Below are 65,686 nucleotides of genomic sequence, written 5' to 3'. Positions count from 1 at the left end.
TAGTCTGCGCCCAACGTGGTCATTTCAAGATTGCTTTCTTTCTTTAGTCCCCGACCGATCTTCCTTTCCGTTCACGATCCCAAGTGAACAATGCCAATCGAACGAGCAGTGGGGCTTGCGAGAGGAACCATCCCCAATCCTCCTCTCGAGAGGAAAAGGCGTGGTGACGGAATCTACTCTAGAAAGATTTAAGTGTTGAACCCTTGAATCGACGCATTGGCTCGATGCATACGCCGTGGCATTGAACTTGTGCCAAGCAGGGATCTGAAGCACGGACTGGGTGTACTTGAGCAAGGCGATGGATGATTGAGATAGATCGACGTCATTGCTGAAGGATTGGTTGATGCAACGAGAATCCCACGGCTCAGGCAAAGCACAAATTGTTGCTGATCGGAATGCCAAAGGGCTGCTGGTTCATGATCGTGGTGCACGAGCACGGTGCGCGAGCATGGCTTGCATGGACAGTGAACAAGCATGGTTCAAGCTTTGGGAATGGGCATTGGTCGTTGGCTCAAGGCTCCTGATTGGCCACATGCACTACTAGTACTTGTGCCAGCGACCAAGTTCGGCACGTGAACTGTGTAGTACCCTAGCCATGACCTAAGGCCATGTCTCGGTGAGTAAGCTTGTGACTCATCACGGGTTCCGAAAATAAGGGTGGCTTTGAACGGATAGTAGTTGGCTGATGATAAGGCCGAGATGTCTCTGGAGGATGTTTAGGAATTGCTTGTAACCATCAGAACACTTGTAAAAGCTTGGGTGGCTCAATCCAAGCAATGTCCCTTTCTTTTATCTTTCATTGTGGCTGCATCCATATATAAGTTTGCGTGTATCGTGTCTTATAATAAGCCTCATTGATCTCAGACGATGCCGCTTGTTCAATTAATAAAAATTGCCTGAAGATTCCCCATATACGCGGTGAATTTCACCCGACACTTGATGTGCAGGACCGCCTAGGCAACTCTTAGCCTTATGCTCAATAGCAATCGAGCTTCAGCTGACGATGATCGAGAAGGTGTCCGCGACTCCAGTGGGTATGCAGCCGGGGGGGCATCACGGCCCTGGTTCGTGGGCAACGGGGCCAAGTGGGGATCGTGATGCGCAGAAGCTTGACTCGCGAAAATGCGTCCGCGGTCCCGTGCAAGAATCGGGTGTGGCGTGATCCCGGGCGTGCTGCCCTGCGCTTGATGACAGCATTGGAGAGCCAAGAATTTGATGTCGGAAATCGACCCCGGACATTAAGGTAGCGCATGATAACCATTCTGCGTTCTGTCCGAACCGATTTTCTTCCCGAAAATAGCTTTGAACCGAAACCCGTTTGGTAATGCAATTCCATTTTTCTATTTCTGGAACAACTTTTTGTTCCAGAACCAATTCTGAACCAGAAATCAGAACAAAAAAAAAGTAGGTTTTCTATTTCTAGACAAAAAATGAGAATCATTTCTGAGAGAACTCTTTCTTCAAAACACATGTTCATATGGAAGTCACGATCTTTGAGGTGGGAAAAAAAAGCAAAAAATCAAAAATTTCAAAACTTTACAGAATGGTTTAGAATCTGTGGCTACCCACTTTGAGCGAATTTAAATTTTTTTAGGTGCCGAAAAAAATAAAAAAAATAAAAATTTCAAAATTTCACAAAATGGCTTAAAATACCTATGGCCACCTACTTTGAGCGAAATTTAATTTTTTTTAGATGCAAAAAAAAATAAAAAATAATCAAAAAATCTAAAATTTAAAAACTTCACAGAATGTCTTAGAATACCTGTGGCTACCCAATTTGAGCGAAATTTAATTTTTTTTAGGTGCCGAAAAAAATTAAAAAAAGCAAAAAATAAAAAATTTCAAAACTTCACAAAATGGCTTAGAATACCTGTGGCCATCCACTTTGAGCGAAATTTAAATTTTTTTATGTGCGAAAAAAAAAAAAAAATAAAAAATTTCAAAATTTCACAGAATGGCTTAGAATACCTGTTACGCACTTTGAAATAAATTTAATTTTTTTAGATGCCAAAAAAATAAAATTAAGCAAAAAAGCAAAAATTTCAAAACTTCACAGAATGGCTTAAAATACCATGTGCCACCCACTTTGAGCGAAATTTTATTTTTTTTAGGTGCCTAAAAAAATAAAAAAAGCAAAAAATCAAAAATTTTAAAACTTTACAGAATGGCTTAGAATACCTATGGCCATCCACTTTAAGCGAAATTTAAATTTTTTTAGGTGCCGAAAAAAATAAAAAAATAAAAAATTTCAAAACTTCACAGAATTGCTTAGAATACCTGTGGCCACCCACTTTAAGCGAAATTTAATTTTTTTTAGGTGCCGGAAAAAAATAAAAATAAGCAAAAAAGCAAAAATTTCAAAACTTCACAGAATGGCTTAGAATACCTGTGGCCACCAACTTTGAATGAAATTTTATTTTTTTTAGGTGCCGAAAAAAAGAAAAAAAAGAAAAAAATCAAAAATTTCAAAACTTCACAGAATGGCTTAGAATACATGTGGCCATCCACTTTGAGTCAAATTTAATTTTCTTTAGGTGCCGAAAAAAAATTAAAAAATCAAAAAAAATCAAAAATACCATTTGGGCACCTAAAAAAATTAAATTTCACTCAAAGTGGGTGGCTAGAGGCATTCTAAGTCATTCTGTGAAGTTTTAAAATTTTAAATTTTTTTATATTTTTATTTTTTTTTCGGCACCTTAAAATATTTAAATTTCACTCAAAGTGCGTGGCCACAGATATTCTAAGTCATTCTGTGAAGTTTTGAAATTTTTGATTTTTTACTTTTTTTTCACCTCAAAAAATTAAAATTTCACTCAAAGTGGGTGGCTACAGGTATTTTAAGCTATTCTGTGAAGTTTTGAAATTTTTGAGTTTTTGAATTTTTTTGGGTACCTTAAAAAAGTTAAATTTCACTCAAAGTGGGTGGCCACATGTATTCTAAACTATTCTGTGAAGTTTTGAAATTTTTGATTTTTTGATTTTTTTTTTGGCACCTAAAAAATTTTAAATTTCACTAAAAGTGGGTGGCTACAGGTATTTTAAGCCATTCTATGAAGTTTTGAAATTTTTGATTTTTTGATTTTTTTTGAAAAAATTCAACAAATTTCCTATTTTTCCGAAATCTGAATTTTTTTTTATTTTTTGGAAATTGTGATGAATTTTTCTAGAATTTTTCAATTTTTTTTGGATTTTTTGAATTTTTTAAAGATTTTTAGGAATTTTTTGGATTTTCTAATTATTTTTATTCCATTTCTAAAAAATGGATTTTTGTTCCTGGAAATAGAATTTTGTGTTGTTTATCAAACGGGTTTTGTTTCGGAAATAGAAATTTTGTCTTTGTTATCAAACGGGTTTTATTCGAAATAGAAATTTTTGTCGTTATCAAACGGGTTTAACTTTTCGAAGCTTATCTTGGAACAGAAATAGAAAAATCTATTTACATGTTTCGGAACTCGTTCTCAGAACAGAATGGTTATCGTATTCGCTACCAAGAGATGTGTAGCAGGGGCTTGACAACTCCCATGTGGTAGGGCTATAATGGCCAAATCATTTTTTGTCTCTTATTTTGCGTGTCCAATCTAGTGATCCTAAAGATGTTGCCGGTACCTCGGAGCGTTCTCGCAAGGACTTTTCCTTTTATTATTATCATTATTCTTTTATCGACCAAAAAAAAATATTATTATTTTTTAACGTTTTTTTGTTCTTTTCGAATATCTTCTTTTCTCTTTCGGCCGCAAGTATTATTACACGGGCTCCAATATTCAATCGGATTCTCCACTCCCGCCACGTGCTCATTTATTGGGGGGGTCGCGAGTGGGGCCCACTTCGAAGGATTTTGTCCCGACACGATTGCTTAGAAAACGTGACCCCCAATCCCGCCACGCCCTTGGGATTTGTAAGAGATTCGTGCGAAAAATTTTAACGGTCAGCTCCGCAAAGCACAAGCGTGGAGCATTTTTGTCCGAAAATTAATTCACGAGAGATAACGAGTGTATTAAAAATTCTAAAATTTAAGATGAGAGTGAAATCGAGTCTTAAGATTTTGAAAAAGTATAATTAATTCTTAAAATTTATAAAATTGGGGAAATCAAATTTCTCATTTATTCTGTTTAATTAGGTTAACGAAAAATGTTGACGTGATTTTTTTTATAACTTTTTGAAACTCATGGGCGCCCACTAATGTCATATTAAAAGAATACTTAAAAATAAAGAAATAACAGAAAAATAACTAGCTCATCCAAACTGAAAGTAGTTTTTACTGTTCATCTTCTTAGTTGGTTAACTAAACAAAGATAATGCAAACGATTATTCGGCAGTTAAATTAGAACATATAAGAAGATCCCTCAACAATTTCATGATTATTGTCCTCTAGATGAATATACAGTTCATGCAAGCATTTCCAAAAGATCCGAAGCATAACATGCGACCTCTAAAAAGCACCATGCATCTAGTTCATCCATCCCGATTTAATGATTTCGAAAGTTCCGTCACACGAGCTTAATTGCTACTAATAAAAGACGATCGTGGGTGTGGTGGCTTGCTGGGTTCCTCTAGGGCCAGGTGGCCCAATGGTCAAAATCGATGGACTTTAGTAAGCAGTTACCTTCTTGAACTCGATCTGCTCACCTAGGCATGTTCAAATCAGACTGCTTGCGTGTGGAGAATTTAATAATCTTTTCATGTTGGGTGGTCTTGGGCATGGATCTTTAGATCCAATGCATTAAGCTCAAATCGCCTGGGTTTGTGTTGGGAGCGCGTAGCAGAAATCCGATACATTCAACCGAAAATATCACTAAGAGGGAGCTCAAGTCTAAACTTATTAACGTATCTAGTTTAAGCTAATGAGTTATGGGTTAATTAGAAATCATGATATATTTTTCTTGAGGTATTCACCAAACATCGAAACAAATTGGGGTTGGTTTCAACCATCGGTCTCACAATAAATTGGGATTGGAGCAACAATCAACCATCGGCTCTTATACCATATGTTGGGAGCGTGGCAAGAGGGAGTCCAGGTTCGAATTCATCAATATATTCAATTGGACTACTTTTACTTAAAAACTTAAACCAATGAATTCTTGGCCAATTAAGATATATCAATTGCTTTACACCATACCAATTCTCTTATGCGAGACTTCCTTAGTATCTCAACAGCCTGCTCATTAATTGAGCATGCCCACTGCCCCCAACTTCTCCCTTTGCTTTGATCTCTTGCAATCGTGGAGTGAGCAATGCTCTCACCTCGTCTATAAGAATCTACTTCATTTATTAAGTACCTAGCGGAGTGAATACGACAGAAGTGATCACTAGACAAGCTTGGATACACTAACTCCAGCCGACGATGAAAACGGCATGCACGAATGATCCAGCTAGGGCTTGCCGAGGTTGGGGCTGAAGTCGTTATTCCTAAGTAGGGGTGTCAGAACCGAACCGAACCGAAAAACCGAACCGAGATACGAACCGAACCGAACCGAACCGAAAATTTCGTGCATTTTGGTTCGGGTTCGGTTTCGGTTTGGGTAATGATAAATAACCATCTTTTTTTTATCGGTTCGGATTATTTCAGTTCGGTTCAGTTTATTAACCGAACCGAACCAGAAAAAAGTTAAAAACCCATGCTCGACGCTCTCACCACTCCCAAAACCCAAAACTCTAGAAATTTCCTCCTCCACACATCCAGGCACACCACCGCCAGCGACGGTTCAGGGCCCCCGTCACCACGTCCCCCACCCGGAACAGCAATTGCACGTCGTCGCGAACACCGACGGCGGCGGCGGCGGCGCCGCATGCCGGACGAAACTCCTTCACCCTCACCCCGAAGAGACCCCCTACCCCGCCGATGGACGAGGAGGGCAAGGTAAGGAAGTCCAAGAGGTTGGCCGTGACTCGCCTCTTCATGCGCTTCATCGGCCTCCCAGAGACGACCATGGTCCCGACAGCTGCTATGGTGGCGCGTGGGGTCGGATCTCGTTGGGAAAGAGCGGCGAGGGCGAGGGGTGGCAAATGCTGGAGGGAGAGCGGAAGGTGCAAGGCGGGAAGAGGGGAGGTTGGAGGATGGAGATGGGGACGGAGAGGAAAGGGGTGTTGAGGTTTGTGAGATTGGATTGTGGTCTGAGTGAGTGATGACGACAGATTATGCTTCTTCTTCGTTGCTGATTCATCGATTTCCTACTGGAGCTCCAGAGAGTCCATCTTCCTCAGGTCCAGACCTCCTCCGCCACCACTGCGGCAAGCCGTTCCGCCTCCTCCATTGCCGAATGGCTCCTCGATCCCACGAGAGTTCACCATGGTCCCCAAGTAGAGGAACTCGGAGCTGGTTCCAGAGGTCCTCCTCTGCTTGCGAGTGCGAGCGTTCGCCTCGGCATTGCCCGGAAAATCACCATTCGTGGCGTCGAATCTCTGGGTCTTGGCATTGTCGGTGAAGTCCCTACTCCGGCGACGGCGGCGAAGGACGAGGAGGGCGGCCACCAAGAGGACGAGGGCAGAGAGAGTGATGGCAATGGCGACGGAGGAACAGATGGGTTCGGTTTGTGGGGACTGTAGAGAGAGAGAGAGTGGGTGAGGTCAGATCAGAGAGAGTGGATTCAGCTAAGATTCTGCCGAACCAAATAAAAAAGCAAAAAAAAATAAAGAGGAAGAAACCGAAAATCGAGCTGAACCAAACCGAACCGAAATCGATTTTTCGGTTCGGTTCGAGCAAGATTTGGTTTGGTTCAAGGGTGCACTCCTGTTGGTTCGGTTCGGTTCGGTTTTTCAGTAAAACCGAACCAAACCGAACTGAACCGTCGACACCCCTATTCCTAAGCTCATTCGCCATTATCTACAAAATTACTTCAATTGTTATGTATAATCATATCAGCTTGGTTAGGAGCGGAGTCTACTGAGCAAAGTCATTTCTCAAACTCCCCAACTTTAGCCCTTTTCACTTTCGAGATCGGCCCCATTAAGGAATAACTTTGCCAAAGCTTGCTTCAAGTGCTGGACGGGCAGATTGCTCCACATCCGTGGGATGGTATCGTGGGGGAGAAGTTGATTCATCGCAAAGGTCATAAGAATTGACTCTTCACAACCGCTTTCTCCCCCTAATTTGAACGAAATAAAGAAAGAGATGAAGATATTTGAAAAACGGAGATGAGCGGTAAATTTCTAGTACTGAAAATGTTATCTGAGCGCATTTGTGGCTACAAATTCACGAGATCGCGAAATAATCAATGATCGATCCATGACTACCAGCGATAAGAGAGTTGCAATCGACGAGAAACATTTGTCGTTATGAACATTATGTGAAGTTAGCTATTTTGTTAGAGTGCGTGATTTAATTGGAAGGCCCCTAATCTCGAACTGTTTGAATCCGTCTCGAGGACGGTTTGACCCAACGGTAATCGGTAAACCTCTCTACATATCCAAAAAGTTAAAGAATAATCAGAGAAGAGCTCATGAAATTATTTTAGACTCGATGTCCATAATAATTCGGATTTTGGAAGGTCTCGATAGAAATATCGGGATTTTGGTTTTTGAAATAAATCGTGTTACCAAGATAACGAGGTCGAAATCATTTAAAAATAATAAAGTGAAAATAACAATTCTGAAAACATCTAATAGCGATTATATTAAAAAAAAATTCATAATGGCTCTAACACGGGCAACGATAATGCGTCCATAATGAGATCTCCCCTTTATGATATGTATACACTAGCCGATATTGGATAAATGAAATCAATCTAATGTATATATATTTTTTGGTCAAATAATATAATATATTTAAAAATTATACATTTATCATGAAACGAGATCGCTTGTAAAAGCAAATTCTCTGCATTATTATTATTGTTGTTTGCGTTTCTACTGGAGGAATTTTAGAATAAATAGCACGGTCTATGCTTTCCACTTACCTTTATTTTCTTATAATTTAAAAGTGAGGTGGGTCATAATTTTGCCTTTGAATGCACCTTTTTACCAAAAAGTGGCTTTTTTTTTTTCTATTGAAAAGCGAGATGGACAAATGCAGAAGTTAAGCGATCATTAATCAAAAGAGCCTATTACAGAGTAACAAGGAACTTGAAGCTGGCTTCATTGGACACGACCAACGCGTACTGCTAGTTTGCTATGATTGGGCACATCGCATTAAATTGCGTGCGTCGAATGGAACCTATTTTCTACTTGATGGCTGACGATTGATGTTAGACACATCATCCTTAAAGAATTCTCTTATTGAATATATTCACTTAAAAGCACAGAAACTTTGATTTGTCGGATTTTTGGCTCGACTGATTGCATAAATGTACGAGAAGCTTTTCATTCATGAAATGTAGAATAAGATTATCCCGTAACCGATACGGCTTTAGCTTTGCTTGCAGTATTCGATCGGCATCGAGCTAACTATGATGCGTACGAAGTGGAAATTTGAGAACGACGTAGACATATAATCCTATCGAAGTGAGATATGCGCCCACTCGAAAAGGCAAGTCTCTGCACACACGTAATCTCCATGTGGTGCATTAAATTGTCGCTGATAAAGAAAGAAACTAGAGAGAGAGATACATAACTCTCACATCCAGATGGGGAACAAGCAGTTGTTGACGAATCCGACACATCGAGATCATCGTGCATGATCGGTAGAACAGTCGAAAGATGCAAAAATGGAAAGAAAGAAGAAAAAGCAAGACGAGAGCGTTCAAGGTTTGGCCAGAGCAGAAGAGAGCCAATCGCGGGCATCGATGAAGTCGAGGGAAACGAAGGGCTTGGCCTCTTCAGGAGTGAGCTCCCTTGACCACGGCACTCGCCCGCCGAACGAAGCCCCCGGTCCCATGCACTTGTATTGCCCGTAAAACACCGTCCTGCATCGCACAGATCCACACCACAATGGAATTATCTTTGATCCGTGCGAGCATTCTTGATGGATAAGATGAGAAAATTGCTTACATGTCTCTGTTCTTGTCGCCCCAATCGTACCATCCTTTCGGGGTGATGGTCCGATCCATGTAGGTGTGCGCGAAGACCACCCGGGAGAAAGTGCCTCACGCCCGGCCGAGGAACAGCGCGCCCGACCCCGTCACCTTGCACCCCATGAACGAGAACCCCGTCTCGTCCAGCAGGCTCTCCCTCTTCTGCACCGTCACGGCTCCGTAGCTGTTGCTCACGGCGTGCAGATGGCAGCCCTAGTAGAACGACAAGCCGTTCCCGAACACGAAGTCCACGGACCCCTCGATGTAGCAGTCCCTGAAGTAATGCCTTCCCACGTGGTCGTAGAGCGTGTCCTGTGACCAGACGAAATGGCATCCCATGATGGCCGCCGCGTCCGCGGAGATGTGGAGCGCCACCACCTGCTTTCCTAGCGCTCCCGACGCGGGCAATGGGGCTTTGTTCTATCACAAAACGATTCGGATCAATGCCAAAAGAAGACGTACCTATATCAATAATAAAAACTGGGATCTGCATCCAGACCCCACAGTGAAAGCACCTTGAAGGTGATGTTCTTGGCAATGAAGAAGGGAGAGTTGACAGCGAATGTGGCCGAAGCGAACGTGCCCAGTGGGCGACCACTGGGTCCGATTCTGTCTGCTGTGTCGTCCCACTCTACGACCGTCTTGTCCGCGCCTGCTCCTTTCACGGTCACGTAAGCCATGGTTGCAGGGATCTCAACTTTCTCTCTATGCTCAATAAAAGAAAATGGAATTAGAGAGGACCAGAAAATTGAAGGTATGTATTCAATTTATAAAGCCAATTCAATTATCAACATTTAAGCGCTATAGATACACTTAAATATATGTGTATGTGCGCGCGCGCATAATTACAAATATTGGGTGATAGTTACATTGGGCTAAGGAATTTTGGAAATGCTAAATTGTAACTCAAAAGCCTTTAGAATTGCGCTATTAAACACCTTAACTTGGGCACAACGGTTTTTTTCTTTTTAGGGGTCACAACAGTATGCTTCCCTTTCATTAAGATCGGGCCCAATTACAAGACCAAAGGGGCTTCAAAACATAGTGGCTTCGTAGGGGGGGGAGGGGGTTAGAAACCTAGGCCTTTATAACTTAGTCTGCTAACTTACTCGTTTCTTTAGGACATCGGGTTAGACTAAGGTTTGGAGGCCCAAAATCCTTTAGAAAAGCTGCACCGAACGCACCTGTGATAATCTTTAAGACATTAAAAAGAGAGTTAAGGAATTGAATTTCAAATGTTTGACCTTGGCAAAGTACAGTGCGCAACTGGTTGTTATAAAACAAAGCAACTGGAGAATGTAAGACGCGCATATATTTTGTATTTTAACGAATCACTTATGCACATGTAATCGGTGCTGCTAGATGGGCAGACTTTATCATTCTAACGAACCTAGGGACTGGATCGCTCCTCCCAGTTCGGCTCAAAGGGCAAAATGGATTGACTTAGGAAACAATTCCATTCTTGAGACCGGCATGCCTAGGTCTGATAATTTTGTATAAAAGAATTTAACAAGTTTTCAATCTTCTGTTGGCCTTCGTAAGGAGTTTCACGTTCGGCGCGAGGTCCTGCTCATCCACGCCTTTGCATGTATAGTTAACACTTACCTGTAAGTTCCTGCACTAATGGAGATCACCACCCGGCAAGTATTGACTATCGGCACTGAACGTAGAGCCGCTCCCACAGAAGCAAATCCTCCTGACCTCGGTTTCTTGCTCACTCTCAGCCTCAAGCACGGCTTGAGCCTGGTCTTGGCCTTCTTGAACAGAGAACCATAGAAACACGAGCCTGAGCCCGAGCCCAAACCCGAACCCGAACCCATCTGTCTCACCCAATTCCGATACCCTTCATCGATCGAGTCGAATGAGGAAGGAGTAGTGCCGATGGTGCTTCCAAACAGTAAAAGCAATAAGCAAAGCTTGAACATTGCTTGCATGTTCGTTGTTGCACTCCGAGAGACCTGAAAGATAAGAGGTAAGCTTTTTAGACAACGTTATCGGAATGACAGGTTTGAAAAGAAGAGAGGTGAGCTTTTGGACAACGTCTGAGTGTGTCTTTTTGTTTAGCTACTGCTGGTGCAACCCCATCACTTGTTTGACCTTAGCAGCTGACTTTCAGACGACCCTCTTCACTTCTTTTTGTCTACTTTTGGTCTGTTTCACGGTCGATATTCATGGCCCCCAAATTTGCCATTATTTTTTTTAACAACCAAATTTTCCATTATAACGACGATATCCGAACACAATAACGCAACGACACGATTATCTTGTACATTGGCAAGAATTACTATGTATTTGTGTCGTAATTCATTTTCTTTTGGACTTGTTCAATAAAAGTCATATACGATATTTTATATATTGACATGAATTAACATGAAAATGTATAAGAGGCAAACCTAATACTAACATGAGTTTACTCCAAATTAACAAAAAGAAAAAAGAAAAAAATATATTTGGACTCTCCTCGAAACAACAAATATTCTTTTTTGGCTACCTAAATTCCCATTGTCAATCGATGTTCGAATGACGATACGAAGTTCGGATGATGCTTATGATATGTGCGGATTTTTTATTTCGCGACACAATCACAGAACTTACGTGGAATTTAGGTTGTGCTTATCAAAGTTCCAAAAAGAGGGTTAGAGAAAAAATTGCTCCAATCATCCTTTCGATTGATGGATTATAAGTTGCAGGCATCAATCATATGTAAAATAAACCAAATTATATTAATATGGGAAATGTCTATGGTTGTAAAAACTAATAAGAAGTGTGGTTGAATGAAGTTTCCTTTCCTCCAAACAGGAGGGGAAAGAAAACATGGCCATTATATTGAGTCTTATCGTTCTCATTTTTCTGTCCATACATCAATTTACATCCGCACTTTGAAAACCTACATTTTGCATCTTATATTTTGTTGCTAGATTTGAACTTCCTTGGTCTACCAAATGATCCTTGTATATTTATCTATCAAAGAATCTCATTCCCGATGACTTGGCTACTGTACCAAGGACTACATGCAAGGAAACATGTTCAAGCTCCACGCCGTCATTCTAGACCGGCACTGTTTCATCATCGAGGAGAGAGCACAGCAAGTTTGCGACCCAATTCTCAACTTCTCCCATAAACTTTATGTTGAATAGCAACTTTTTATGGCCTTGATCATACTGCAGAAAGTTTCTCAGTGTGCCACTACCTCCCCCACTTTCTCTTTCCACTGTGCAGCGTACGTGCCAATGTCAGTCAACGAAAGAACGAGATCATTTGCATAGTGATGTGATTCATGGAACGAATCGTGCGTTTTCTTCCTAATGTCTTCCCTCGCTCCGCTAAACTTTACTATCGAGCTTTCGGTCCATAAAACTCGTAGCTCGTTTCATGTCGAGCAACGTATATTCACAGGCTGACTGAACAAAGCATGCCCAGTTCTCTTGCGAACCTGAGTAATCATGTTTTCAAATGCATATGATTTGAGGTTGGAACACATGCTTTACTAGTCGCATGCGAACGTGAAAGCACGCCGCAGACAATTCAGCGGCAGCGATGGAGACAAATTACACATAAACATACAGTTTGTGGGGAAAAGCAATCTAATTTCCTTAGAAAATAATAGAAGAAAATGATTTTCCTTTAGATCCTGTCCTACCTCTTCATCCCTTCGAAATTTTGAACTAATCTTTTGTTACCTTTTACTTTTCGCCAAATCTGTATGAACATACACAAAATTACCGAACCTCAAAGGCATTTTCTGCTTCCCTTTCGGTTTTTCTAACTATTTAGAGTGATCATAAATTAATTAATTACGTAAAATTAGGAAATTTCGTATGCAATAAAATATTTTGTGATAACCGTTAGAAAAAAGTGATTTTTGATTTGCTAAACTTTTGTTGTTGCTAAGCCGAGCGTTGACGTCTAAGTAATTTGCAAGTGAAGTTCATTTCCATAATATTTCTTTTTTATTTAGGTGTCAAACCAGAAAAATAATGTCTAATCAAAGGATTAAAGACTAACGCAGTGAATTAGTTGTATTATTGCATTACTTGTGAATCTCTGTAATTCCGGTATGAAAAAAAAAATGGTAGGAATGAATAATCTCAGAGAATTAAAGAAATGAAATTTTTATTTTGAGAACAATCTTATAAATCACCAAAGGGTACGGTTGTGATTTCACGTTAATATTCGTATTATCATTCCTCTTCATAAACATGATGTAAAAGAAATATGACATTGCTAACAAATTGAAACTCAAGTAGATTTGGCCAAAATCAGATAACAATACCGTTTTAAAAATAATTTTGCGCTTGGTGAATTCAATTTTGTGGCTAACTTTCAAGATATGGAGAAGTTGCTGGATGATATTGTGGAGATAAAAAGACAAAGCAAAACCAACCACTTAGATTGAATATCCAGTTTCCTACTTTTATGAACCATATGGGGATAGAGATCAGTTTTTTTTACTTCTCCTACGACTACCAAGCCGATGGCAACTTTTATTTAAAAGTAATTATAGAATATTTAATTATACATTAGTTCGGTCATACCACGATGGATATTATTACTAGGGAAAATTGTCCAAAAAGTTCTATACCTATTGCATTTTTGCCAATTCAGTTATAAATATTTTAATTTTGTCAATTGAGTCATAACCATTTCTCCTTTTGCCAATTGGGTTCATTCGGTCAATTTTGACTGAAATTTGCTTACATGGACACAGGCCTTCCTACGGGACATGGCCGGCGTTAATGTGGACAATTTTTAATAATATTTTGATATTTTTTCAAAATTTTTTGTTAATTATTTTCATTTTTTTTCCTATTATTCTTTTTTTTTCAATAGTAGCCGGCGAGGCTGCCTCGCCCGCTGCCGCGGTTGCGATGGCCTTGACCAGATCTGGGGAAGGGTCGACCTTCGCTCACCTTCGCTTAGGAAAATAGAGAAAAAAAGAAAAAAAGGAAAAAATTCAAAAATCGAAAAAAATACTAAAATGTTATTAAAAATTGTCTGATGTAGTAGAACGTTGCACTCTATGCGTGTGAATGGTTTAGCACTTTATTAAGAAAATTGAGCAAGAGTTATATTAAAAAAAAACGATCAACTATCAAATAAGTTTCCTTAGTACAAAAGGCAAAGCCTTGACTTGGCGGAGTACGACGACGAATTGGATGGCTAAAGGTAGCATATATGTACCTTTTCAAATTGGATTATTTTAAAAAAAAGTACAAATTTTAGGTCGAGTGACAATTCTGGCCTCAACTATTTTTTATCTCATAAAAAAGTACAAACTTTAGGTCAAGTGACAATTCTGACCCCAACTTTTTTTTGTTTCATAAAAAATCATCAACTTTCATCTTTATCCCAAATATGGCCCCCCGTTGACTCTCTCTCTCTCTCTCTGAAGTCACCCTTGTTTGAGAAAAAAGGTTATGGTCGTGAGCTTGGCGAATCTCGTCCACAGCGTATGTTGACGTGCGGTGGTCTACAACTTCAAATTACGATAAAACAATGAAGTTTGACCTAAGAGATTCAATTTAGAGATCTTTTTGACTTGCCAGTGAAGTGACGGAGACGAATAGTTTCGCCGTTATTCTTCAAGCCTTGTCTCAGAGAAGAAGATAATGAATAGTTCTTTAAATCAACTCAGCAAGCCATGTGAATTTATTGCGGAAATGGAATAGTCAAGTTGGAAAATCAATAATGTTAAGTTAAGGGGGGCCAGATTTAGGATTTAAATGAAAGTTGGTGATTTTTTATGAGACAAAAAAATGTTGGGGCTAGAATTATCATTCGACCTAAAGTTGGTGCTTTTGTACAAGATAAAAAAAAGTTGGGGCCATAATTGTCACTCAACCTAAAATTGGTGCTTTCTTTTGGAATTAGGCCTTTTCAAATTATACGTATCTGAATTGCTACATCCCAAAAATGCTTGACATAATTGAAAAGTAAGTGGTGATATTTTGAAACTAATTGAAAGTTAAACAGTTATACCATTCTTTTTCGTTAGTTGATGTAAAGAAAAATAAAAAATAAAACAACAATTTCTTTCTGACGCTTACTTATTCAACTTGAGTGAAAATACTATCGATCTTATTGTGTATAGCCTAATGAAATTTATTTTGTATATATTAGGAATCATGACGAGTTTATATACATTTTGAAATATTTTTTTTATTACATAATTGTTGATCCTAGTTCATTTTACAATATAAAAGTCTATAATACTATAAGATGTTTGTAATTAGATCGAGACTTTAAAAATATATCTCAAATATCTATACTTTGATTTACCAAAATTTTACACTTGTTTTTGTGAAAGAAAGGCTCCTCTCATTAAAGCGTATTGAATGTGCTAAAGTTTTCTTTTGCTACTTACAAAACCTTTAAAACTTTTATGTAGAGGAAAGGCTTCTCTCTTAGATGGGCATAATTAATGGAGATGAGTCGAATTTATATTAATAGGCATAATTAACTATTTTAATTTTCTATAAATTTTGCGGTGCTCATCTCTGACTTTTGTTTTTAACGAAGCACTAGAAACTTTTAAAAGTATTCAAATATTGTCACGTAAAATCTTATGCAATGAGGTTTTCATTCTTTTTCGAAACTTAAAATATTGTTTTGTATGTTCAAATTTATGAGGAAAAAATATAACTAAAAGTTATAAACAGACAAAATCAGCTTGAAATTAGATTTTTCTAAGTAAAAAATTATTAACCGCGTGAACAAGCTGGCTACTAATTTTTGATAGGTTGAAAGTTACTTTTTCTAATTGAAACTTAGGAATCGCTCTAATAATATTTCCGGTCTTAGTCTCGCGGATGAATACATAATTGCTTTCTCAAAACTAAAGATTTACAAACCAGAGTGAAAATTAATTACGTTAAAGAGTTGCTAACCAAATCACCATTTGAAAAGTTACTAACCACTTTGAGCGGAGAAGGGACCCAAATTCTCCGTGCCAATTTGGCTGGCTTCAGTTGAGGGTAATAATGCCTTTGGTGATTAACAACAGACACACAGTTTCATTATTTCCTGACAGACTCCAAGAACAACAAATATTGAAACAACTCCCTCACCATCTCATCAAGATGATGACGAGCTTCACTTATTTATCTTCTTTACTCAAATAACATTAGGGTTAAACCAAAAGACTCCTTCCACCCGAAACATCTAGTATTTGATCAGTTTGGCAGGGCCTTGGGGTTCGGAAGTATCTACTGCCTCCGCAATGCCGAGATGCGCCATGCGAAGCCAAATATGACTGAGAAGCTCTCCTCCTCCGCTCAGGCTCTCGCAGTGTTCGTGGCCTTTGCATTGGCAAGCCGCGTATATCAGCAACTTCGCCCAGACCTTGCCGATCAAGTCCCATTTCCTGTCCACGCCAATCAACTGGGATGCAAGATGGCATGCGTCAAACAACACCGACCTGTTTTCGCCTCTGCGCATCTTCGTCCTGGGGAGGTCAGTTCTCATTTGGAGCAGAAGACAGCAGAATTTGCACAGATTGCGCGACTCTCCTGACTTGTGGCTCTTATTGCAGCTTTTAACACCAGTGCAGAAATGATCAATAGCGTGGAAATGTTTCTCTTTCTTGAATATTATCTTTGCCCACTTAATGACGACCGATGAGACGCTGCCTTCGTTCTTTGACGTCTCCCTTACCTTCTCCTCGAAGAACTTCTGAATCTCGACCGAAGTATCTGTTAGTGGTTTGCCCTAAGAATCAATCAAGGTTGATACTCTAATATTAGTTGTGGATTAGGTTGTGTCGGAAATCGACCTTCACTATACTTAGGTAGTCATAATGTCTTGCTAGAGACCGCTTATGACTTGTGGGCCAAAAGAGTTTTGGGCACACTGCTAATGTTTAGTGAACCTACAGGGTCGCACACAATAGCGAACGGACTTAATATTGTCTATGCGCCTTGATCTACTTAAGAAGTAGATTTTAATTTATTCTCCTATTTAAATTATCTATGCGGCCGTACGCGTTATGAGATAACGATTAAACGTACGATTGAAGGTGGACAGTTTGGCGGGCCCAAATAGCCCGGCCCACTTTTTTTAATTCCGCTAGATAATGAGGCTGTATAAATAGATAGAGAATCGTTCTCTGTCTAGGATTTTTCGATAGAGTATCGAAAATCAAAAGGCGTTCAAGAAAAGGAACTTCAAGATCTTTCGCTAGCACGTGGATCGTTGGAGAATTCCGTTCGTGTGTGTGGATACCGGTAGAGGCGCAACACTTGGGGCGCTCATCCAGACACAATCAGTTGCTGATTTATCTTCGATCTGCAAAAGGTACGTATCGAAATTCCTTTTCGATTTCAATATACACATGGATCCTGTCTAGGGTTCTATATTCCGCTGCGTTATTTTTCGTTGATGAACCCTTCAGTATCTTTGTATCAGAGCACCCCTATCCCTGTTGGCAACACGGAGGGATGGAATAGTATAAGATAGAGCATGTACCTAGAGACCAACTTACTCATCTTGAATGGTCAGAGGTTCTCACTGATTGCGCCATGCATCCCGCCTCGGTCCCCGTATAGCGAGCTCGGTGGCGATGTGCCGATGATGACGCTCTTGTCGAACTCCATCGGTTCCACACTTCGAGATCGAGATCATCACAGTTTGACCTCATCAAGTTTTCGCTTACCTCCAGCTCGAGACTCGCCGACCCATTCTTCAATCTGCCAGTTTGTTGATGCCTGACCGTTTCCTTCATGTGACCGATGATCCATTCTTTAATCTTTTTCTTGAACTCTTCGTAACCAATGTAAAAGATCACCAACTTCTCGTCCAACTTGGTGAGACGCGGATACTTGAGGATGGTCTTATTTATTTTCTGGATAGATAATCCCAGCAGGCTGAACTGGGCCACGGAATTCGACCATCTTTGGTTCGGGCAGAACTGGCGAAAAGCCACGACGGACGAAATTGCGGATTCCCCTTAAGAGAAAATGCCTTAGCTCCTGGAAAAAACTTAAAAGCCACATCGAAAGAAATTGTGGATAATTCAACTTAAGAGAACTTCAAAATTTAGAATGTGGAGTCTGGTAGAAAGAAAATTCAAAAAACGAAGTTCTTCGGTGAGTCAAATAACTCCTCATTTGTTTAAATTCGAAAAAAATTAAACTTTTACATGAAAAGCCACAAGAACCCATTTGAGCTACAAAATTGTGCCCAAGTGAAACTAGAGCAAAATCAACGGTTATAGTAAAAGATTGACTGGTTAGCAAATGATGCGGAATTTATTAGTGGAGCATTTCTGGACCGATTGGACAAGCAGAAGTCCAAACGGAAGGCTAAACAGTGATGCGACTAGTACCGGCGGACCCGATCGACCACATCAGATCGAGCTCAAATTCGGTTGTCTAAAGTGAAACGGCCTTCTGAACAAAACTCACCGCCTATGGCCGTGACCTACGATGGATTTTAGCGATTCGAGATCGTTTAGATGGGTTTTTCTATTTTTTAATATTTTTTATGAGTTAATTTCGTAATGGCAGTTTTGTAATTTTTGCTATTTGATGCTTATTAACTTTCCTATTATGATTAGGTTTTCTATTATAATTAGGTTTAACCCTATAAAAGGGTGTTTAGGATTTCGTTTTGAAGACAAAACATTGTTATTGTCAATATTGAATTTCAAGATTTTTCTCTCTAAGCAAGGTTTTGCTTGAATTATTCGTTCAACGCTGCGTCAGGTGGTATCAAAGCCTATGGCGTCTGGCGGTGGTCTTCGTCACAATGATCAGGAGACTGTACCCCCAAATCCTGGGGACGACGCGCTGCAACGTTTGGAGCAGCGGTTAATGGAACGCTTGGATCAACGATTCGATCAAAGTCTTCATCGTTTCGAAGAACGATTTAACGAATTAGCAGATCGGTTTGAAGGTCTCAGCGTTGATGTGAACCGGAATCGGCAGAACGACAGAAGGCTGGGTGTAGATCTTGCTCGCGGTAATCCTGTTGATAGGCCTGTTCCTGTCTGCAGGCAGGATAACCCTCTGTTTTTAGAGAGTTCGGAAGAAGAAGAAAACGAATTTTCTGATGAGGAACGTGCTGATTATGGTGGTAGAAATCGTCATGGAGATAGGAGAGATGGAAGACGGCGTTACAACGATCGTGAAGGTAACAACTTTAAATTAAAAGTCGATATCCCTTATTTTAATGTAAGTCTGGGCATAGAAGAATTTCTGGATTTGATTGCTGATATAGACAAATTTTTCGATTATATGGAAACTCCTGGTGAGAAAAGGGCGCGATTAGTGGCCTGTAGATTAAAGGGGGTGCGTCTGCATGGTGGGAGAGATTGCAGAATAGGAGGGTGCCAGAAGGAAAAGAGAGAGTTCGAACTTGGACTAGAATGAGGAGGCTGCTGAAACAGGAGTTCCTTCCATCCGACTATGAGCAGATTATGTTCCAGCAGTACCAACGTTGCCATCAGGGCAATCGGACTGTACATGAGTATATGGCCGAATTTATGAGATTGGCGGAGCGGAAAATTTTATCGGAGATGGAGGGACAACAGGTGACTAGATATCTCGATGGTTTGAAACCCTTCATTCGAGATAAAATTGGAGTGCAGTTTCTGCGAAATTTAACTGAAGCCAAGAATATGGCGATGAAGGCAGAATTGATGCAACAAGAGAGGGGAAAAAGAGGCTACGAAAATCCTCGCGAAAATTATCGCGGTAGCAGTTCGAACAGTTCGATAGAGAAAAGCGGCTTCAACAACCGCTACAACTCAGGGCGAAGTCAAGAGGATAAGGCGGTCGAAAAGCGACCTATGAACGAGCCGAAGGATAAGGGAACGCAAGCACAGAAAACTGCGAACCCGAATCCTTATGCTAAACCAGCCGCGATAAAATGTTACCGGTGTAATCAACCTGGGCATCGATCTAATGAATGTCCTCAGAAAAAGACCGTAAACGTGATAGCAAGAGAAGATGAGGAAGATGGATTTTACTGTGATCCAGATGGTAAGGAAGATGATTTTGAAGATGAAGAAGATACGAAAGTAAATTGTGTGGTGCGCAGAATGATGTTAGCCCCAAAACAGGAAGATGATTCGCAGCGCCATCAATTATTCCGAACGAGGTGCACCATTCTGGGTAAAATTTTTGCTGTGGTTATTGATAGTGGAAGCATGAAGAATATCTTTGGGAAGGAGGCAGTAAGGAAGCTGGGAATACCTGTGGAGAAGCATCATAATCCCTATACGTTATGATGGATTAAATCTGGAGCGGAAAACATTCAGGTGACTGAGCGATGTAAAATTCCATTCTCCATTAGTAAGTATCATGATGAGCTGTATTGTGATGTGGTAGACATGGACGTATGTCACGTGTTGTTTGGGAGGCCGTGGCAATTTGATGTAGATGCTCAGCATTCAGGACAAAGCAATCAGTATAATCTCGTGAAGGATAGAGTGAAGTATACGTTGCTGCCACTGAAGAATAAAGGGAAACGAGTTGCTGAAAATAATTTCCTTACCCTTACAAAGAAATTTGAAGCTGAGATTAAGGAGACCCGACAGATTCACGTGCTGGTCGTGAAACAAGCAGTGGAGACTGAAGCTGAATTACAAGTGGAGGAGCAACTCGAATCAGTTAAGCCTTTATTGAAGGAGTTTTGTGAGCTGATGCCTAAGGAGATTCCCGATGGGTTGCTGCCTATGCGCGATATTCAGCACCATATCGACTTAATTCCTAGTGCTAGTCTGCCTAATTTACTGTACTACAGGATGAGTCCTAAGGAAAGTAAGATTATGAAAGAGAAGGTGGAGGAGTTGTTGCGAAAGGGGCATATTCAGAATAGCATGAGCCTGTGTGCTGTTCCGGCTTTGTTAACTCATAAGAAAGATGGGAGTTGGAAAATGTGTGTAGACAGCAAAGCCATCAACAAAATAACCGTGGGTTACAAGTTTCCAATTCCGAGATTGGATGACATGCTGGATAGATTGCACGGTGCTAAGTGATTCTCGAAGCTGGATTTGAAGAATGGGTACCATCAGATTCGAATTCGACCCGGAGATGAGTGGAAAACAGCTTTCAAGACAAAAGAGGGGTTGTACGAATGGTTGGTGATGCCGTTCGGGCTTTATAATGCTCCGAGCACTTTCATGAGGCTTATGAATCAGGTTTTGAAATCTTTTATTGGCAAATTTGTTGTAGTTTATTTTGATGATATCCTGATTTATAGTAAGACTGAGGAAGATCATCTGATGCACTTAAGGGAGGTGTTGACAGCATTGCAAATTAATAAGCTGTATGTTAATCTTAAGAAGTGCAGTTTTCTAACTAATAAGCTGTTATTCTTGGAGTTTATTATTTATGCTGAAGGAATAGAGGTAGATGAAGCGAAGCAGTTAGAGAATGGTCGACTCCTAAAACAGTTTCTGAAGTTAGGAGTTTTCATGGGTTAGCTACTTTTTATCGGCGATTTATTAAGAATTTTAGTACTATCGCAGCCCCAATTACTGAATGTATGAAGAAGGGTAAATTTCTATGGGGAGAGGAAGCCGAGAATAGTTTTACTATTTTAAAGGAAAAATTATGTACTACACCTGTTCTTGCTTTACCTGATTTTGATAAACTGTTTGAAGTGGACTGTGATGCTGGTGAAGTGGGTATAGGAGCTATTTTTTCTCAAGAGTGCAGACCAGTTTGTTATTTTAGTGAGAAGCTCAGTGACGCAAGGCAGAAGTGGAGCACTTATGATAAAGAATTCTATTCTGTCGTAAGGGCTTTGAAAACATGGGAGCATTATCTGATTGGGAAAGAATTTATCCTTTATTCTGATCATGAAGCTTTGAAATATCTGAATAGTCAGAAGAGGATTAGCAAGGATATGGATGCTCGATGGTGTCAATTTTTACAAAAATTTCCTTTCAGATTACAGCACAAGTCAGGTGTGCATAATATCGTAGCAGATGCATTGAGTAGAAGAGCTGGTTTGTTGATTACATTAAGCCAAAATATTCTGGGGTTCGAGAAGTTGAAAGACTGTTATGCAGATGATGATGACTTTGGGCAAATTTGGGAGTCATGTGCTGCTGGTCAACCTGTGCAAGAATTTTATATGCATGATGGTTATCTGATGCGTGGCAATCAGGTTTGCCTTCCTCGGACATCATTACGTGACAAGGTAATTCGTGATTTACATGATGGAGGATTAGCTGCATATTTAGGTCGTGATAAAACTATTGCTGCAGTCCGGGAGCGATTTTATTGGCCCTAATTATGTCGAGATGTTAGCAGGTACGTACAAAAATGTTATGTTTGCCAAACTGCTAAGGGGCAATCTAAGAATACATGTTTGTATATGCCTTTACCTTTTCCTGATAATATATGGGAAGATCTGTCCATGGATTTTGTGCTTGATTTACCACGGACACAAAGAGGCGTGGATTCTGTATTTGTTGTGGTTGGCAGATTTTCCAAGATGGCGCACTTCATTCCTTGTAGGAAGACTTCTGATGCAGTAAGTGTGGCCAAGTTATTCTTTAAGGAAGTGGTTCGTTTGCATGGCGTCCCTAAGTCTATTACCTCGGATAGGGATAGCAAATTTCTAGGGCATTTTTGGCGGACTTTATGGAAACTGTTTAATTCATCTTTAAATTTCAGTAGTATTGCTCATCCGCAGACTGATGGATAAATAGAGGTGGTTAATAGAACTCTGGAAAATTTGATTCGAATCATTTGTGGAGATAAGCCAAAGCAGTGGGATGTTGCTTTATCACAGGCAGAGTTTGCTTATAATAATGCAGTTCATAGTTCTATTGGCAGGTCGCCTTTTTATGTTGTTTATACAAAGGCGCCTCAGCATACTCTGAATTTGGTATAGTTACCTAAGCAAGCGGATAAGAATGTAGCAGCAGATCATATGGCTAAACAGATTGTGGAAGTACATCATGAAGTTAAACAGAAGCTGAAGGAAGCTAATCTGAAGTATAAAGCTGCAGCAGATAAACACAGGCGGAAGCAGGTGTTTGAGGTAGGTGATCAAGTCATGGTTTTTCTTCGTAAAGGGCGATTACCAGTTGGATCTTACAGCAAATTGCAGCAAAAAAAGTATGGGCCTTACACTGTCAGCAAGAAGATCAACGATAATGCCTATGTTATAGACCTTCCACATAGTATGGGCATATCCAACACTTTCAATGTTGCTAATTTGTCACCGTTTCATGAGTCCACAGAGCCGTTATATCCAGATTCTGATTTTAACTGGAGGACGAGTTCTTCTCAAATGGAGGAGAATGATGCGGAATTTATTAGTGGAGCGTTTTTGGACCGATTGGACAGGCAGAAGTCCAAACGGAAGGCTAAACGATGATGCGATTAGTACCGGCGGACCCGATCGACGACATCGGACCGGGCTCAAATTCGGTCATCTAAAGCGAAACGGCATTCTGAACAAAACTCACCGCCTATGGCTGTGACCTACGATGGATTTTAGCGATTCGATTTCGTTTAGATGGGTTTTTCTATTATTTTAATATTTTTTATGAGTTAATTTCGTAATGACAGTTTTGTAATTTTTGCTATTTGATGCTTATTAACTTTCTTATTATGATTATGTTTCCTATTATGATTAGGTTTCCAATTCTGATTAGGTTTCCTATTGTAATTATGTTTAACCCTATAAAATGGTGTTTAGGATTTCGTTTTGAAGACAGAACATTGTTATCGTCAATATTGAATTTCAAGATTTTTCTCTCTGAGCAAGGTTTTGCTTGAATTATTCACTCAACGTTGCGTCAGCAAACTGGAAAATTTCTGGAGCTTTCACCTCGTAGAGCAAAAAGGGGACGAAGAACAAAAGCAAAATATGCATTACCTGTTAGGATGCACGTGTGAATTGTACTAGAGAAATCCCATATCGAAGAATTGATGCAATGTGGTGTAGAGCGTTACCCCATAATTTAGTAGCTTAAGCTTTTGAGTAAAAGTGGGTCAAATTGGATATATGAATAGGCTCAGATTCAGGCTCTCTCTTGGTGATCTCCTCGAGCAAAAGGTATTCGGCTTCTGTTATGTTTTCCTAACATTACCTAAGACTGAATTTTCAAGAGAACAGGTGACAAAACCCATACAAAAGAAGTCTATAGTCAGGCAGATGAACGAGTATCGAGAATGAGGTGAAAGAGTCACCAAAATGAAACGACAAGAAGGGAGATTGAATAGTTGACCGGAGAAATCATAGTGATGATGTGTTGATCATTGCATCCATTGGTGGCATCCATGTCTACCGTGAGCCTCTTGACAAGATTTGCATCTTTTGAGTACCTTCTCTACCGATGGCTAAGTTCAATAATATTATTTTGCAAAGTGATTTACCAAGCATTGAATATTTGAATAGGCCGGTCTTGCATAAAGTTACAATGGAAGATATATATATATATATATATATATATATATATATATATATAAATGTATGTATATATCCTTCGAATGAACATATATACTCCACAAAATCACCTTTTGTATCCTAATAATTTGAAATAATATCTTTTGTGCTTTTACTAAAACACGAAATTTATGTGAATCGCCCGCACTTAGCGCAGGCTGAAAAGCTAGTCATGTTTATTGAGAAAAAAACAGCCTTGCTTTGCTTGTGGGTAGACCTGTCAAACGGGTGGGTCGGGTCAAGTTTAGATCGGATCGAAAATGGTCCGACCCAAATAGACCTATTTAAACCGTTTTGATCCAATTTTATGTAATGCAAATTTTATGACACATACTCGACCCAACCTATACCCAACTCATATTCGACCCAACCCATATTTCTAAAACACTTCCATATTTAACTCAACATAAAAAATTCATACCCAAAGTGAGATGCGAGTGCGAAGTGAGTGAGCGGGAGATTGAGTGAGGGAGAGAGAGATGAGTTGGGTTTTAAATAAGTTGTAAACCCATTTACGATCCATTTAACACTCATACTATGTTAATACCCATTTATGACCTATGTACTAAATATAACTAACTCATTTATGACACATTTACCGATATCTAGGTTAAGAAATTGATTTATGATCCATTTTGACAGGTCTACTTATGGGGTTAGCTTGTCCATTGAGAAATCTAACTCATTTTTCTCGAAATAGCTGAATGGAGCAACATAGAAACCGATATGTTACTGAAAATATCATCTCTTTTCATGGAGCCAACTATATATGTTTTTCAGGTAACTTTTCTTTCCTTTCCTTTCTTTTCTTTTTCTTGCATTCGAGACTTGGACTCAGAAAATATAAATCAACTGTTCAAGTGACAATTAAATCGCTATGAAACTTTTAAATGCGATATCTAAGCAAATCACACGCAAATTGTCTGACCATTGAGTATAGAGAAACTAGCCATATAAATGGGAGGTTAATAAGGTAAGGCGTGATAGATATCTAGTTGATTTCGGACAATCTATTATATATAATTAAAGTCAGAGTTGAGAGAGTGTTTGGCTCTTATGTGCGCCGTTTGGCACTTCATTTTGAGTCTATGATTGTCATGTGGCTCACATCAACCAATAGATTTTTAGCTTAACAATTCGTCATTTATTAGATTGTATCTCTTATTGGATTTAAATTTCTAGAAATTAGATAAAAATAAATTGTATAAAGATTTTAGACCAAATGAGCGGTATGCCTCTCTTTTTCCTGAAGATGTCAGCGCCACCATCTCTTCGCCAGAATTTCAACGTACTGAGGTCATTAGAGTGCTCAAAGGCCTGAACGATTTTAAAGCTCCGGGTCCAGATGGATACAACAGTCTATTCTACAAGAAAGCTTGGCCCATCATAGGGCGTGATATAAAGGATGCTATTATGGAATTCTTCTCCTAAAAAAGAATGTTGAAAGCAATCAATTCAACCCTGATATCACTAGTGCCAAAAGCACGGAATCCATCCCGTCTCACGGATTTAGACCCATCTCTTGCTACAATGTTCTATATAAGATCATTTCCAAACTAGTGGCAGAAAGAATCAATTGTTTCCTGCCTTCGATTGTTGGCCTCAACCAAACTGCTTTCATCTCGGGTTGACAGATATCGGAAAATATTCTGCTTTGTCAGGAACTCCTTCATAATTACCATAAGGGCAATAAAGGTAAACGTGTGGCAATAAAAATTGACCTCATGAAAGCTTTTGATATGGTAAAATGGGAAGCAGTTCTTGGTGTTCTATAGGCTATGAACACATCGCAACATTTGCTTGACCTGATAGCCCAATGCATAACTACACCAAGGTTTTCGATAAACCACAACGGCGAATAGATTGGATACTTTGCTGGCTCAAATGGACTAAGACAAGGCGACTCACTCTCTCCTTACCTGTTTGTCTTAGTTATGGAAATTCTTAACAGGATCATTATTGAGAAAGTTGCAGCATCTTCCTTCAAGTATCATTGGCACTGCAAAAAGGAAAAAATTACTCACTTATGCTTTGTTGATGACCTGTTTCTTTTTGCTCACGGAGATCCCGATTCAGTCATTTGCCTTATAGATGCACTTGGTGATTTTGCAAATCTCACAGGACTATAGTTCAATCCAGATAAATGCAAAATCTTTTTCTCTGGGCTAATCGAGATAGAAAAGGACATTATATTGGATCACACGCCTTTCCCCATTGGCACCCTTCCTATTAGATACCTTGGAGTCCCGCTTGTCACAAGATGACTCACGCACGCAGATTGTAAGAGTCTAACGGATAAAATTTTCAAAAAAATAGAAGGCTGGGGCATGCAACATATTAGCTATGCCGGTCGTCTCCAGTTGGCCAAATCGGTACTTATTTCCATCTGTACTTTTTGGATGCAAATGTTTTTACTGCCAAAGCAAACTATATATGAAGTTGAAAAGAAGATTAGAAAATTCTTATGGGTTGGAAATATAGAAGGCCATGGATCTCATAAAGTTGCTTGGGATGTTGTTTGCCTGCCAAAAAAGGCAATTTTTTGGTACACTAATGGAATCAGTTCCTCAGGTTTGTTTGGATGTCTGGTAAAGAAGACCAATTCAATTATTGAATAAAAAGAGGGCATTGAAAACATGTTTTTCATATATTAAAAGTTGCTTCTAAAATGAACATTTTCATAATATTTTCTCATTTATCGAGACAGTTATTTCTACGAATCATACATGACATTTTCAAGAAAAAAAAATCTAAAAGCTTAAGATTTTTTTTGTTTATCATATTTTCAGTGAAAATAAAAACTAAAAACATTTTCACAAATTGAACTGGCCTTGATTGCTATATCCACACCATTTGCATAGTCGAATGGCATCAAATCGGAGCGCTTCGTTCGTGCTTTCTTTTCTAAAAGAAATGGAATCTCTCTTTTTCCTCAAGTTGTAATTTGGATAGCGAAGCATAATGTTTTGCACCATACATTGACTGTGGAAAATCTCATTTTCATTTTCTCCGTGCATACGTCATATCGCATGATTGAGTATTCTACTAAACAGTTCAAGTTACATTTAACAACATTTCATAAGCTACACCAGTCTTAGCAAAAGTAACTCTTTCAAATACAGTGTGAATTTGCTGATAGCACAAATGATTGATTAAATATGTAATTTCAATGAGTCTTGTGTACATGTTTTTCTTCTCCATATGTGGCAATTTCAGCTTTTGCATCGAATATCCCTTCGCTTGTGTTCTGAGCCTCAAGCCATTTTCTCTTTACTCCAATTATCAATCAATCATCCCATATGTGGACCTCGTTGATTTATCACGCACATTGTCTCGTTTTCACCTTCTAACTATGGAGTTTGGATTCTTCTTTGTAGATTTATTCTTCTTATAAGGAATCGATGATCACGACAGATTTAGAATAACTTGCAGTGAATGGCCCCAATAGAGAATTTAGTACTTATCTCATCTGACCCTCTTCTTCCACCTTTAGCTTTGGAATCTGAAACTTTATTCTTTTACTTTTCAAATGAGACACACTTTGAATGAAAGAAAAAAAAAAGGCTCACATAAAACTGTGTGGCTAAAAATTGGGAAGAGTTTCTTTCAAGACTGAATACTCCAGCAAAAAATGTCCTCCACCTTCTTCCTTGTCTTATTTTTTTTTTCTTTTGAAATCTATTTTGAAAAGTTAATATGTGAAAGATAGAGGCCGAAAAAATTGAAAAACGAAGTTTTTCGGATAGTCAAATAACTCATCATATGTTTAAATTTGAAAAAAAAAATCAAACTTTTTAAACGGAAAGCCAAACCAGCTCCTTTGAGCTACAAAATTGCGTCCAAGTAAAATTAGAGAAAGATCAATAGTTTTGGTGAAAGAGTGGATGGTTAGCAAACTAGAAACTTTTCGGAGTTTTCACCTCACAGAGCAATACAGGGGCTGAAGAACAAAAGCAAAAGTTGCATTAACTAAGACTGAATTTCCAAGAGAAAAGGGAAAAACACTCTTACAACAATTCACGATGATAATAGGAAATGGGACACAAAAGACAAAGAAAATTTAAGATTAAAAAAAAATCTTTAGTCAAGTAGAGAAATAAGTACCGAGAATGAAGATTAATAGTTCGATTTGAAAAATCATATGGTAGATGTGTTGATCATGGCACTCATTGGTGGGATCGATATCTACTGTGAACCTCTTAGCAAGTATTGCATCTTTTAAGTACTTTCTCTACCAACGGCTAAGCTCAATATTATATTGCAAAGTGATTTATCAAGCATGAAGTAATTGACTAGGCCGGTCTTGCATAAAATTACAATGGAAGATCTGTATCCTTTAAACGAGGAGATGTGTACTCAATATGGTATGTAGAATTTTTGGCGGGATCACTGCCAACTGTTCTAAAAGTTTAGTCTGGTCTTTTTTACCCAGTACTATGCGTAGACATATTTAATTGGGAAGTAAATGGGGCATGTAAAGATTCGAACTCAGGACCTGCAGCTCTAATACCAAGTAGGATTTTTGGTGGGACCACTGCCAACTGTTCTAAAAGCTTACATTGTTAGATGAATGGGTGGTTTAAATATTGGTAAAAATATTCTATAAATAGGAGGGCTCTCAATTCAATTTGGGGAGAGTAGATGGAGAGTTTAAATTTTGTAGATTTTGCTATGAAGAAGTTCCTGATAATTAAAGAGCTTCAAAAATGCAAAAACCTATCGGATTCAGGTCATCACGACCCCAATCAAATTTTTTGTCATCAACACCTCAGCAACAAGTCGTCAAGAACTCACCAAATGTTCAGGTCATCAAGATCTCAACCATATTCAATTACAGAGCAAGCCTTCGAGGCCCTATCTGGTTCGTGAAGAGGAGTCAAAGATCATGCCATCTTATTAGAGATGAAGCCAATAGGCTCCTCAAATTGAGCTCATATCAATGTAACACCACATATTAATCTTACGCCTTCAAAAAGTATGATCTTTTTCTATAGAAATACAAAATATTGCCATTAGATAAATGCATCTTTTTCTCTTACATGACATCTCATATCATTGGAATACTATCAAAAATATGAAAAGACAATGTCTTTTTTTCCCGCTTTGCATTTTCCGGCAACGTAAGAAGCATTAGTTATTCCATCGTGAAAGCTCCATGCAAACATTGTCGTGATTCCTCTATCAAAGAATCTGATCTTTCGGTGGGCAAAATAAAATTCTTATCCTTTCCTTTACATGTTGTGGAATGTTAAGATGATACCTTCGGAATAATTCCTTCCTTCTTTTTTGCTATTGATAATCTGAACCTTATTAGAAACAAGCAACTTATATTTCCAATATTTTTTCTTTTTCTGAGTCCTAAAAGAAAAATCTTTTCTAAAAACGTATAGTAGTTCAGTTTTTGTTACACTAATCGAATCAGTTCCTCAGGTTTGTTTGGATGTTTGGTAAAGTTAGGCCAATTCAATTATCCAATGAAGATCGCACTGTAAACAATTTTTTTTTTCGTACATTAGAAGTTGCTTCTAAAAACAACATTTTCATAATATTTTCTCATATGTTGAGAACGTTTATTTCTATGGATCATACATGACATTTTATAAGAAAACAAAAAATCTAAAAGCACAAGATCATTTTTTGTTCATATTTTCAAGGAAAATAAAAACCGAAACACTTTCACGAATTGAATTGGCCTTGATTGCAACTTCCACACCATTTGCGCACCATTTGTGCAGTCAAATGGAATCAAATCGGAAGGTTTCGTGTGTGCTTTTTTTATAAAAGAATTGGAATCTTTCTTTTTTCCTCAAGTTGTAATTTGGATAGGGAAGCATGATATTTTGCACTGCACATCGACCGTCTAAAATCTCATTTCCATTTTCGCCATGCAAGCATCATGTCGCATGATTGAGTTCTCTATTGGACGGATTAAATTACGTTTAACAAGACTTCATAAGCTACGCCTCTCTTAGCAAAAGTAACTCTTTGATACATGGTGGGAATTTGCTGATAGCACCAATGTCTGATCAAATATGCAATTTCAATGAGTCTTGTATACATGTTATGCTTCTCCACATATAGCAATTTCAGCTTTGCATGGATATTCCTTAACATGGGTTCAGAGCCCCGAGCCGGTTACTTTTTGCTCCCAATTATCAATCAATCATTCCGTATGTGGACCTCATCGATAAAACACGTACATTGCTTCGTTTTTACTGTCTAACTATGGAGTTTGGTTCTTCTCTGCATAATTATTCTCCTCACAAGGAATTGATGATCACGACAGATTTAGAATCACTTGTACTGAATGACCCCAATAGAGAATCTAGTACTTATCTCATGTGACCATCTTCTTCCTCCATTAGCTTTGGAATATGAAACTTTATTCTTTACTTTTCAAAGGAGACACACTTTTAATTGGAAAAAAAAAAGAAGAAGCTCATGTCCAACGCGTGTGTGGCCCTTGGCACAATATTCGTCTAGCGAAGTAGACAAGATCAAATTGGACAAGATAAGTGTACTTGTCATAAGAATAGGTATATCGGATTGGTTGCGCCACCTCGATGCACTTAATCAATGAGCTTTTCAAATGATTTGGATTTAAACATATATGAAACTGTTCATAAATCCTCATTTGGGAAGGGAGGTCTGCATAGAAAAGAAGTATCTATACATGAGAGATCATATATTCCATGGAACCTTAATTTACTTAAAAAGAGGGGTGGAGAAAAGAAGAGAAAAGAAAAAGGAAAGACCAAAGGTGGGTTAATCATTCCCATCGTGAACAGTAAAAAGGCCAAATTATCCCTGATTAGTGCATGCTATTCAGTATATATAAGCGTTTCTCTAAATGGATTGATAGGCACCGAACATTACTGTTGATCGACATCGAACATTACTGGACGAACAACATGTCAACTCGGGTGGCAAGCGGGAGGCAAGCCGACTTTGCGAAGGATTTTGGCGTAGTCGGTGATCCTAATGACAACAAAACCAACCCAAAAGTGATAGACATGTCTCACATGGCAAGCCCTTCTCTCTCTCTCTCGAGATTCGATAATGGATATATATGAAAGATATGCTTGTTTGTGTTTAGAGTCGAGTACTTCGCGAAAAGTTCATAGAGCACTACCAGAGAAATGCCCAAATTCTTCTCTGCATCTGAACGTCCATACGTGTATATACATGTTGTGCGTGTCCTTTTTTCTACATTTGTCATGGAAGAGAGTAATTCACATTCCAAAGAGATGTGGTTGTCGATTAATTCAACCTCGAGGGAATCGTCTTCTCTTTCTCTCTCTGTTTAACTAATTTCCTATATGTTTTCTGTCCGACCAGATAGGTATATACACGAATAGCGATGCATCGTACGATTACTCGAAAATGTCATTTCAAATGGGTCGATAGCAACTTTGCTAACAAAGTTCCTCCTCCTCCTCGTACTTTGACCTCCTCGCACGTACTGATTGATGTCTCTCTGCTCATATTTCAAAACTCTGTTTGTGGCAGGAAGATCCGACTGATCGCCTAGGCCCGGGCTGCTTCATAGTCTATGCTAGGGAACTCACCATCCTCCACAGTGATAACAAAGAAAATTGGGTTTGGAAGTGGGACCGGTACTTACGAATCCTTAGAACAGCATATATGCGTATCTTTTAGCATATGGTGCACCTTGCCTTACACCACGAGTCTAATTAGGCTTTTTCATATTTTAGTAAAGCATGAGTGACATCGGACAAATGGGAACCTATGAAAGATAAAGGAAGGCAATCCATGGGATTTCTCCAGGGAAAATCTAAATAAGGAAACCATAAAAGGACAGAAATTTGTTCGAGGGTGCCAATGCAAGTCCACACAATATTGATCTTTCTTTTCTCTCTTATAATTGATAATTCTTGGAATTATTCTTTTTGGTACAATGTTGTTGATGTTTCACCCTCTTGTGCTATATGGATAAATGGCTAGGGGATAAAGTTTGTTCTACTTGAACACATTAAATGTCCGCGTGATTTCATCGACTGAACTTGAGATATAGATTTTGACTTGCATCCTGGTGTGCTCGGATCTAATCTTATCTATTTGCATAAATATTATTTCTTTGTTCTGAATGAGTTGATAATTAACCATTGAAAAATAGTAATAGTAAACTCGAAAGTCATAAATTTAGGCTTGCATATACTCCATATATTAAAGTAATACGTTTATTATAGTCCCAAATCATTGAGTCATTACTTTACTCAAACCCAAATACTTTATCGGTCCTATTGGTTCCTATATATACTTTTAGGGTAGAGGTAAATCCGTAACTCTTCGATTAATTCCCACCATCTAGGGAAAACTGTATTAATATCCCTAGCAAAGCAGGAACCGTTCTTCGGTCTTGGTATCTAAATTTTCATTTTTGCCTTCATAAGGTCGCGATAGGCCAATTAAATTAAGAGCACAAGATGACATTAATGAATAAAAGTTCAGTTTCATCTTCAAACATTGCTGTCAAAGTTAGTGAGTTCATTATCTGCTAAGAACTATATACTATGACCTATTTGATTTGTTTAAAAATTAGAAAATCAAAATTTTTTAATCTCTCTAGTCTTTTTAAATTTTAATGGTACTATTTACTTCAATTTATGGTCATAATATTGTAGTTGTAGTGTTCTCTTTTGTCCTTTTCACTTAATTGATCAAATTTAACCGAGTTATAATTTATCAAATTGTAATCTACTTGAGCTTTTCCCATATTTTCTTCTTTTCATTATAATTTTTTTTTAATTTATGAGTTGATGATAAATAAGGAGAGAGTATGATGGGTTTCTAGGGGTAGTGGGCTTTACGGTGGTTGGGAAAAATACGGAGAGAGTAGAGATCCTATTTCGTCTTTGGTGAATAAATAAATAAATACACATACGCACATATATGTATAGTCAGCCAAATTAAGAATAATGATAAAGGAGGAAGAGGAGATTGAGAGGTAAATAGGAAGAAAAGCCCGTTGAGCTTCTTTAAGAATACGCATTATTCCATGAGATATCCTTGTATTTTTATGGAGTGATAAATACTGACTTAGCTGTTATTCCTATTTATCATTTGAAGTAAAATCATTTGCTTTGCTGTTCCAGTAATTCATAATTTCATAATAAATATACCTCATCAATGTGTCCTCCAAGTTGACTTTTTTTTTAAATTTTTTTTTGTCTAACCATAATTAATAAAAACAAGTCTCGTTAACGAGTGTCCCGAGGCACTTGCTAGACGTACTTAGTATGGAATACTTTAATTTTTCAAAGTGTTGATTACTCATAACAAAGAAAAAGAGTGTATGGAAAATTGCAAACTTACCTTCTTACGGTCAAGTTTATATATTTATAATTTTCAATATGCTTTATACTTTTGTTCTCCGGTTACCCTTGACTTACAGAGTTTGTCTAATATAGATCTCTATATAGTTATAATAAAAAAATTTATCAGGTCTACTGTCAATGTAAAGAACTTTCCATACATTCATAATTGTGCAACCGAATTTTATTTACACGTCACTCATCCAATTATGAAAAAAAAATTTACACTTACAGTCGACGTAATAATTATCCTGATCAATAACGTTTAAATAAAACTACTTCAGCATTGGCCCCAGACGGGTAGAAGTGGCAGTAATGGTGGCGGAGACAGAGCTAGATGTCAGAGGGTCGTTTGAGACAAAGAAACTTATGTGTGGGGAAATGTACAAAGTCTCGTTTCTGCTGAAGACGCAAGACTGCACCATAGGGAAGGTGAACCTGGAACTGTGTCTCCCAGACGGATCAAGACTGCACTATGAGGCGCCGTTGCCCACATGGACAAATGAGTGGGAGGAACTGGAGGTTGGACGGTTTAAGATGACGGAGCAAAATGTGGGCACTATGACTTTTGTCATGTGGCAATCGTTTGTAAAACCGGCGAAAGGGCTCATCATCGGGGGCGTTGTGATCAAAGCCCGTGCCTAAGCGGGAGTGAGGCACGGGCTTTGATCACAAGCAGTTACATATGCAATAAGAGCAATTGCAGAGCAATTGCCTTCACGGAAGTGACTATGGTGATATGTGTGTATGGTCGTGCATGCGTGTTTCGTGTGCGCTTTTCTTAACTAGTAATAGTAAATAAAAAACTTGATCACCATGTGTATGAATGTCTTTCTATTTCCGGACCCTGTTGTCTTATCTATGATAATTATCTGTTTATCTGCCTATCCTAGATTACTAACCATTCACGGGAAGTAAATCAAACTGTAACTCAAACATAATTTGATTTAAACTTTTCCATCTTAATATGTAAAAGTCATTATTAATTACACACTTCACATTTAGTATCATAAAAAAAAAGGTAAAAAGAAAGGAGAAAGCGATAGTGTTTGGATCAATAGTTATCAAGAAACACCGTGCAAATTCATTGGGTAAGATTCCGACATCACAATTTTTTTGAGTTTTGTGGCTATTAAGTCGGCTCTTGGAGAAGCAGAACCTTTGATCAAGTACTGCGATTTTTCTAGAGAGACTCTGATAGAACTGTGTGCGCATTTTGATCCATTGTCAAGTTATGATTTTTTTTTTTCAGTCCAGGTTGAGTTATGGTTTTTTTTTTGGTCGGGAGAGTTATGGTTCAAAAGCCACTAATTTCATGCGATTTGACATCACAATTAGGGAGAAACGGGGTCGAAAGCTTCGAGCGCGCGGACTGCAACTCAAACCATGAACAGCCCATTTTGGACTGTGAATAGTCTATTTTCTGGGAGAAAGTATTCAATAATTGCAAAGTATCACGTGATATGCATTTTTTTGGTGAAATCCGATCATAAATTGACACATGGCAATGACATGGATAAATGTAAACAAAATTAAAAATCTATCTAGACCACACACACCGCCCGCAGCCGTGGACCTCCGTCGACCTGCCTCTGTTTTATTTTATTTATTTATGCTTTTTGAGCATCCAGTCTCCAGCAGGCATGAACCATCGACAAGCTGCCTCTATTGTATTTCTTGTTGCTTTTTGAGGCTATGGACAACAGCGTCACCAGCCATGGACGAGCCAGTCTCGCAAGCGACTCCGATGCTCTCTAAGGGTGTGCAAAACGGACCATTTGGATCGAAAACTGCCCAGATCGGAGCGAATTGGCCGATTTGGTCCACTTCTTGGGAATGTCGGTTCAGTTCCCGATTTCTAAAAGTGGAACCGGTGTCCAAGTAGTCCGGTTCCCAGTTCCACGGAGGAACCGGACCGGACCGACTATATATATTTTAATTTTTTTAAAAAATATTAGTTAAATGTGAAGTGAATCCTAAGTTCCGACAAAAAAAAAACTAAACTCTAAGTGAACTTCATCGACAAAAATTAGTAAAATATGAACTAAACCCTATGTGAACTTCATTGATATAATTTCATTGATAAAAATTAGTAAAATGTCAACTAAACCCTAAGTGAACTTCATTGACAAAAATTAGTAAGATGTGAACTAAACCCTAAGTGTTTGATAAAAAAAAAACTAAACCTTAAGTGATCGGTTCCATTAGATCGGACCGGAGCGGGAATCGATCGCCCCTAATGCTCTCCATGGTGATAATCCGATCCATGTAGTTGTACGCGAAGACCACCTGGGAGAAAGTGCCCCATGCTTGGCCAAGGAACAACGAGCCCGACCCTGTCACCTTGCACCCCACGAACGAGAACCCGGTCTCCTCCAACAAGCTCTCTCTCTCTCTCTCTCTCTCTCTCTCTCTCTCTCTCTCTCCCCACGCCGTCACAGCTCCGCAGACAGATGTCAGCCCTTGTAGAACGACAAGCCATTCCCCAATATGAAGTCCACGGACCTCTACGTGGCAGTCCCTAAAGGAATGTCTTCTGATAAGGTTGTAGACCGTGTCTTGTGACCTGATGAAACGGCATCCAACGAAGCCTATTGTGTCCGCGGAGAAGCGGAGCGCCGCCACCTGTTTCCTAGTGCTCCTGACGCGGGCAATGTGTCGCGACCCTCCTTGAGGTTCTCTCAGACTTCGAGAAAGAGTTTAGAGGTATTGCCTTAAAAGGTCAGGCTGAATAGCCTTTCGATTTTGGCGCGGGCTCTTTCAAGCCCTAATCTCACGTGACATTTGGATTTCATTTTAAGTTCTTTTTAGTCTATGGGTTCTAAGAGTTGTCACTAGCTATTTTGGGTCGGCTAGAATCCAAATGAGACAACGGAAGTTCTTGCCTTGTTTCCTGTGCAATCCGAAATTTTAATTTCAGGGACTTGATTATGCTAATGGTCTATTAGCGCCCTTCCGGTATTGCCAAATTGGTATGGTTGTTTATCTAAATGACCATTTATGAACTCTAAGGCTGCGTTTGGTCGACCGGATAAAAGCCATGATATGATATGTTTTATCCTATCCTGTGTTTGGTGGTGGTCTAGGATAGGATAAGGTCGGATATAGATCGGATATAACCCGGATAAAAAAATCCAGGGGGGGGAGGGGGTGGGATATATCTGGATAGGATTTCTAATGCTTATTTTTCTAGAAACCCAACGCTCCACTCGCCGTCATCTTCATCCCCACGTCTTGTGCGCTTTGACCAAAAAAATTTCTCGACTTTTTTTCCTTCATTGACTCCTCCGGACCCGTGAATAGCAAAAAAAAAAAAAATTATCCTATCCGACTTTAAATCCGTAGTTCACCAAACAGTGGACAGGATATGAAGAAATCCCAAGATTTCTTATCCTATCCTATCCTGTTTAGAAATCCGGACGGCCAAACGCAGCCTAAAGGTCTTAAAGCCGCTAAGTGATCATGCAAGGTACCTGCGGGAGTTTGTTATGATCCCAAGGGGTTAGCCTAATCATTCTAAAAAAAATGAACAAACAATTTATTAAAGTGCAGGAACTAAACACCCAAGTAATTGAAATGCTTCGAAAGTAAATGCGGGGATTGAAATCCGATTAGAATCGGGCAAAGAATATTACATCTCCTTGTTCTTAGGCCTCGAGACATAAGCCCCTGTAAGCTTAACCCAACATGAGTCAGGCAAAGAGAAAGAGAATTACATTGCCTTGTTCCAAGCCTCAAGATATGAACCCTTGGAAGCTTGAGATTATAGACTAAACCTATCTTAGGGGGGTAATGTGGACTATTAAAACCGAGAAATTAAGAAGTCTCGTATTTTTTCACTTGTCCTGATTCGGGGCATCAATCCGAACATAGGATACAAAGCGCGTACTTAGGTCGCTCCGAGTTTCCTCAAGGAGATAATGAGTCCACACCACCCATTCAATTATTATAGTGATGCCTAAGCTAAGTTAAGAACTACAATTCTCTTCTTTTTATATTAAGTGGTCTTTCTAACTAGACATTTTTTTTATTGGGTTAATACCACGAAAAATCCAAAATTAGTACATTTGTGACAAATTTACCTCCAACTAATTTCGAAAACTAATGGAGGTAAAATTTGTCATAGATGTACTAGTTCAGGATTTTACCCTCCATTTGTCATAGGTGTACCAGTTTGTGACTTTTCATGGTATTAATCTAATTTAACAGAAACTAACAGAGAGTAAATTTGTCATAAATGTATTAGTTTGAGATTTTTTGTAGTAAAAAAATTAGTTTGTGGTACATTTATTACGGGATGTACCATTTTGAGATTTTTTGTGGTAAAAAAAATAGTTTGGGGTAAATTTATTATAAATGTACCAGTTTTGGATTTTTGTGGTAGTAACCCTTTTTTATTTTCAAACCATGTTTATCATCACTGTTAGGCTTATCAATTGCCTAATCCTAGACCTATTAGCTAAGCTAGTTGGTTAAACTAGGCTAAGGTAAACTAAACTAATTTAACTAGACTAAACGTAATAAAAAAGTATTGCTTCAGGCTGCCACGGACTCTCGGCCACCTCCTCGGGGTGTTCGGTCGCCACCCTCGATCACCAACTTTCATTTAATCAATCACAACATGCACAAAATCAAAGCGATCAATTAAAAAGTTCACCAATCAAACAAGAGGATCAAGTTTAGGTTCGGGAATTTGTTCTCGCTCATGCGGTTCGATTGACCTGACCACCTCCTAATTAGACTAGGGGTTCATTAATCAAAGATAATGATCACTTGTGTATAGCAATGGGCTAAGACCCCTAACCTCTACCATGAATTAATATTCATGAATTAATAATTGCAATTAGGCCTATCACTCGTCTAATCGATCACATGCAAGCATAATTAAACATGCAATTAGGCCAAAAGGACTTGGGAAACAATCAATCAAGCAAGGACAAATGACCCAAGAAGGGGCACTTCTCTATTTTAATCCCCTGTTCTGACCAGTTTTTGTTTAATGAAATTGATTAGCCTGAACCAACGCTAAATTAAAGCCTAAAGAGTGTAGTCCAATGTTCATTAAGACCATTTTCCAAGATTCGGACCCGAAGTTAGCCTAATTACCCGAATGACCTGGACACCGCCCTGATTCCGATCCTATTTTCAAAAATACGGGAAAAATGGTAAAAGAATCCAAAACGACACCAAATTCGACGGGAAACTAGCCTTCTGAGTGCTCTCCAAGTTTCGTTTTATGACCTTTCACAAAAGAGCCCTTAGAGTTTGCCAAAATTAACGATTTACCCTTAAATATTAGATTCTATCAGTTTTGTAGGCCAGTCCTGACCGTGTCCAAAATTCACAAAATTGACCCCCTAGACTTTATACCCATGCCCCCAAACTTTCTAGATTATATTTTGGCTGTTTTGAGTTTTTTTTTCGAAAAAAAGGACCGAAAATTTATCAAAATTACAAAACAAAATCAGTCAATTTAAAACCGAAAATTTTGGATCAAACACCCTAGAAAAATTGTCTTTTATATCGTACCAACCAATGAATCCCAAATTTTATGAAATTCATGCCATTTAAAACATTGAACTCTTACATACAACTTTCGAGAATGAAGTTTTTCTAAATTTGGGACACAAAAATTCAGAAAAAATGAGAAACAATAGGGGGTCGGACAGACTTTCCGGAAATCTGGGTTTGCATCTTCAAACTTAGGATTATGAACATTTAACCTATATTCAACCATGTTCAATCACTTTCAACCTCAAACCCAGAAAATATAGGTCATATTCAAGCCTTCAAATGAAGGCGCAAGAATAAAATGAACACACATTCATCAAAATGGCCCTAAACATTCATTCAACCATCAAGATCACCTACGAATCATCACAAAAACACTCCTAATCAAGATGACTCTATCATATGAACATCTAGAGGCCAAATAACATTAAAATGCACATCAAACCCTAATCCTAAGGTCATGACCAGCAACCATTACCCAGATTCGATTTCGAATTTCTTCGCATTCTAGTTCAAGATTGGGCACAGATTGAAGAATATTCTTCAACTTCAAACTGTACCCGTCGTAACGTCCTTGAGCGGTCACGAGAGATTGGTTATGCAAATGAAGAAACCTAGTAATCGAGATTCCGGAGGACCGGGAGGAAAATGATCGAAATGGGGGCTTTCGGTGGGGCTTGCGGACCGGAGAGAGAGAGAGAGAGAGAGAGAGTGGCGGCTGCTATATTCTCCCTATGGTTATGTGTGAGGAAGAAGGAGCAACAGCAGACGAAAGAAAATAGATGCGATGGGTGATGAAAAGGAATTTGGAGATTTCTTTTCTCTTTGAGCTTCTAATTTTTTTTTTTGAATTTGAGGTTTTAATTGTTTCCCTGAACACTTTAAGGGTTTTCAATGTGTTTCAATATGCTCAATCTTTTAAAATACTGTCCAAACTAGAAAGATATCCAAATCTAAAAGATCTGAAATATTCGGTTCATTTTGGATTGTTTGATTTGGGCCGGTCACCTACAATTATATAATGAGATTAATTTTACCTACAATTCATGCTTGCAATATACAATCCACCAAAGAGAAAGGTGGTTAAAACAAATTCCTTTCAACTCTCTTTAGGGACCCTGGATCAGGAGAGACTCAATTTCACATTAGCTCTATAACAGTGCTACGGAAACAAAAACCCACACGTATCATGTGCGTTGTGCAGAGCTCGAACCATGGTTGAGCTCGGGATCCCACGCTGGCGCGAAGGTGGGGATAGTGCGTCGATTGGTGGTGGGCGATGGCGAACATGGCTGTTGGTTTGGGTTTGGGTTATTATGTACCTTGGATTTATTGGGTAGTGATGATTTTATTTTATTTTATTTATCAGAAGCAGAAGGGTAATGGTGATTGGTGGGTAGGCTTTTAGGTGGTTTTTATTTAATAAAAGGGCAAATGAGCGTTTTAAGTTTTAACTAGATGTACAGATCACAAATCTAAAAGTGAAGATGTAAATCGAAATGAACAGATTTTGAAATTTTTTGGAGTAGTTATCGATTGAGCGCGGAATAATGTGACATTATACGTACCTTTATTTTCCCCTTCACCACCGACCGACTATTTTTTTTTTTTTTTACTTCCACATCAATTAAAGAAAAAGGGATTTCATATGTCATTTTGTCTGGCTGAGGCTACATTTGTTTAGCATTTTACGACTCTTCATCATTGCTTTGCTACCCATAAAGGCCAATTTTCCCTTCATTTCATTTGTATCCGCCGGAACTCTTATTCTTTTTTGCCTATCGGTTGTTATTATATAGGGATAAATATATTTAAAGTTCTAAAACTTGTCATGAAAGTGCTATTGAGTCCTAAATCTTTCAAAAAATGCAATTAAGTCATAATCTTCTCACAAAAATGCAATTGAGTTCAAAAACTTTCAAAAGGTACAATCAAGTTTTAAAATTTGTTAAATTGATCAAATCAAGTCTTTTCGTGGATTGTACTTTTTAAAAATTTTAGGACTCGGTTGCACTTTTGTAACAAATTTTAGAACTGGATTGCACTTTCATGACAAAATTTTAGGACTGGATTGTCCTATGGAGTCCTAAAACTTTCCAAAAATGTAATTAAGTCCTAAGCTTGTCACAAAAATACAATTAAGTCTAAAAACTTTCAAAAGATGCAATCAAGTCCTAAAACTTGTTAAATTTGTCCAATCAAATCAATCCGTTAATTGTGCTTTTTTAAAGTTTTAGTGACAAATTTTAAAACTTGATTGCACTTTCATGACAAAATTTTAGGCTCGATTATACTTTCGCGACAAGTTTAAATCGTCCTGAATTTTTCACCAGGGGGCAAAAAATCAGAAATGTTTTCCGTTGTCGTAAAGGACTTGAACCCGGGTCTCTCAGATGAGAGCCGAGTATCCTAACTAACTAGACTACAGCGGATTTGTTCTTCCTACGTCAACTAAATTAGTATACCATAGGGAGTGCAAGTGGGAGCGAAGCGTGGTGGGAGCCGTTCAAGAGGCAGCGTCTGATTAAAGCCCTCGCCCTCCGCTCGGTGCTCACCCTCCTCCTGTCCGTTGCAAACGCTCGTCTGACATTTCCGACCGTCTCTGAGCAGAAGATAAACGCCAAGAACAGACCCACCTCGCTCTCTCTAATCGCAGTCTGGGTAGGGGCACTCTGTTTCTTCTTGAATCGATTTCGCTTCTTCGTTCCTCGGACCAAATGGGTTTTTAGTTTTTCTTTTGCCCTGTGTTTTCTTGATTGTTGCGGCTAACCAGCGTGAACCAAGCTAGCTCAGTTCATGGCTGCTTCTGAGTTTTGCTCGTTGGTTAAAGACTCGTCACGAAATGAACGTGGTTTTATTTGAGCTGGGAATTCCTTATTTTTTCGGCTTTCGGTATTTTCTTGGACCGATGCACTGCGAAAGAAGAGCGAGACCCGCTAAAGTGGCGGATTTTCTTGGCCCTCTGAGGTCATTGACATCGATCTTGTCCTTGAGCTGTGATTGTTGAGGATTTCCATGATCCCTCGGGATAGAACATTGGGTGTGTGTGCTGCAAAAATGCAAGTTATTCAGTCTGCACAAAGCTAGATTTTTAGTGTATTCTTTAGGCATAGTTTGGGTGCAGCATATGATCATTGTAGAGAATTTGATGAATGAGAAGTCCATGATGCTTGGTGCCGTCAGGTCAACACTTTCTTTGTAAAGTGCAATTGGTGTAAATGGATGATGTTAACGGACAATCCCTATGACTTGAGAGTGTCATGGGAAGGCCATTTCTTGACTGTCCATATAAAAATGGCTAAATGAAGGTGATGCGGTATTTTGTGATTTAGGTACTGTTAATGAGTTCAGCGAAACGTCGCGCTACTCATTTTGCAAAATTGATCCTGCTAATTACATGCATTCTGAATTTGAACTTTGCAGACTGATCGCCGGTAACTAACAAACTGAATCAAAGATGACTGTCTCCGGATTAACTCTTGGTCCGTCAAAATGTTTCTCGATACCTGCTCGAGGTGGCAATTCTTTATCTGTAGAATTCCCAGCCTTTATCTATATTGCAAGGCCTAAAGGAATGTTCGCGTCCCTGCATGGAGGAAGGTATTGCTCCTTCGAGGATATTCTCATGGTTATTGAAAATGAACCGTTCGGTTCTTTGCAATTTTCTCACCTTATTTATTTAATTTTTTCATTGAAATTTGCAGCAGACATCAAGCTCTAGTGATCCAGTCTGTGATGGATGCTTCTTAAAGCGATCCCACTGGTATCAAATGCTTTATCCTTTGTGATTCTTACAAACAGAAAGTTTATTGTTGGAGGTTTTCTTCTCTCTCATTCTAGAGCTATTGGAATATTAAGGTGTAAGTTTGACAGAAGCAAAAAAGTTTCTCAGAAACACAATTTTGGAAAAGCTTGTGAAAGCTGGTGACTATTGTTAAAACAGAGGTGTACTTTGAAGTGATTAGAAGATCATATGAGTAACTTTTCGTTCCTTACAGTACCTAATATTTTATGTCCTAGTCTTATTGTTTGCATTTTTTCAAAATGAATTAGGCAATGAGCTACTTCAAGAAAGCAAGATATATGCCCACTTTACTACCGTCTTTACTTGAAGCTCTCATACATGTTGGCATTCTTTTATTCCTTATGGTGGAATTTGCATTGGGGAACATTTTCCAGGGCATTTGTTCGTCATACTATGTGTTTTCTGATATTTGAGGTGTACCCTTTCCTGAGTTCTGTCGAGCTATGGAGTCAAGGCATTACAGAATAAAAGCATGAAATGTGTAAATCTTATTTCATGGTTATCAACCTAATATGAGCGTGCCATTGAACTCCCGTGCAGAATGCAGATTATGATGGTTGTTCACCATGTCAACCGCATAGGACTAATAGGTCATTCTGAAAGGACCTATAGTACTTAAAACCGTTTTGTATTTGCCTGTTAAAAGGCTGATTTTCACGGTGATTTAATTGGTGATTTGTCATAGCTAAAAAAAGTTTATTTTATCAAGAAAAATTTGAGCTAATTAATGACGCGATATGTCGTTTTGTTCTCCACATTACTTCATCCTATTTTACCGGCCTCTTCAGGTTCGACCATCTTTCCTAGAATAAATGTAAGGGACCTGTATAAGCGGCTTGGAATCAGTAAAGAGGCCTCCAAAGATGAAATTCAAGCCGCAAGGAATTTCCTCGTCCAAAAATATGTGGGACACAAGCCCAGTTTGGATGCAATTGAATCTGCGCATGACAAAATAATCATGCAGAAGTTCTACGAGAGGAGGAACTCGAAAATTGATGTCAAGAAAAAGGTCAGGGAAGTAACTCAATCCCGCGCCGTGCAGGCTGTCATGAGCAGGTTTCAGACTCCGTCCTCAAAGTTCATCATAAAAACAGCTACCGCATTTTTAGTACTTGGACTTCTCACTCTTCAAGTAGCCATAATATCCCTCATAGCTACCATATACTTAATACATGATCGGCTGAAAAGCAAACTGCGAGCTTTCCTCTGTGGGTGCGTAGATGACATACTATTAGTGTTCGTCATCGATTTCAGTCGATGACTCTCTCTAGCTATTTATTTATTATAAATCGGTGTGTTCCTGGCCTGATAGTTGTTTAGCTCATTCCTCGCTATATAACCGTTCTTGTCAATCTAACTGCCCCATATGTTGAGTACTTGCAATGGATGAGTTGGATTCATGATTTGTTTCCATATGCAGGGCCGGTGCCTTCATTTTGTCATGGCTACTGGGGACATTCTTGATGGTGTCCATAATACCACCTTTGTTTAAAGGACTGCGCGGTTTTGAAGTAACAACTTCACTTATAACCTACATTCTGCTCTGGGTTTCTTCTACTTACCTGAAGTAGGAAATTTGGTGACCTTCGAGAAGACCCCAATTTTGGTTGAAAGTGGCCTGATATGAGAGTGTTCTTGGTTTCTTCATTCTCCAATTTCATGATGCCTCTTGATGGTAATCATGTATCCATTGACAGTGCGAGCCTCCTTCATTTCTAACATTTGTTCAATGAAAATGCTGGTCTAGGATCAACAATTTCTAGATGGCTGTTTTATTGTTTGGAAAAGGAAAAAGTTGTGAAAATGAACTATAGTGACCTTTTTTTGACTATGGTAAGTTTTTCAGTGACCAAAAATAAAAAAAAAAGACCGGTAAGTTTTTGCATTCCATTCTTCTGAAACTCATCTTTGTGGAGCATGATATCATGCGAGCAATGATGTTTGACGTTGTGGTATGCATCGATGGAAGTTGCAGCTTCATAAAATTTCTTGTGGGGCTTACTGAGAAGTAATTGAAGTCGACTAATGGTAGGGATATTTGTTAAAAAAATAAAAATAGGTTTACAAATTATGTGACCATCTGAAAGTGATTAATTAAGTATGTTCTATTCACATACCCAATACCATTGTTAATACCTTTGTCATTATTGGGTAAAGTTTCTGCGAAACAAGTGTTCCGTTGAAAATGCAAATTTTTGCTATTAGTAGTTTCTAAGGTGGGCTTTTATAAAACCCAAAGTCTCATTGGGTGATTTTCTTATCGTTAGTTTTTCTTAATTGATGTTACCAAGGTACTTGCAACGCTCAACTCAAATTCTTCTACCAGAATCAAAAGAACCTTGCCAGAGAATGTGAAGGGAACTGGGGGTAATTTGCTCCTTCATGTGAAGGTGAACTCACTCAATCGACTCGGACTTGGCATAAACACACGTGCAGGCGTATCTGATGAACCGTCATAACATATGCTTATAAAGTGGTTGAACTGAAGATCGGTTCGAATGCTAATCCACATAACTGCAATAAAATCAACAAGAGCAGAAGAGTCGTCTTTCCATACTCTTAACCTGATATGATGCTAGTCTTTCATATTGGAAGATGTCAAAGCATTTCCAGCTTGGGAAATTAGCCCTCATGGGGCACAAACGATTTGTTTTAGACACTAGTATCAGAAACGGGAAAATTACCAAAAAAGTCCTAAACCTTTTGTAGTTGTGCCAATTCAATCTTAAACATTTTTTTTTCGGTCAATTCAGTCCTAAACCTTTTGCAAACCAGCCAATTCAGCCCTTTTGGCCGGCCGGTGCTGACGTGGTTGCCGGCCGGCTGACGTGGCGCCGGCCAGCGTCCACGTGGTAATATTTTAATATTTTTTTTTATTATTTTCGAATTTTTTTTCCTTTTTTCTTTTCCTTCTCCCCCCTGGCCTGTCCGGCCAGGGGGGAGGCTCGCCGGCGAGGGCCCAGCTCCGGCGAGGCGAGCTGGGCCCTCGCCGCCACTGGGCGAGCCTCGCCCAGCTCCAGCGAGGCGGAGCTCGCCATGGCTGGGCGAGGGCGGAGCTCCGCCTTGCCAGATCTAGGCGAGGGGGGGAGAAGGAAAAGAAAAAAAAAAGAAAAAAGGAAAAAATTCGAAAATAATAAAAATAATATTAAAATATTGTCACGTGGACGCCGGCCGGCACCACGTCAGCCGGCCGGTGGCCACGTCAGCGCCGGCCGGCCAAAAGGACTGAATTGGTTGGTTTGCAAAAGGTTTAGGGCTGAATTGGTAAAAAAAAAAGGTTTAGGACTGAATTAGCACGACTGCAAAAGGTTTAGGACTTTTTTGGTAATTTTCCCTATCAGAAACGGTCAAAGAAAGCAGACTTCTGTGTACTTCATCGCATCAGATGAATGGCAACATTTTAAAGAAGGGAAGATGGAAGTAAGCATATTGACCCGGAATATAATCAAAATGAGTTACTACAGCCATTTTACATCGTTGGAGTATTTATTCTATATTTACAGGTCAAGGAATTGACAGAACAATTACAGGGGCAAAGCAATGGCAAATTATTGCAATTGTCGATTCACACCAAGTCCTGGATAGACAAGTGCAGCTAAGCATGATTAGGATGAGCGTTACAGTACCCTTGATAAATTAGAATTAAGCATCTCCTGAAAAGTTTATCATGATATCACAGTTAGGCAGAGAACCACCTCCCAAATTCACGTTCACCATGAGCATGTACTTCAGATAGAGCTCCTACCACTATTTTGGCATTCAGACAGCCACAAGTCTATGTTTTCTGTGATCTGTTGCCTTACTTTGTGGACCACATCTGGGGAGCTGCAGTTCTGGGCATTGCCTGAAAGAAGCATGACACTCGGACAATGTAAACTTCGAAAATTTTCTTTACTAGAGACAAAAGTGTTTGAATTGCACAGGATATTTGCTTTTCCTAAACTGCAAAAACACGTTCAAACAGAAGTCATACTAATTAAGCTGGCAAGGGTTAATGTCAATGTCAACTCCACCAGAAGCTAAGTGGCCAGTGGCTGGGAAAACTTTAGCAGGAGATGATATCAAGGGTTCAATCCTCACTAATCATTGCTCAGTTGCCACGCCAGGAGGAGAAACTCAACTGCACACACACTATTCTTGAGACTAGGACTACCTGTTCTCAACAATTCCATTATATTTCTTATTTTTAAATAATTCACTTAGTGCAGCACTTCATTTTCATCTTCTCCTTCTGCTCATCTCTTCTAATATCAGGAGACGGCAAACACTTATTTTTGCTTTGTATTTTTCATTTCAAATTTTGTCTTTGTAAGGGGGGAAAATCATGAGTTTATTAAAGAAAATAATCATATCTTGAAACCGTCAGGACCAGCAGAAGAAGAGCCAAAATGAGAATAAAATAGGCTTGGCACGCAGCAATATCAGCAAATTATTCATGCAAGAATCAAACTGAAATTTCCATTTTCCACAGTGACAACATTCAGTTCTGCTGCGCATTCACCACTGGAAAATGCAAGTCTCCCAATGAACCAGCATACAGCAGCTGCAACCATGAATATTTCGTAACTTTATGCAGCATGTAAGTAGATCCAAGCCGTCCATTCCTTCAAGGCTCAGAGGAGACTGTGGGCACCCTCGCATATCAGTTCCATGTCCGCAATTATGACAGGAGATGAGGTAGGCCTCAGGCGGGCGAGGTTGGCCTCGCCAGTTGCCAGCGAGGGCTCGGCCCCGATGGCCGCTGGTGAGGTTGACCCTCGCCCGCCCAGCCCAGGTGAGGGCGGCCCTCGCCCGACGCAGGCGAGGGCGACCCTGGCCCGACCCCAGGTCGCCCTCACCGGCGTCGGGCGAGAGCAGCCTCTGCCTGCTCCGGCTGGGGCTGGCGGTAGGGAGAGAAGAAAAAAAAAAGAAAAGGAAAAGACAAAAACAAAAAAAGGAAAAAAATAAAAATAAAATAACGGAACAGTAACTTTTTTGCCAATCGGTGAACATTCTACTGGCCGGCAAAGTCAAGCCACTTATTTGAAACTAATTGAGCACTTTGGGCCCTTATTTAAAATTGATTGGACACTTCAGATCTTTATTTGACACTATATCCATTTTGGGTACCAACTTGAGAAAACGCTTTCAAAATTTTCTCTTATTTTTTTATCGACCAAAAGAAATAATATTGTTTTTTAACATTTTTTTGTTCTTTTCGAATATCTTCTTTTTTTCTTTCGGCCGCAAGTATTATTGCACGGGCTCCAATATTCAATCGGATTCTCCACTCCCGCCACGTGCTCGTTTATTGGGTTGGGGGAGGTCGCGAGTGGGGCCCACTTCGAAGGATTTTGTCCCGACACGATTGCTTAGAAAACGTGACCCCCAACCCCGCCACGCCCTTGGGATTTGTGAGACAGATTCGTGCGAAAAAGAATCTCTTACCTAGTAAAGCAGTTCCCTTCTTGAACTCTATCCGCTGACCTAGGCATGTTCAGATAAGACTATTTGCGAGTGGAGAATTTAATAATCTTTTCATGTTGGGTGGGCTTGGGCAGGGATCTTTAGATCCAAGGCGTTAAGCTCAAATCGCCCATATCTATATTGGGGATGCATAGTAGAAATTCGAAGCATTCAATAAAAAATATCACTAAGGTTGCGTTTGATTCAGCATTTGGAATGCTGAACTCAAATTTTTACCCCCAAACTACCCTCAATTATTTTGACTTATTACGATTTTGCCTCTATTGTTACTATTCATCTTCTTTGCGAGGCGGCCGGCGAGGGAGGCTGGCGTCGGATCGGGCCGGCAAGAGACTGGCGGCTGTCGCCCTAGGCCGGGCGACCCTCGACGAGGGTCGCGGGACCAGGCGGCCATTGCCTAGGTCACGCGAACTCAGGCGGCGGTCACCTGGGTCGCGCGACCTAGGCGACGGCCGCTTGAGTTGCGCGACCCTCGCTGAGGGTCGTCCAGCCTCGGGGGACGACCTCCGGCACGATCCGACGCTGACCGCCCTCGCCGGCCTCTCTCGTCGGCCACCTCGCGAAGGAAATGAACAGTAACAAAAAGGCTTCGGCGAAGGGTAAGTTAGGGTTTTTTTTTATTTCCAAAGCCCTTTTGCAAAAAAAATTTGCCAAACACTACTTGGAACAAAGTAACTTTATAAAGAATTTTTTACTAAATACTATATGTATTTTCCCAAGGGGCTTTACAATAAAAGTATTTGCATTCCCCTAAGTAGCATATTCAAAGTTGAACCAAACGCATCCTAAAAGGTAGCTCAGGTCTAAACCTATTAACATATCTAGTTTAAGTTAATAAGTTATGGGTCAACTAGAAATTATGATATATTTTTCTTGAGGTATTCACCAAACATTGAAATAAATTGGGGTAGGTGTCAACCATCGGTCTCGCAACAGATTGGGATTGGAGCATCAATCAACGATCGGCTTTGATACCATATGTTGGCAGTGTGCCAAGGGGGAGCCCAAGTTCAAATTCATCAATATATTCAATTGGACCCATTTTCACTTAAAAACTTAAATTAATGAATTCTGGGCCAACTAAGATATATCAGTTGCTCTACACTACACCAATTCTCTAATGCGAGACTTCCTTAATACAATCCACACGTGTATCTCAACATCCTGCTCATTAATTGAGCATGCCCGCTGCCGCCAACTTCTCCCGTTGCTTTGATCTCTTGCAATCGTGGAGTGAGCGATGCTCTCACCTCATCTATAAGAATCTCCTTCATTTATTAAGGACCCAACGTCGTGAATACGGCATAAGTGATCACTAGACGAGCTTGGATACACTTGCTCCAGGCGACGGTGAAAACGGCATGCCCGAATGATCCAGCTAGGGTTCGCCAAGGTTGGGGCTGAAGTCACCATTCCTAAAGCTCACTCGCCATTATCTGCAAAATTACTTCAATTGTTATGTATAATCGTATCAGCTTGATTAGGAGCGGAGTCTATGGAGCAGAGTCATTTCTCAAACTCACCCAATTTTAGTCCTTTTCACTACCGTGGTCGGCTCCATTAGGGAATAACTTTGCCAAGCTTGTTTCAAGTGATGGGCGGGCAGATTGCTCCACATCCACGGGATGGTATCGTGGGGGAGAAGTTGATTCATCATAAAGGTTATAAGAATTGACTCTTCATAATCGCTTTCGCCTCCTAATTTGAACGAACAAAAGAAAGCGATTAATACTGAAAAACGGAGATGCCCGGTAAATTTCTAATACTGAAAATGTTACCTGAGCGCATTTGTGGCTACAAATTCATGAGATTGCGAAATAATCAATGGTCGATCCATGACTACCAGTGATAAGAGAGTTGCAATTGACAAGAAACATTTGTTGTTATGAACATTATGTGAAGTTAGCTCTTATTAGAGTGTGTGATTCAATCAGAAGGCCCCTAATCTCGAGATGTTCGAATCCGTCCCGAGGATGGTTTGACCCAACGGTAATTGGTTAACCTCTCGATATATCCAAAAGTAAAAGAATAATCAGAGAATAGCTCATGAAAATATTTTAGACTCGATGTCCGTAATAATTCGGATTTTGGAAGGTCTCGATAGAAATGTGTTGGGATTTTGGCTTTTGAAATAAATTGGGTTACCAAGTTAATAAGGTCAAAATAATAAAATAATAACAAAATCAAAATAACAATTCTGAAAACATCTAATAGCGAGTATATAAAAAAAAATTCGTAATGACTCTACCACGAGCAACGATAATGCGTCCATAATGAGATCTTCCCTTTATGATATGTAGACACCAGCCGATATTGGATATATGAAATCAATCTAATGTATACATTTTTTTGGTCAAATAATCTAATATATTTAAAAATTATACATTTATCATGAAACGAGATCGCTTGTAAAAGCAAATTCTCTGCATTATTATTATCGTTGTTTGCGTTTCTACTGGAGGAATTTTATAATAAATGGCACGGTCTATGCTTTCCACTAACCCTTTATTTTCTTATACCTTATAAGTGAGGTGGGTCATAATTTTGACTTTGAATGAACCTTTTTACCAAAAAGTGGCTTTTTTTTTTTCTATTGAAAAGCGAGATGGACAAATGGAGAAGTTAAGGGATCATTAGTCAAAAGAGCCTATTACAGAGTGACAAGGAACTTGAAGCTGGCTTCATTGGACACGACCAACGCGTACAGCTAGTTTGCTACGATTGGGCACATCGCATTAAATTGCGTATGTAGAATGGAACCTATTTTCTACTCGATGCCCGACGATTGATGTTTAGACATATCATCCTTAAAGAGTTCTCTTATTGAATATATTCACTTAAAAGCACAGAAACGTTGATTAGTCAGATCTTTGGCTCGATTGATTCCACGAATGTACGAGAAGCTTTCCGTTCATGTGAAATGTAGAATAAGATTACCCCGTAACCGATACGGCTTTACCTTTGCTTGCAATATTCAATCCGCACCGAGCTAATTATGATGCGTACGAAGTGGAAATTTGATAACGACGTAGAGATATAACCCTATTGAAGTAAGGTATGCGCCAACTCAAAATGACAAGTCTCTACACACGTAATCTTCATTTGGTGCATTAAATTGTCGCTGATAAAGAAAGAAACTAGAGGGAGAGATACATAGCTCTCACATTGATGGGGAACAAGCAGTTGTTGACGAAACCAATGTTGAGGTTGATGTCTTGTATTCTATTATCTAAGAGATTATAAGGCGGTTCCGAAAGGCCCCCTGACGACTGGACAGCCTGGGGGTCCCGCTCCCCGGTGAGCGGGAGGAGGTCGCGGGGGCAGCGCTCCCGGGCCGCCAGAGGTGTTTTATGTTCAGTCATAAAAGGATTTATATGGGAAAATTAAATATTTTAGGCTATGTGAGCAACTTTGTAATTTATGCCATGTAGGGTTTCGCTATATATATTTAGGGCGAAAGAGGTCTCTAAACAGAGAGAGGGTGTGAGATACAGTGGTTGTACACTTTTCTACGTTATTAGTGAAACGGATCTCATCTCTCCGTGGACGTAGGTAGGCGGAACATCTCCTCTGCTGAACCATGTAAATTCTTATGTTGTGTGAATTTTCATTATTTTCTTACATCGTTGATAAAATCGAATTTAGATATTCGACATCCGACACATCGAGATCATCGTGCATGATCGGTAGAACAGTTGAAATACGAAAAAATGAAAAGAAAGAAGAAAAAGCAAGACGAGAGCATTCAAGGTTTGGCCAGAGCAGAAGAGAGCCAATCGCGGGCATCGATGAAGTCGAGGGAAACGAATTGGGCTTGGCCTCTTCAGGAGTGAGCTCCCTCGACCACGGCACTCGCCCGCCGAAGGACGCCCCCGGTCCCATGCACTTGTATTGCCCGTAAAACACCGTCCTGCATCGCACAGATCCACACCACAATGGAATTATCTTTGATCCGTGCGAGCATTCTTGATGGATTTAAGATGAGAAAACTTGCTTACATGTCTCTGTTCTTGTCGCCCCAATCGTACCATCCTTTCGGGGTGATGATCCGATCCATGTAGGTGTGCGCGAAGACCACCCAGGAGAAAGTGCTCCACGCTCGGCCGAGGAACAGCGCGCCCGACCCCGTCACCTTGCACCCCACGAACGAGAACCCCGTCTCCTCCAGCAGGCTCTCCCTCTTCTGCGCCGTCACAGCTCCGTAGCTGTCGCTCACGGCGTGCAGATGGCAGCCCCGGTAGAACGACAAGCCGTTCCCGAACACGAAGTCCACGAACCCCTCGATGTAGCAGTCCCTGAAGTAATGCCTTCCCACGTGGTCGTAGAGCGTGTCCTGTGACCCGACGAAACGGCATCCCATGAAGGCCACCACGTCCGCGGAGATGCGGAGCGCCACCGCCTGCTTTCCTAGCGCTCCCGACGCGGGCAATGGGGCTTTGTTCTATCACAAAAACGATTCGGATCAATGCCAAAAGAAGACGTACCTATATCAATAATAAAAACTGGGATCTGCATTCAGACCCCACAGTGGAAAGCACCTTGAAGGTGATGTTCTTGGCAATGAAGAAGGGAGAGTCGACAGCGAATGTGCCCAGTGGGCGACCATTGGGTCCGATTCTGTCTGCTGTGTCGCCCCACTCTACGACCGTCTTGTCCGTCGTTACAAAATCAATACGAATAACGGACGATTAATTCTGCCGTTATAAAATTAATAAATAAATCAGAAGGCTAAATTGGGCTCGTTGCGAGGCCCACTTTTCGGTCCTGCAATCGTGTACGCGGGATGTGCGCTCGCGCCCAAGTTTTAGCTTGCCGAGCGTCGGATTTGCACCCCTGCGCCTGCCCGCGAGGCATAGTATTTGTGCTATAATAGTTACCACTTCAAATAAGTCTAACTGTATATAAAGCACTCCATAGGCTTCTTTCTTTTCCGATGTGGGACTAGTGTTTTTCCACTTCCCACTTCCAACTCAAAGGTGTTCTTTGAGCATCAATTTCTCATTCATTCACCCATCAATTTATCCCATATTTCCAACATAATTCACCTTAAGAGAACTTCAAAATTTAGAATGTGGAGTCTGGTAGAAAGAAAATCCAAAAAACGAAGTTATTCAGTTAGTCAAATAACTCCTGATTTGTTTAAATTCGAAAAAATATCAAACTTTTACATGAAAAGCCACAAGAACCCATTTGAGCTACAAAATTGTGCCCAAGTGAAACTAGAGCAAGATCAACAGTTATAGTAAAAGATTCAATGGTTAGCAAACTGGAAAATTTCTGGAGCTTTCACCTCATAGAACAAAAAAGGGGACGAAGAACAAAAGCAAAATATGCATTACCTGCTAGGATGCACGCGTGAGTTGTGCTAGAGAAATTCCACATCAAAAAATTGGTGTGGTGTAAAGCAGATAATATATTATATCTGCCCATAACTCATTGGCTTTAGTTTTTAAGTGGAGGTGGGTACAACTGAATATATTAATAGGCTCGGATTTAGGCTCCCTCTTGGTGATCTCCTTGGGCGAAATGTATCGGGCTTCTGTTATGTTTTCCTAATATTATCTAAGACTGAATTTTCAAGAGACAGGAAAAAAAACCCATACAAAAAAAGTCTATAGTCAGGCAGATGAACAAGTACCGAGAATGAATTTCAAGAGAAGGGAGATTGAACAGTTGACCAGAGAAATCATAGGGATAATGTGTTGATCATTGCATCCATCGGTGGGATCCATGTCTACCGTGAGCCTCTTGACAAGATTTGCATCTTTTGAGTACCTTCTCTACCGATGGCTAAGTTCAATAATATTATTTTGCAAAGTGATTTACCAAGCATTGAATATTTGAATAGGCCGGTCTTGCATAAAGTTACCATGGAAGATATATATATACACACACACACACACACACACACATATATATATATATATATATATATATATATATATATATATATATCCTTCGAATGTACATATATACTCCACAAAATCACCTTTTGTATCCTAATATCTTGAAATAATATCTTTTGTGCTTTTACTAAAACACAAAATTTATGTGAATCGCCCGTACTTAGCATAGGCTGAAAAGTTAGTCATGTTTATTGAGAAAAAAAAACAGCCTTGCTTTGCTTGTGGGTAGACCTGTTAAACGGGTGGGTTGGGTCGAAAATAGTCTGACCCAAATAAACTCATTTTACCTGTTTTGACCTATTTTCATGTAATGCAAATTTTATGATCCATACCCGACTCGACCCGATCCGACCCATACCCAATTCACACATGACCCAATCCATATTTAACTCAACCTAGGAAAACTCATGCCCAAAGTGAGATGCGAGTGCGAAGTGAGTGAGTGGGAAATTGAGTGAGGGCGAGAGAGATGAGTTGGGTTTTAAATAAGTTGTAAATCCATTTATGACCCATTTAACACTCGTACTATGTTAATATCCCTTTATGATCTATTTACCGAATATAACTAACTCATTTATGATTCATTTACCGATATATGGGTTAAGAAATTGGTTTATGACCCATTTTGATAGGTCTACTTGTGGGGTTAGCTTGTCCGTTGAGAAATCTAGCTCATTTTTCTCGAAATAGCTAAATGGAGCAACATAGAAACCGATATGTCACTAAAAATATCATCTCTTTTCATGGAGCCAACTATATATGTTTTTCAGGTAACTTTACTTTCCTTTCCTTTCTTTTCTTTTTCTTGCTTTCAAGATTTGGACTCGGTAAACATAAATCAAATGTCCAAGTGACAATTAAATCGCTATGAAACTTTTAAATGCGATATCTAAGCAAATCACACACAAATTGTCTGGCCATTGAGTATAGAGAACTAGCCATATAAATGGGAGGTTAATAAGGTAAGGTGTGATAGATATCTATTTGATTTCGGACAATCTATTAGATATAATTAAAGTCAGAGTTGAGAGAGTGTTTGGCTCTTTGTGCGCCGCGTGGCACTTCATTTTGAGTCTATGATTGCCATGTGGCTCACATCGACCAATAGATTTTTAGCTTAACAATTTGTCATTTATCAGATTGTATCTCTTATTGGATTTAAATTTCTAGAAATTAGATAAAAATAAATTGTATGAAGATTTTATCTCTTATTGGGTTTGAACTTGACAAAAACGATGAATTAAAGAATTTTTTTTATCATATTCTATCATCTCCCAATTTCAATGTTTTATATATGTATTAAACATGAATGCTAAAAAATGGGTAAAGAGAAAGTATATCATTTATTGTAGCAGTTATTAATTTTAAACCTGGAAAAATATATATAATAGAAAGTTTTTAATATTATACTCTTCATTAACATGGCCTATATTGAACGTAATTTCTTAAATGTACTTATAAACAGAAAAATTATGAGCCAATCATGAAATTATTCAAAAATATTTTATTGTTCAATAAATTGCAAGTGTAATTGTCCAATGAAATTAGGATATGTATTTACGAGCAGAATAGTTAAACTTGAGTAAATATTGGTTGATTGACATTTATCCATATTAAATTCAAGATGTATTGGATATTTATTTAAATTTAATGGAAAATTTGGTCAAAATTCTCTATAAATAGAAAGCCTCTCAATTCATTTTCGAAAGAATAGATGTAGACTTTAAATTTTGTAGACTTTCTATTAATAAGTTCCTGAAAATTAATAAACTACAAAAACGCAAAAACCGATTGAATTTAGGTCATTGCGATCCCTATCAAAATTTTTTCATCAAGAACTCAGCAACATCAATACCCCGACCATTTTCGATTTGAGACCAAGCCTTCAAGGTCCTTGAATTGTGCTACTATCAATGGAATACCACATATTAATCTTACGCCTTCAAAAAGTAAGATATTCTTCTATAATATATATAATATTGCCATTGTATGAATCCCATTTTCTTTTTCTCTTCCAAAGTATCTCATCTTAACGGAATACTAATGATTCGAAAATATGTGTACAAACATGCATATCCGCGCTCCTAAGTAAGTATTATATAGTGTACCTCGTAGAAGAATACGCACATAGAATTGACAATGTCTTTTGTTCCCGCTTTGCATTTTCCGGCAACCTAAAAAGCATTAATATACCATTGTGAAATCTTCATACAAACATTGTTGTGACTCGTGTAAAAGAATCTGATCTTTCGGTTGGCAAAGTATGACTCATGTGTAAAAGAATCTTATCTTTCGGTTGGCAAAGTATAACTCTCATCCTTTACGCGTATGTGATAAGTCGTCGTGAGATGACACTTTTGGAATAATTCCTTCCTTCTTTTGTCAATTCATAATTTGAACCTTATTAGAAACCAGCAACTTATATATCCATTTTTTCCCCTTTTTCCTGAGTCCTAAAATAAAAAATCATTTCTAAAAACGTATTTTAGTACACTAATGGAATCAGTTCCTCAGGTTCGTTTGGATGTCTGGTAAAGAAGACCAATTCAATTATCGAATAAAAAGAGGGCACTGGAAACATGTTTTTCATATATTAAAAGTTGCTCCTACAATGAACATTTTCATAATATTTTCTCATTTATCGAGAACAGTTATTTCTACGAATCAAACATGACATTTTCAAGAAAATAAAAAAAAATCTAAAAGCTTAAGTTTTTTTGTTTATCATATTTTCAAGGGAAAATTTTAAATAAGGGCTTGAAGTGTCCTCATTTTCTCAAATAAGAGCTTGAAGTGGCTCTAAAAATTTCAAATAAGGGCCTAACCCCGCCAACTTGCAAGCTAGCCAAATTTTCCGGTTGGTCAAGGGCATTTTCGTCCAAAAATAATTTTAACATAAATTTTAGTTAAATTAGATTAAAAATTTAAAAAATAAAATTTTTTAAAGAAAAAAGAGGAAAAAACAAGCGGGAGGGTTGGCTACTAGCCCTCTCGAGGTGGCAGCGATGGTCAGTAGGGTCGCCGACGCCTCAGCAAGGGCCGGCGACCCATCACTGACCAGAGGCGAGGGCCATCGGGAGAGGGTGGCGACCCTCTTGTTTACGAAAATGAAAGCACTTCAGCTCTTATTTGAAACAAGGTCCACTTCGGGCCCCTCTTTGAGAAAATGATGGCACTTCGAGCCCTTATTTGAAATTTTTCCTATTTTCAATGAAAATAAAAACTAAAAACATTTTCACAAATTGAACTAGCCATGATTGCTACTTCCACACCATTTGCATAGTCAACTGGCATCAAATCGGAGTGCTACGTTTGTGCTCTCTTTTCTAAAAGAAATCGAATCTCTCTTTTTCCTCAAGTTGTAATTCGGATAGCGAAGCATAATATTTTGCATCATACATCGACCGTGGAAAATCTCATTTTCATTTTCTCCGTGCATACGTCATATCACATGATTGAGTACTCTACTAAACATATCGAATTACATTTAATAAGATTTCATAAGCTACACCAAACTTAGCAAAAGTAACGCTTTCAGATACGGTGTTGTTTACACCAAAAAATGGCCAACTTGTTGACATGGTTCGTTTGTGCCAAAGATCATCAAGGGACACGCAGCGGAGACTTGAGGTAACGTGGAAGCAAATATCATCAAGTTGCCAACATAAAGGACACATGTCAGAGACATGTGTCATGTGTATATATTTACACCCAAAAATGACAAATTTTTGGGTATTATTGACAAGACTAGTCACGACTTCATCAAGGAAATTTCAGTTCTGCGCTAGTTCGGGAAAATGGTCATAACTTCTCCGAGACAGATCGGATTGACCTGATTCCAAAGCCAAAAGAACGAAGACTCATGGATCTACAACTTTTATGTTTTGAGTTTACTCAGAAAATCACTGTAGAGTTTTCGACATTAAGAGGAAGTCGACGGTCGTGACTTCATCTTGTCGATGACTTCGACGAAATTGCAGTTCTGCGCTAGTTCGGGAAAATGGTCATAACTTCTTCGAGACAGATCGGATTGATCTGATTCCAAAGCCAAAAGAATGAAGACTCATGGATCTACAACTTTTATGTTTTGAGTTTACTCAGAAAATCACTGTAGAGTTTTCGACATTAAGAGGAAGTCGACGGTTGTGACTGGTTGGAGATGCAGGAAGAAGAAGTAACCGTCAACATAGTGGAGTCAAAGCAACCGCCAACGTAGTAGAGTAAAAAGAAAACCGTCAAGGTAGTGGATTCAACGTAACTGTTGAAAACCACTAAGGAGCATACATGCGTATTTTGAGAGAACAGTTACTTGGAGCCATGATTATGAGGAAGTTATCACTTGTGGACAAGATCGTGAGACAATTATCTTGAAAGCAGAATCATGGCGTCACATGGACATGAAGACAAGATTTTCGGAATGGAACAACATGGGCACAACTGTTGAAAACTGCTAAGGAGCAGTTACCACACGACCATTATAAATATCACCGGCCATCTACCGGAGAGAAACCCCGACAAAATCAAACAACATGTTATCTTTCAATTATCTTTACTTTCATGTACCGCACTTTATCTTTCCTTAGCTGTAGCTTTTCGATTCGCGTCGTCGATTAAATTCCGTCGTGTATCTCTATCCCGGGTGTTGCGTCGTCGATTAAATTCCGGCGTTACATCTTTGTGTACGTGTGCGGCTGTATTTTCAAGCTTTGTCGTCGATTAAATTCCGGCACGGTTTGTACGTACAGTCCGGTTCGAAGTTCGGAGTAAAAGTTCGCCGTTTTTCCTTGTCTCCCTGGATATTTCCTGTCCGGAGTCGCGACGGAACCCGGTCTCCTCTCATTAAGAACCGAAGAACGACTTTCAGTGAATTATATTTCGCCGCGGGAGCATTTTCTGGTGAAACAGGTGTGAATTTGCAAATAGAACTAATGATCAATTGAATATGTAATTTCAGTGAGTCTTGTGTACATGTTTTTCTTCTCCATATGTAGCAATTTCAGATTTTGCATCGAATATCCCTTAGCTTGTGTTAAGAGCCTTGAGCCATTTTCTCTTTGCTCCAATTATCAATCAATCATCCCGTATGTGGACCTCGTCGATTTAACATGCACATTGTCTCATTTTCACCGTCTAACTATGGAGTTTGGATTCTTCTTCGCATATTTATTCTTCTCATAAAGAATTAACAATCGTGACAGATTTAGAATAACTTGCAGTGAATGGTATCAATGGAGAATTTAGTACTTATCTCATGTGACCTTCTTCTTCCACCTTTAGCTTTGGAATCTGAAACTTTATTCTTTACTTTTCAAATGAGACACACTTTGAATTAAAGAAAAAAAAAAGGCTCACATAAAACTATGTGGCTAAAAACTGGGAAGAGTTTCTTTCAAGACTGAATACTCCAGCAACAACTGTCCTCCACCTTCTTCCTTGTCTTATTTTTTTTTCTTTCGAAATCTATTTTGAAAAGTTAATATGTGAAAGATAGAGGCCAAAAAATTGAAAAACGAAGTTATTCGGATGGTCAAATAACTCATCATATGTTTAAATTTGAAAAAAAATCAAACTTTTTACACGGAAAGCCAAACCAGCTCCTTTGAGCTACAAAATTGCGTCCAAGTAAAATCAGAGAAAGATAAATAGTTTTAGCGAAAGAGTGGATGGTTAACAAACTGGAAACTTTTCGAGAGTTTTCACCTCACAGAGCAATACAGGGACTGAAGAACAAAAGCGAAATTTGCATTACCTAAGACTGAATTTCCAAGAGAACGGGGAAAAACACGGGAAAAGTATCAGAAAAGTTTTAAACCTTTTGCATTGATACCAATTTAGTCATAAACCTTTTTTTTTGTGTTAATTGAGTCTTAAACCTTTTGTTTTTGTGCCAATTGAGTCCTTCCGGCTAATTTTGGCCAGATATTGCAGACGTGGACGCCGGCCGGCTCACGTGGCACCAACGGCGATGACGTGGATAATTTTAAATAATATTTTGATTTTTTAAAATATTTATCTGATTTTGTTCTTTTTTTTCTTTTACTTTCTTCTTCTACCCTTGATTGATGACCGGACACCGACTCGTTGCCTAGATGAGGATGCTGTCACCCGCCACAGGCGAGGCCCGACCGACCCTTGCCTAGGCCACGGTGGCCTTGCCTCGCATCGTCAGCCTTGCCTCAGGCTAGATTTGGTGAGGTCGGCCCTCGCCCATGCCACGGCGGCCTCGTCGGGCGTGGTGAGGGTCGGCTAGGCCTTACCTATGGCGAGCAATGGCGACCTCGTCTGGGAAACAGCGGCCTTGCCTAGGCAAGATCATGAGGCCGGCCGGCCACAAGCCAATGGTAGAAGAAGAGAGGAAAAGAAAAAAAGAAAAGAAGGAAAAAAGAAAAGAAGAAAAATATCAGAAAAAAAATAAAAAATAAAAAATAAATATTATTAAAAATTATCCACGTCAGCGCTAGTGATGTCACGTAGGCTGGCTAGCGTCCACATCAGCAATTTTCTGTCAAAATTTGCTGTAAGGATTGAATTGGCACAAAGACAAAAGATTTAGGACTCAATTAGCACAAAAAAGGTTTATGACTAAATTGGCACAAATGCAAAATGTTTGGGACTTTTCTGATACTTTTCTAGGAAAAACACTCTTACAACAAGTCACAAGGATAATAGGAAATGGGCTTAATACCCTAACGAACCTCCGACTTTAGCTTTTGTCTTAATTTTGCTTTTTGTCTCATAAAAAACCCTCAACTTTAGGTCTAGTGTGAATTCTACCATAAACTTGTTTTTGTCTTATAAAAAACCCACAACTTTAGGTCATGACCCAATTCTATCCTAAACTTTTATTTGTCCTATGAAAAACCCCAAACTTTAAGTTTTGTCCCAATTTTACCATCTAGTCCCAATTTTACCCAAAAATTTTTACAGTCCCATAAAAAATCACAAACTTTTACTTGAGTCACAATTATGCCCCGGTTAACGTTTCGTCCAAAATTTCTTAATAACAACTGAGAGATGGTAAACTCCCAAGCACGAGCTATTTGAGCATCCCGAGTGCTAGGTCTTCGACCGCAAGAGATAAAACATTCCCAAGCATGAGATATCAAAGACAAAGCGCAAAATCACTGAGGGCGATTTTGACAAAGGGTTAATGGAAAGCATATTTTGGACTCAAGTAAAAATTGGTGATTTTTTATGAGAGAACAAAAAAATTAGAGTGAAACTGAAATTGGACCTAATGTTGGGATTTTTTTATGAGACAAATTTTTTTTTATGGTAGAATTGACACCGGACCTAAAGTTGAAGGTTTTTCATGAGACAATAATTTTAGGGTAGAATTGAGATTGGACCCAAAGTTTGGGGGGTTTTATGAGACAAAAAAAGTTTAGAGTAGAATTAGGACAAGACCTAAAGTTAGAGGTTTTTTATGAGACAAAAAGTAAAATTGGGACAAAATCTAAAGTTTGAGATTTTTTAGGGCGTTAGGCCATAGGAAATGGGACATAAAAGAAAGAAAAAATTTAAGATTAAAAAAAATTTATAGTCAAGCAGAGAAATAAGTACCGAGAATGAGATGAAAGAATTACCAAAAAGAAATGGCAAGAAGGAAGATTAATAGATCGATTTGAAAAATCATATGGTAGATGTGTTGATCATGGCACTCGTTGGTGGGATCGATATCTACTGTGAAACTCTTAACAAGTATGGCATCTTTTAAGTACTTTCTCTACCAATGGCTAAGCTCATTAACATCACATTGCAAAGTGATTTACCAAGCATTAAGTATTTGAGTTGGCCGCTCTTGCATTAAATTACAATGGACGATCTATATCCTTTGAACGAGCAGAAGTACTCAATATGGGATGTATCTCTTATTGGATTTAAATTTCTAAAAATTTGATAAAATAAAATTATATGAAGATTTTATCTCTTATTGGGTTTGAACTTGACAAAAAGATAAGTCAGAGAAATTTTTTTTAATCACACTCTATCATCTCCCATATATACGTTAAATATAAATGCTAGAAATTGGATTATAAGAAAGCATATCATTATTGAAGCCGTTTTTTATTTTATACCTGGAAATATATATATGTATATTATAGAAAGTTTTTAATATTATACTCTTCACTAACGTGGCTTATTTTGAACGTAGTTTCTTGAATGTACTTATAAACAGCGAAATTATTAGCCAATTACCAAAATCTACATAAATATTTTATCGTTCAGCAATTCTTTTTTGCAATTGTAATTGTCCGATCAAACTAGGATATGTATTCATGAGCAGAACAATTTGAGTTGAGATAATGGTTAATTGACTTTTAGCCATATCAAATTCAAGATGGATTGGATATTTAATTAAATCAAATAAAATATTGGTAAAAATTTTCTATAAATAGGAGGGCTCTCAATTCAATTTGGGAAGAATAGATGGAGACTTTAAATTTTGTGGATTTGATGAAGAAGTTCATGATAATTAAAGAACTTCAAAACAGCAAAAACCTATCGGATTACGTTTTGTCATCAAGACCTCAGCAACAAGCCGTCAAGAACTCACCAAATGTTCAGGTTATGAAGAGCTCAACCATATTCAACTCGAGACCAAGCCTTCAAAGCCCTATCTGGTTCGTGAAAAGGAGTCAAATATCATGCTATCTTATTGGAGATGAAGCCATTAAGCCCTTCGAATTGCGCTCATATCAATGGAATAATACATATTAATCTTACGCTTCCAAAAAGTATGATATTTTTTGCAAAAAAAATTAAAATATTTCCATTCTTTTATTGGAAATATTGTCCAAAAAGTCCTAAACCTATTGCACTTTTGTTAATTCAGTCATAAACCTTTCAATTTTGTCAACTGAGTCCTAACTTTTTGACAATTGAGTTTATCCGGCCAATTTTGGCTGATAATTACTGTTGAGAACATTAGCAATTCTACATGACACAGTCAATACTAACGTGAACATTTTAAATAATTTTTTGAAAATTTTAATGTTTTTTTCTTTTTTTTCCCTTTTCTTTATTGTTTTTTTGTTGTTTGGAGGGATGGCCCATGCTAGCCACACACAAGGCATCGGCCCTCACCGGGGATGTCACGCCCCGAACCCCGCGGGCGCACGACATCCCGCTACGGTCGTTATAATGCGACGTCCCAGGACCCGTCGCCGACCCTTCATTTTATCCTTTAGTACGCATGCGGAAGCGAACACAACACAACAATCCCCAGACAATAATTAAATCAGGGATAGCAGAGGAAAACCAGACATAACAAAAGCCATTTTAATATTCACTTGATTAACCCCTGGGAACATACTTACAGGCCCACTCCGGGCGTTTTCACAAAAGCCAGCAAAAGACAAAGGTTAGGGTTAATCTACTCCATCCAAAAGATCAGCTTCCAGGCCTAACCCTCAAGGACCAACCAAAAACCGCGGTACTCCACACCGCATAAGAAGCAACGACAAGCTAAGGTCCTGAAAAAGGTTTAACAACAACAAATGAGATAAAATCTCAATAAGTTAACGGCCTAAGCCCCGCTTAGGAGGCCAACTCGCACGGGGATCCCTAAACAGGCGAAACGGCGACAACAACATCATTAACAACCACAGGCATCCTCACCTCGCTTTGGTACACACGTTGATGAAATGCATATGTCACATACTCGAAGCATTTAACGAGATTTTCCATGCATTAATGCAACACAGTCGCGCGTGTCTCGATTATAAGGCAAAACCCGCTTGGGCACGTCCCATACCATGCCTAGCAGTTTCTACCCCATAATCAAGCACTATGCATCACACGTATTCCAATTATTACGCCCCCTCGGGGCCACCACACATCAAGCGATACGCAGCAAGATGGCGGTCTACCGGTAAAAACCGGGCTCCGTCCCGCCCCGTCGGGCACGGCTACGTCAAACGATACCCCCGATGACGGCATTCCAATACGGCAACATCAAACGATACACAGTAAGATGGTATCCCGTAAGGAGCATCGAGTCCGGCCTCGGGCCGCGACAAGGCATCCGGGAGTATCGGCACTCCAGTTATCCCCGGCATCCGATAAATCGGGCAACGTCAAGCGATACACAGCAAGACGGCTTTAACGTGTGACCACACGAGCACACAAGCATTCCGGCCAATTATTATCTTCTCAATTAGCCCATGCATACATGAATCGTGCTCTCCTCGATGTCATACAATAATACCAAGTGGCCACACATGCAAACAGTCAATCAATTCTTTCAATCTTCGATATCAAACACGAATATCAACCACAAAGTATCACTAACGTTACTTGGCATAACAGAATAAAATAATTTAATTCCAAAAGTCTCATAAATTTTTCCACAGAAACTTTCGATCAAACAATTTGCCATAAAATCAATTTAATACGACAATACGCGGCAAAATCGCCAACATTCAAGCTAGAAATCATAATTTGAAATTATAAATTTTCCGAAATAACAATAAATTAAATTCGGAATTAATTAATTAATAATATCCGAAAATAATTTAATTTTCCAAAATGTCAAAATATTTCCTCGAATCGAAATCATTCAAATCATTTTCTAAAACGCCATCTTATACGGCAAAAACCAACATTGGCATCACAATTAACGTTAGAAAATTTTCCGAAAATAATACTATTTAATTTTCGGAAATTAATTATTTAATAATAAAATAATAATATTTAATTCGGAATTAATTTATTAACTAATAAAATAATATTTAAATTCCGAAAATAATAACATTTCATATAATAATCAATAACAATAAACTAATCAATAACTTATACCCTAAATACAATTAATTAACCAATAACCCACAATTAACACAAACTAAACATAAATTAAGCTACCCTAAGCAAGTTTAACGCCCTAAACACGGGATTAGGGGTTAACTTACTCGGCTAATGCCGGCGACGACGCGAGGACGACGGCGGCGAGAGGCAGTCCGCGGTGTCCTCGGATTGCTCCGGCTCGAGCTCGGTGGCCGACGGACGGAAGACGAACGGCGCGGCAAAGAAGCGACCAGCGTGGGGCTACTCGGCGCGACACGTACATTCCGGCTAGGCGGGCGGCTTGACGGCGGTGCCCCGACGTAGTCTGGTCGGTCACGGCTCGGCACGACCAACGGCCACGTGAATCGGGGAAGAAAAGGGAGAGGAGGGGCGGGCGAGGGTGGCGGAGACGAAGGCCGAGGGTGACCGGCGAGAGGCGCTCACGCGAGCGAGAGGAGAGGAAGGAAAGGCGGTCGGCCGAGGAAAGGGCACGGTGGTGGGCGGCTGGCCCAGGCGAGGCGGGCG

General features: G+C 39.2%; 2 protein-coding genes, 2 long non-coding RNA genes and 2 pseudogenes across 5 annotated transcripts; 2 read left to right on the top strand and 4 right to left on the bottom strand.

Moving 5' to 3' along the window:
- Positions 1-8,565: 8,565 nt before the first annotated feature.
- On the bottom strand, positions 8,566-10,812 carry LOC115662607 (probable pectinesterase 53; annotated as a pseudogene).
- A 5,127-nt stretch (positions 10,813-15,939) lies between these two features.
- LOC130140678 (uncharacterized) lies at positions 15,940-16,629 on the bottom strand. Its single transcript, XR_008818656.1, has 2 exons — positions 16,549-16,629; positions 15,940-16,476 (listed from the first exon to the last, which is right to left on the bottom strand). It is a non-coding gene; the product is annotated as an uncharacterized LOC130140678 (long non-coding RNA).
- Positions 16,630-34,003: 17,374 nt separating this feature from the next.
- On the top strand, positions 34,004-34,333 carry LOC115668874 (uncharacterized). The gene has a single exon (XM_030590236.2). It carries the CDS (start codon positions 34,004-34,006, stop codon positions 34,331-34,333), a length of 330 nt encoding a protein of 109 aa, XP_030446096.2.
- An 8,611-nt stretch (positions 34,334-42,944) lies between these two features.
- LOC115662606 (protein CHAPERONE-LIKE PROTEIN OF POR1, chloroplastic-like) lies at positions 42,945-44,837 on the top strand. Of its 2 annotated transcripts, none has more exons than XM_030584726.2 (2): positions 42,945-44,060; positions 44,425-44,837. In XM_030584726.2, exons 1-2 carry the CDS (start codon positions 43,732-43,734, stop codon positions 44,573-44,575), a joined length of 480 nt encoding a protein of 159 aa, XP_030440586.2. In that variant the 5' UTR covers positions 42,945-43,731; the 3' UTR covers positions 44,576-44,837. The 2 variants fall into 2 exon arrangements, with proteins under 2 accessions (XP_030440586.2, XP_030440585.2); XM_030584725.2 differs by having other exon boundaries at positions 42,953-44,216; positions 44,425-44,836.
- Positions 44,838-46,421: 1,584 nt separating this feature from the next.
- On the bottom strand, positions 46,422-46,850 carry LOC130140661 (uncharacterized). The gene is made up of 2 exons (XR_008818642.1): positions 46,700-46,850; positions 46,422-46,581 (listed from the first exon to the last, which is right to left on the bottom strand). It is a non-coding gene; the product is annotated as an uncharacterized LOC130140661 (long non-coding RNA).
- A 5,365-nt stretch (positions 46,851-52,215) lies between these two features.
- Positions 52,216-54,202, bottom strand: LOC115693084 (probable pectinesterase 53; annotated as a pseudogene).
- Between the last annotated feature and the right edge of the window lie 11,484 nt (positions 54,203-65,686).

The sequence above is a fragment of the Syzygium oleosum genome, unplaced genomic scaffold (genome assembly GCF_021117445.2).
Source record: "Syzygium oleosum isolate NSW1041296 unplaced genomic scaffold, Sole_v2.1 Sole_v2.20, whole genome shotgun sequence".
Classification (NCBI taxonomy): Eukaryota; Viridiplantae; Streptophyta; class Magnoliopsida; order Myrtales; family Myrtaceae; genus Syzygium; species Syzygium oleosum.
Note: the sequence above shows the minus strand (reverse complement) of the source record. Positions and strands in the feature narration are given on the sequence as shown.

Coding starts and splice junctions, on each gene's coding strand:
- LOC115668874 (XM_030590236.2), top strand. CDS start 34,004: ATGGTGGCGGAGACAGAGCTAGATGTCAGAGGGTCGTTTGAGACAAAG.
- LOC115662606 (XM_030584725.2), top strand. CDS start 43,732: ATGACGCGATATGTCGTTTTGTTCTCCACATTACTTCATCCTATTTTA. Junction 44,217..44,424: donor CTGCGAGCTTTCCTCTGTGG/GTGCGTAGATGA, acceptor TTCCATATGCAG/GGCCGGTGCCTTCATTTTGT.